This window comes from Parasteatoda tepidariorum, chromosome 1 (genome assembly GCF_982258835.1).
Source record: "Parasteatoda tepidariorum strain Cologne lab strain chromosome 1, Ptep-v5.0, whole genome shotgun sequence".
NCBI classification, from domain to species: Eukaryota; Metazoa; Arthropoda; class Arachnida; order Araneae; family Theridiidae; genus Parasteatoda; species Parasteatoda tepidariorum.
This window is the reverse complement of record NC_141755.1, coordinates 56,734,881-56,792,327: the sequence shown is the minus strand read 5'-3', so window position 1 is coordinate 56,792,327 and position 57,447 is coordinate 56,734,881. Positions and strand designations below refer to the sequence as shown.

General features: G+C 29.7%; 3 protein-coding genes across 6 annotated transcripts; 2 read left to right on the top strand and 1 right to left on the bottom strand.

Annotated features, from left to right (window-relative positions):
• Window positions 1-11,856: 11,856 nt before the first annotated feature.
• On the bottom strand, window positions 11,857-18,971 carry LOC107452587 (uncharacterized). The gene is made up of 5 exons (XM_016069092.4): window positions 16,109-18,971; window positions 15,384-15,587; window positions 14,626-14,746; window positions 13,416-13,754; window positions 11,857-12,299 (listed from the first exon to the last, which is right to left on the bottom strand). The coding sequence occupies exons 1-5, from the start codon at window positions 17,905-17,907 to the stop codon at window positions 11,973-11,975; spliced, it is 2,790 nt and encodes a 929-aa protein (XP_015924578.2). The 5' UTR covers window positions 17,908-18,971; the 3' UTR covers window positions 11,857-11,972.
• LOC107452586 (zinc finger protein 236) lies at window positions 18,953-43,364 on the top strand. 4 transcript variants are annotated; one of them, XM_016069090.4, is made up of 12 exons: window positions 18,953-19,114; window positions 23,152-23,607; window positions 24,615-24,908; window positions 26,399-26,535; window positions 26,662-26,789; window positions 28,742-30,417; window positions 30,499-30,654; window positions 35,689-35,867; window positions 36,607-36,953; window positions 38,114-38,310; window positions 39,949-40,219; window positions 42,256-43,364. In XM_016069090.4, the coding sequence occupies exons 2-12, from the start codon at window positions 23,167-23,169 to the stop codon at window positions 43,239-43,241; spliced, it is 4,812 nt and encodes a 1,603-aa protein (XP_015924576.2). In that variant the 5' UTR covers window positions 18,953-19,114; window positions 23,152-23,166; the 3' UTR covers window positions 43,242-43,364. The 4 variants fall into 4 exon arrangements, with proteins under 4 accessions (XP_015924576.2, XP_071035866.2, XP_087020929.1 ...); XM_071179765.2 differs by having other exon boundaries at window positions 18,991-19,010; XM_087164803.1 differs by lacking the exon at window positions 18,953-19,114 and adding an exon at window positions 19,557-19,576.
• A 5,366-nt stretch (window positions 43,365-48,730) lies between these two features.
• LOC107452588 (glucose-fructose oxidoreductase domain-containing protein 1) lies at window positions 48,731-56,015 on the top strand. The gene has a single exon (XM_071179766.2). The coding sequence runs from the start codon at window positions 49,093-49,095 to the stop codon at window positions 50,266-50,268; it is 1,176 nt and encodes a 391-aa protein (XP_071035867.1). The 5' UTR covers window positions 48,731-49,092; the 3' UTR covers window positions 50,269-56,015.
• Window positions 56,016-57,447: the final 1,432 nt, after the last annotated feature.

The window sequence follows — 57,447 nt, the reverse complement described above, 5'->3', positions numbered from 1 at the left end:
ATTTAAAAATAGTTTAAAGACAGAATTTGCATAGTATTAATTTTGAGTGTGTAAGTACCCTCATTATGCAACTGTTATTTTGTATATATGTAACAAATCAAGATTGGATTTAGAGTTTTGTTTCGTTTAATTTTCATGACTGTATGTTATTGAATTCGTTACCTCATGTTATGGAGAGGATTGTTTTCCTTTATGATGTTTAAGTTAAGTTATGATTTTTCTTGCTTAATAAAATTTATGATTAGTTAAAAGATGCCTTTTTCATTATGCTTGCTGGGCATTTTCCACAACGCACTAAACTCTGCCAGCAAGGTTATGGGCCATGCCTGCCCAGCTTAGTTAAGCTTTTGTCGTCTTTAGAAGCAAGTTTATTATAACGCTACTGGGGCCGTTTAGATAGATTGGAGATGGCCGAAAATGACAGCAGCTCCATATTGGGATTTCCAAAGCTAAATAGTTTCAATTACAGTAGTTGGAAAATAAATATGAAAGTATTACTCATCGATAAAGGCTCTTGGGAATTTGTTGGTGGTACAGAGAAGCCATTACCAACTGATGCAAAAGACAGAGACTTACGCTCTTATGAAATGCGAAAAGCTAGAAGTTACTCTACTATATTCCAAGGAATTGATGAGCAGTTTCAACCGCTGATAGCCGACACAGAGGACGGAAAGACAGCGTGGACTATTTTGAAGGAAAACTTCGAACCTACCTCCCGAGCACGGTTAGCCGGACTTATTGACGAATTCTTTGAATTGAAGTTTGATCCAGAGAAGGAGACTATTGGCATTTTCTGCAAGTTAGTAAATGAAAAAAGGAAACAGATTCATGACGCAGGTTTTGTAATGCCAGAAAAGCTCACATGTTTCCAATTAATTAGAAGATTGCCAGCAGATTATGACAACTTAGTTCAAATGCTTTTTCGACTAGAAGATAAAGATTTTTCGATTTCTAATGTTGAAAAGGAGCTCCTAATCGAATCTGGAAGGATACAACAAAAGCAGAAAGACAGAGGAGAGGACATAGTCGCCGATGCTTATACTACTTCATCTACTAGAAAGCAAGCCTATCGGAAGTTGAATGGAAATAAAAGCAGTGGTCGCGTCCTGGGCGATGATACAACAACAACAACAATTATGTGTTCCTACTGCAGTAAGAAAGGACATAGTGCGGAAAGATGTTTCCTGAAGAAGAAAACCACGAAACGGAATTCTAAAACTCAAGATTCCAAGGAAACCTTTTATAGTGATTTGACTACGATAAGAAGAGATGCTGAAATTCACCAAGGGAAACAAAAGCAGTTTGACGAATTTCTGATTGATACTGCCAGCACAGCTCACTTCTGTACACAAAGAGACTACTTTAGTAACTTCAAGACTTTGAATCCTAGTCAAGTACTTGTTGGAGATAAAAACAGTAAGTCTGATATTTTTGGTATTGGTGATATACATTTTAATGTTAAAGATAGAGATAAATTTGTTCCCATAAAATTAGAAAATGTATATTTTGCACCGAATATGCGTAGAAATTTAATAAGCGGTTCGAATATGGATTTAGCAGGGATTACTGTAAAATGGGGTAACAACAAAATGACTGTATTTGGTAAAAACCATAATTATTTATTTACTGTACCTAGAATTGATAAGTTGTATATACTTAAAGGCTATGTTGAAAAAGTGGTAGTAACTAAAGAATTAGCATTTAGTACAGGTCTAGATAGGGAATTGGTTCATAGACGATTTTGCCACTTAAATATTAGAATGTTAAATCATATGAGTCAAAACAATGTTGTGAATGGTTTAGATAATTTGTGTAGTAAATTTGATGCTTGTAATACTTGCAAAATAACTAAATCGACTAGAACTAGTTTTAAAGTAAATCACGGTATAATTACTAAAAGTGTATTAGAAAAAGTACATATGGATGTTTGGGGTAAAAGTCCAGTAAATTCAGTTGGCGGAGCTGAATATTTCGTATCTGTAATAGATGATTTTTCTCGTTATGTTGAAATTTTTACTATAAAACATAAACATGAAGTTTTTAATTGCTTTAAACTGTATTTAGCAAAATATGAAAGACAGTTAAATGTTAAACTTAAATCTGTAAGGTGTGATAACGGCATGGAATTTTGTAATGTAAAATTTCAAGATTTTCTTAGTGAATTAGGTATACGTATGGAGAGAACTTCAGTATACACTCCAGAGCAAAATGGGGTAGCCGAATCTTATAACAGAGTAGCTGGAGAGGGAATACGCTCAATGTTAGCCGATAGTGGTTTAAAAGGTAGATTTTGGGCAGAAGCACTGCATTGTTTTGTTCACGTAAAGAATCGTAGTGAGCGCATACTACTGGATGGTAAAACACCGTTTGAAATTTTCTATGGTTATAAACCGTCAGTTAAACATTTCAAAGTATTTGGATCTTTAGCGTATGCTCATATCCCTAAAGTTCAGAGAAACAAACTACAACCAAATGCAAAAGTAGGAATTGTAACTGGATATGCAGTCAGTACTAAAGGTTATAGAATTTACTTGCCTAAAGATAGGAAAACTATAGAAACTATACACGTAAAAATTGATGAAAGTAAAAACGGAGTTAAAACACTATTTGGTAAACCTAGTAATGAAAACTTTTTATTTATAAATCTGAATTCAGACATCAATTTTGATGATAACAATGAAAATGAAATAGATAAGGTTCATGCTAAAACTCCCGATTTAAAATTAAAACCTTTAAAAATAACAGAATGGACTAGAGTTGAGAGACCGCGTAATAAAAGTAGCAGAATAGATGTTTACTATTACCCTCCAGGCGATAAAACTAGATTAAGATCAAACAACTAAGCTAAAGAATATTGCGATAAAAACCAAATTGAGTATGATCATTCTAAATTTAATTTTAAAGCTTTAAGCAAAACTCAAAATTTAACTTCTTCCCATAGTGACACTGATAGCGAAAGTGAAGATTCGCCATCTAATTCTTTTATAGATAATCAGATAAGTGATATATTTGAAGGTGAGGTATATAATGCAGAAATACCGAAAAACTTTTCCGATGCACAAAAACTACCAGAAAGAAATCAGTGGAATAAGGCAATGGAAAAAGAGTTAAATATTATGAACGAAAGAAAGGTATGGGAAATAGTTGATAAACCTCCCAATGCTAAAGTAATAGGAAATAGGTGGGTTTATGCAGTAAAAAGAGATGAAAACAATAAAGTTAAACAATACAAATCTAGACTTGTAGCACAAGGTTTTAGACAACAGCATGGTATAGACTTTCTTGACGTATTTTCACCAGTTGTGAATTTTTCTGTTATTAGATTACTATTTATTATTCTTGTGTCTATGTTATGTTGGAAACAGGGCCGTAACTACGCCGGGGCAGTCGGGGCACCGCCCCGGGGCCCCGACGGTCAAGGGGGCCCCACATAAAGAGACCACATCATGCTTTTTCAAAATTCAGTACTCTAATTATATACGTAGGAAAGAAAATGTGTTAAGATAGAGTTCCTGAAAATTTTCTTTTATGTAATTACGTACCTACTATAACATAAAGGAAAGGGTAAAAAACGGTAAAAGACCTTTTCGCGAGTTATTTCCCTTTCTCAAAAGAACAAACACGCTTTGCAGAGAAGGGGAAAGGCAACAGCTGCATGTAGTTGATTGTTAACACTTTCTGTATATTGCACTTCTGGTTTACTTAGTTGTTTCCTCTACTATCTAGCGTCAGACCAATACCAATACCTCTAGGAGGTATTGGTCAGACCCAGTGGCGTGCCAACCGGGGGAGGCAGAGGGCCCCTCTAAAATTTAAGTGATGGGGCAAACGATGCGTTTCGCCCTTCCTGAAATTCAGACGCTCACAAAAATAAAGTAAAATCGGAAATTTAATTTTTTTTTTTCAATTTTGAAGCTATTTTTGAAATAAAAAAAACTTTATATTCCACTAACATTTATGTGCTTTGCCTCTTCTGATATTTAGTTATTCGCCAAGACGAAGTCCATTAAAATAGGTAATTTTAGAGAAGAAAAAAAAAAGCTATTCTTTCTCAGCTTTAAAGTTAAACATCAAGTAGTAAACTTTATTTTGTTATGGGCTTTTAATGTTCCAATTTTCCAGTTTCCAATTTTCACTCTTCCGAAATAGTAATGAGGGGGCGAACATAGTGTTTCGCCCCTTTTGAAATTTCGAAGTGCTAAAAAATAATAGAAATTGGTAACTAAAAAAAATTTCATCTTTGAATCTATTTTCCAAATAGAAAACTTTATTTTCTTCTGAGATAAAAGTCAGGGGGGGGGGAATTTGCTTCTCATCTTCAGAAATTTAGATATTAATAGAATAAAATCAAGTAAAGTAGGACATTTTAGAAGAAAAAAATTGTTTTGTTTCATAGCTTCGACGATATTTTCCAAATAGAAAACTTCATTTTCCTCTTAAATTATAGTAAAGGGATAGGAAACTTTATTTTCTCCTGATATAAAGTAAGGGGGGCTAAAATGTGTTTTGTATCTTCTGAAATTTAGACATTTAAAATAATAAAGTCCAGTAAAAGTTTTTTTTTTCTTTTTGTTTTAAAAAATAAAACTTTGAATCTATTTTCCAAAAGGAAATTTTATTTTCCTCTTAAATTAAAGTGAGGGGGCGAAGAATATACTTCACTCCTTCTGAAATTCAGACATTCGTAGGAATAAAGTCAAGTAAAATACATATTTAACTCTTATTTTCGACTTTAAAGCTATTTTCCAAATCGAAAACTTTATTTTCCTCTGAAATTTAATTGAGATGGAAGATAATGTGCGCCACCCCTTCTGAAAATTTGACATTCGCTACAATAAGGTAAAATAGAATTGAGAATTTTAGAAAAAGAAACTACTTTTTTTTCCAATTTACTAGCTATTTTCCAAATTGAAGTAGAAATCCCCCCCCCACAAGAAAAATACCTCGGTCTTGTTTCAATTTTTTTCTACATAATACGACTTTTAATTTATTAAAAAAATTTAAAACTAAAACACGAAAGGAGAAGAGGAGCACATCATAAAAAAATATAACAAGTGTTTAGAAAACTAAAATAAGTACCACTGTTTTGCATCCTGAAAAATGCATCCTACACTGAGACTAATAGATATATTTTAAAGAATCTTTTGACTGTGGGTGGTATGAGGGTGTTAAAACCTTCATACCACCTACAGAGTTGACCCACAGTTATCTGATTCCTCAAAAAATAGCCATCTCCTTTTACACCATGGGAAAATGACCTTTTGCTTCTTTAAATTGCCTTAATCATTTTTATGACCCTGGGCTCTTTTGCGCTTCTATAAAATGTCATATATTTACAGTACCATCTATATGTCCCTTAAGTTGTCCTAAACTAGTAATTATCTAGATGTTCTAGGAAAACAGATGTAAGCTTTTAAGGGATCCAAGGGGATGACTCTTGTTGACATTTACTTAGATCATTTTGTCAAGAGATTTTTTCTGAGACAAACGCAAAACGTTCCAGTTAAATTCCAGTTTTTAGCTCATTTAATTGCGTCATTTAAACTAACCATTTTTAATTCAGATATAAATTTTCTGTTCGCTCTTATTTTATTCAATTTTTGAAATTAAAATTTAAATTTAATTAAGAGTTATTGAAATTACTTGCAACTTCCTTTTTTAAAAACATAAATCATGATATCAATAATCCCCATTCTTAATAAAAATTTTCTTTGGAAAAAAAGAAAACCAAATGTAAATTTATTTATAAGGAGGTAAGTAAATGTTTGCATTAACTCATTTAATACATTTAAATTTTATATTTATATACTGTTCTAATTCTTATATTAGAATGGTAACATAAAAATTGCTTTTTTTATGTCCGTTTATAAAATTTTATTTGTATAGTACTTTAATTGATAATTTTACTGTTTATTGTGTGCATGGATTTTGTTCTTATTTTATATTTTTGAAATTATTAAGACCTTTAAATTTTTTAAATTGGAACTTCGAATTTTTAGGGTTTTTAACAACTTTGTTTCCATTAAAAAATGAATCTTTATTTTATATTAAAAAAATCATATTTAATTAAATAAAAGAACGCATTTAATTTAATAAAAAAGCTATGAATATCAGCTTAGAAATCCGTAGCAATTAAAATTCGTTTCCAAGACAAACCATTAAAAAGAATTTTTTTTTTTAATTAGCAAATATGCTTTGACTTTTTCTCATTTCTCTTTCATAAAAAAAACTATTACTCTTTGTCATAATTTTGTCACATACGATTACATGGCGTCATGAATACATAGGCCAAATATTCAAGAACGATTTTCTAGGGGCCTGTCCATATTGGAGTAAGGCAACTTTGTTTTTGTTAATCGATGTATATAGAGAAACAATTTCTGAATATTTTTTCAATTACGACTATAGATCAATTTGGAATATTTTTTCAATTAAAATGTGGGTACGTGTGCCGATAGAAAAAAAAAAAGTCTACAATTTCCTTCAGTTTCCATAACGCGATCAAAAACTTTTAGATTTGAAACTAAAAAATAATTTTAATTTTTAAAATGGTTTTGTCTTGAAAAGACCTTCCTAACGATATAGTAACCGGATTTAACAGGTTTATAAAATTAATATTTTATGATTAGCATTATATTTAGAGGAAAATGAGGCTACTGTGGATATGGGGGCAGGAGTGGACAACATGAATAGCTATTTTCCCCCAAGTCAAATTCCCTCGGTGAGATGTCGTAAATTGGTAACATTTACGTACAGTGAACCAAAAAAGTACCACCCTCCCACCCTGAATAACTTTTGATTTAGTGATCGGATCTTCACGTTCTATGACTCCATCTTAATAATTCGTAAGGTGTGACATCAAATATGCAAATTAATTAGTGCACGATATTTTATTTTAAGTTCCGTAATCAGACACAAAAACATACTTTCTCTGAAGAAACATAACTTTTGTTCAACAGGTTCGATTTTCTAACCCCCATAATATAGGAGGTAGCTGTAATCTGGGGAATATGGTCCCAATAGTTGGATCGGGTGAGCTATCCAAAGTTTGGACCCCTAAATGTTAATTTTATTTTTTTGGATTTCACTACAGATCGAGAGCTTTTTAAGGGAATTGAAAAAATTTTGCACACGATTATAAAATTCTGTTATCTAAAGATAATTCCATGCAAAAAATAATTTTTAGTAAATATTTATCATTTTTTAATTTATAATAGTCTGATGTTGATCCTTTACGTCGCACTAGTGCTGCACAATAGGCTATTGGCGACGGTCTGGGAAACATCACTTGAGATTTGATCCTTTGTAGAGGGGATGGCACCCCCGCTTCGGTAGCCCGGTGACCTGCATCCGAAGTCGAGCACTTTATCGTAGAAGAGTTTAACGGGGACCAATACCGCACACCCTCGGTCCCTACGCAGACACCGTGTCTTAACGATCAGTCCTCTTTGGGATAATAATAGTCTGAAAACTTTTGAATCGTAAGACATACAGTTTTTTTTTGTATCATTTTAAAGTATCGAATTCCACATGGAAAATACAAATTTGAGCAAAATTGGTTGACTAGTGCATTAGTTCCTGAGAAATCGAGTTTTATAAGTACGACTTTTTTTAAATTTAATTTCTCAGGATTAGTCTATTTCTCTGAAATTTTGCATTTTGTCATGTTTAAAACTTACAATGTTTTGCAGTCAAATTTATATGCGTACAAATAACTTGTTTTCATAAATATGTTCTCGAACATAATACATAAATAGCTAAAATGACGGTTTGAGATGGAGTACTGAAAGTTTTTGAAAGGGCCCCCGCCAAAAATGTTTGCCCCAGGGCCCCGAGGGGTGAAGTTACGGCACTGGTTGGAAATATGCACAGGTAGATGTGAAAGCTGCATATTTGTATGGAAATCTTAGTGAGGTAATTTATATGAAGCAACCTCCAGGTTTTGAAATTGAAGGTGAAATGAATAAAGTATGTTTACTTAAAAAGTCGATATATGGACTTAAACAATCAGGTAGAAAATGGAATGCTGAGTTAGATACTATATTAAAATCGATTGGTTTCGAAAAATTCAAATGTTGTAATTGTGTGTATAAAATGAATAACATTATTTTATTAGTATACGTTGATGACATGGTGTTATTTTGTAAGACTAAAACTATTTTAGATGAAACTATTGAATTGATTAAGAGTAAACTTGATATTCAAAATTTAGGAAAAGTCAAATATTTGTTAGGTGTTAACTTTGAGAACAAAAACGGTAGTTTGTATTTACATCAAAAAACTTATATTGAAAAATTATGTAAACGATTTAATGAATTACCTAAAACTCATGTTACGTTACCAATTAAAGTAGGTTTTAAATTGCCAAATAAAGTAAATGAAATTGTTGAAAATAAAATAATGAAGAAATTTCCTTATCGTACATTGATAGGGTGCTTATCTTTTATAGCAAATCGTAGCAGACCAGATATTTCATATGCTGTGAATGTTATGTCACAATTCTCGAATTGCTATAATTACCAACATTGGACTGTAGTTGTAGATTTAATGAATTATGTAATAAATACTAAAGAACATAAACTTTGTTTATCAAATCTTAATAATTCTTCTTTGATAGCTTATTCAGATGCAAATTGGGGTTGTCATTTAACAAACAGATTTTCTACATCAGGTTATTTGATATGCTTAGCAGGTATTCCTTTTAGTTGGAAATGTAGCAAACAAAAATGTATTGCATTAAGTAGCATGGAATCAGAATTTATAGCATTAACCGATACGGTTAAAGAACTTTTATGGTTTACAAACATATGTAATGAGTTAAACATAATATCAAAAATTGAAAAACCTGTTTTGTATTGTGACAATCAATCTGCAATTTATTATTGTAAAAATAATGTTGAAAATTTAAAGACGAAGCATATTGATATTAGATTTCATTTTGTGAGAAATTTGCTTAATGAGGGAAAATTCGAAATTAAGTATATTAAAAGTAAAAGTAATTTGGCTGATTTTTTGACTAAGGCTTTTAACTAAGACTGAATTAAATAAAATTAAAGGAATTTATTTTGAAATGTTCGATGGGGCCGCATGTTAGACTATGAATTTCAATGAACAAGGTTCGAGTAAGAGTCATAGATCACGAGTTCGAAAAACCTCTGAAGGAGGGAGTTCGAACATTTAAATATACGTAGTTTAAAGACAGAATTTGCATAGTATTAATTTTGAGTGTGTAAGTACCCTCATTATGCAACTGTTATTTTGTATATATGTAACAAATCAAGATTGGATTTAGAGTTTTGTTTCGTTTAATTTTCATGACTGTATGTTATTGAATTCGTTACCTCATGTTATGGAGAGGATTGTTTTCCTTTATGATGTTTAAGTTAAGTTATGATTTTTCTTGCTTAATAAAATTTATGATTAGTTAAAAGATGCCTTTTTCATTATGCTTGCTGGGCATTTTCCACAACGCACTAAATTCTGCCAGCAACTAAAAACTAAACTCTGCCAGCGCCAAACTAAAACACTTCCTTCTTTGTACATTCGCTTTACTGAGAAGGTATTTATAAGTTAAATACATTTAAACATGAAAAACTTCTAATGCATGTTTCAAGATAAACTTTTTTTTACTATACAACATTTATTTATATTTGTACGCGCATTTAAACTGCAATTAATTCCAAAATAGCAAAGAACTACTTTTCAAATGCGGAGTATTACATTTCCTACCCTTCCCTGCAGTGCCAACTTAAGGTGGAATGGACTATAGGATCTCATTTAGCATACAGTCGAGCTCGGATTTACCGAGGAAAACGAGAATATTTGGTTGGATCAGTGTTAAGTCTATAGAACAGAAGTCGCTTTTAACGAGCAAGACCCGGTTTTAGCGAGCAATATTTTTCTGTCTTGCAACCTTTTTTCTCATTTTTCTAGTCTTTCTGTCTTATCATTTTTCAAAATGGTAAGAAATGCGCGAGAAATCAAAGAAAAAAAAACGCGAACTGAAACTTAATTGCCCTTATCGCTCTAATCTAAAGCTTTATCGGTTGACGAAAAAGTAAAAATTTTACCGGAGTTGGATAACGGTGTTAAAATTATCGAAATCCGCAAAAGGTATGAATTGTCTTCATCTACTGTTTCCACATTGCTAAAAAACAAAGGCAAGTTAATGGATGCATACGACCAAAATAAAACAGACTGTAAACGACTGAAGAAGTGTTCGAAAGAGGATTTGGACGAAGCGTTATTGAAATGGATGAAGGTGCAACGTAGTGCTAATTTACCTGTGAGTGGACCTATTCTAAAAGTGCAAGCAGAAAAATTTGCTGAACAATTTGGATATTCTGAGTTCGTTTTGGGGGGGGGGGGGGGGGGGGGGTAATTGCCATTAAATTAAGAAAAGTATTTAATTAAATTAATGTAATTAAAGTAAGTAAGTATTAATTAAATTTTAAGTAAACTTAATCATTTGACCTCTCTCTTCTGGTTGCACGCCTGCCTTAAGGACCCGTTTATTACGAGCACTCGGATTTAACGAGTACATGTTACGGTCCCTTTGTGCTCGTTATAAACGAGTTCGACTGTATTATTATTACCAATGCTCGAATACAAACCTATGGTAAAAGTTACTTTGTGGATTACCCATTCTCTACAGTGCCTAGTTTGGGATTTGTCATAAACAAGTATTAACTTATTTTTTGAAGTGTGATAATGGCAAATAGTTAACAAAAAGTAAATTTTCTTAAAGCATTCAAACAAAATCTAATAGTCCAATCAAATTTTGTTTATATTTAAGTAAGGGCATTAATCCTGGGAATAGAATTTTATCTTAACTTTTTCTACAAGAATCTACCAGAAATAAGCAACTCTCACTAATTTAAAACCATTTTTTACATTCACTAATGATTGTATTTTTAAAAATAGATTTACATTAAGATAGGCTATCATTTGCCCTGCAGAGACCTAGATTATGAAACACCACAGTTTTAAGTATTTCCTGTTGTAGGGATTTTAATAATCTTAATAATAAAGAGAAAAATGCAGGGATGTGATTCTTCTGCGAATTTCCGCTTTTTTTCAGATTTTTCCGCTAAAATTTTTTTTGCACAAGTTAAAATATTTTATGAGGATTAAATTTTCCGCGAAGTGAAAGTATTGTAGTCCTCATTCCTCCCTCAAACATTGATTTTCGTATTTACCTGATTTAAAAGTTGAACGTTGCAATTCTTAATCAGGCGATTTAAATGTCGTACATTGCGATTCTTATTTACGAGATTTAAAAATCCAATATCGTGATTTGTAACTACGCACTTTTAAAACCCTATGTAGCAATTCGTATTCACTCGAGCTTAAAATCCAATGTCGTGATTCGTTTTTGCGGTTGTAATATCAAACGTCGATTTTCCTATTTATACGTGCTTTAAAAATTAGACAGTGGGATTCGTATTCGCGCTATTTAAAAATTATGCATCATGATTCGTATTTACGTGATCTAAAAATTACGCATCATGATTTGTATTTTCGCATTTTTTAAATTCGATATAGAGTTTCGTATTCACGTGATTTAAAAGCCTCATTTCGGGATTCATATTCACTTAATTTAAAATCATGCATGTGATTCATATTTATATATTCATGTAATTTTAAAATTAATCATCGGATTTATAATCACATGGTTTACAAGTTTAAAAATTGCACTTTTTTGTCAAATTTATATATATATATATATAATCTACTATTAACTTACTTTCGTTTTCTTTTTATTGTGTTATATATATATTCATTCATGAATTTCCTCTTTTTTACTTTCCAACTACTCTCATCCCTGAAAATGAAAATAAAATTCAAACAAACAAATCATTACATTTTCTTTTTATTTAAATAAAATATTGTTAAAACCTTTGTTCGATTCAAAAAAGTCATTCACAAATTCCAAAAAGTAAAAACAATTTTTTTTTCTCCAGCAGAACACTTTAAACAGAATTCCCTTGGCATAAATGTAACATATTCATATTAATATTATTTACAAATGACTGGTTGGTTCCACTGTTATTTAAATAAGTTAGACTATCACCATTAGTAAGTCGTATTCCCATAGCCTCAACGAGAGGTAACATTTCCTCAGATGAAGTAAATTCGTTCATTTGGTGGAGATGTTTGTGTTTGCTGATGCTTTCATGTTCTTCCACATGTTTATTGAATGTTTCAGACTTCACTGTTTGGAAAGGGCACAGCTTACAAGAATAAATCAAATCTTGTCCTGGATGTTTTCGTTTTAAATGATCTTTGTAAGTACTAGCCTAAAGAAGATAAAAATCATTGTTTAGTGCAATCTGACTTATAAAAGTATCAATAACTATCCATCAAGCAATGATAATACAAGGCTCCCATGGATCAGGAAAAACTTGAAATTGTCAGGGAATTTTATTTTGACTCTAAAAAGCAGGGAGAATTGCAATGTTTTATGAAAACCACGAAAATAACCAGTCTTAGAATCTCCATTAACACTAATCAGTTATGAGATAATTAAATAATTATAGCATCTATTACAAATATTCGTTTAAAAATTTCACATTTTAGTGGCACTTTCATCCTTATTCGATTATTTTTTTCTTGCAAAATTAATATTTGACATAGTAAATGAAAAATCAAACTTTTCTGATAAAAAATTGCATGGTATATATAAACGATCTGAATTTTCATTGAAAATTTCTTGGTATACCTGGAAAAGTCAGTGAATTTTTTTTCTGAAATTGAATGGGAACCTTGTAATATTTGAAGATAAAGATAAATATGAGAAAATTTGCTTTATTTAAAGGACTACATTAATAATTTCATTGCATGATTTTTAACTTTTATTCTGTCCAAAATAAACTTGCATTATTAGCACATTGAAACATACTTTTAATCTGACAACAATACTCCACAATTTTTTCTTGTTTATAAATGTCATATGAAATTGAGAGTCAGCTGTATGCTTGAAAGTAAGAATTATCACATTTTGTAACAGTTTTCCATGAAAAACTCTCAACGGCTGCAACTGTTATTTGCTCTTTAAGAAATTTTATCTCATTCCAAAGTAAGTGACAAAAGGCCAAATCATTTTTTTTGGATATATTACTGAATTAACAAATAAATGCAATTTGTACTAATTAAATTTCCTTTTTCATTAATAAAAATTGTGCAGACTACAACAACCATTGGCCTATATATTGCCAAAAATCCGACAGCTATAACAGTCATTTGTTGAACCGTGCTAAAGATAAGCAAACAAGAGACACTGAGTAATTATTTTCTGACAAATTTCATTCATTATGTCATATCAAAATTTTTGTCAATTAATATTACTGAAAACCTACTATAGAACATACAATAAATATATAACAAACGATAAATAAGAGTAATATACAACTTACCTGTATAGACGAATAGGCACAAAAAGGACACTTATAACATTTTTCTCCAGAATGAATCATTTTGTGACGCCTGAGAGAATTGTGATCGGATGTTTTGTATTCACATTTATCACATTGAAAAGGCTTTTCACCAGTATGTTGCCTGACATGCATATCCATATTGGCCTTTTTAAATGTTGAGAACTCACAATAGCTACACTGGAAATTCTTGCGCTTCAGATTATGGACAAGATCCTGATGAGAAAGAAGTAGGCTTTTCGAAGAAAAACTGCTCAGACAGATTTTGCACTTAAAAATCTTTTGAGTCATAGCTTTTTTCTTATTTTTATTATGAGTAACCTGTAAAATAGTAAATAACAATTTAGATAAACACCAAAGAATGCAAAAGTAAAAAATGCACTTGAAGTTTTTTTCTATTCCTAATTAATACCAGATATGCATAATATACACTAAGGCCTGAACATCATTCACGAAAATATTGTCATTATCACGGAAAACTCTATAGCATTACTCTCTATATATTTTAAAAAAGAAAAGTCTAAATTGTATTTGACTTTCAGGCATTGAGAATTGAAGAGACAGTGGTGGTTTTTATAAAAATATTTATTAAATGTTTTCATGGAAATGTTTTTGAACGACTTAGATTTTAGATTTACTAAGAAAACAAACCAATTATAAGGCAAAATGAGTGAAGTCAGTGACTAGTTTCACATTATTAAAAAACAGCTAAATTAAATATATATATATATATATGTTGATATGTATAATGATCAATATAGTTTTAGAAATTGAAACACTTAAAAAATGGTGATTTTTGTACTAATTTTGTCAAAATTAAGTGGAGATGAAAGGGTAGGTATGCATAGTTATCATTCTGCAGAATACTATTTTCTGCAATAAATTGCTTGCAGAAATTTTTTTATTTGAAATTTTGCGTTTGCAGGAAGTTTTCCATTTTATCTAAATCTGTCTATTTTTGGAAATTCAAAGTAATTTTTTTTTTTAAATCATGTTTCAAACAAACTCTAACATTACAAAAATACATAACAAACAAAAATACATACATACAAAAATATATACATACATGCAGAAATACATACATACAAAAACACAAATAACAAAAATTTATCAATGAGGACATTCACATATTCAGGGGCAATATTTTTGAATAACAAAATACTTTTGGTTAGTTTGAAAAAAATGTACACACCCTATGATTCCGCAGCTGCTTTCTATTTTTGAATTTTTTGCCACAAGTGTCGCATAAAAATAGACATTCATCAAGGTGAGTTTTCTTGTGATAATTCTCTAATCTACTTAAGCTGTAAGTCCTGAAAAATAAAAACAAATTTTAAAGTAAGTATAAAAAGCTGGCAAATAATTAAATTGATAACTTTTCTATCAATTCAATTTTAAAAAAGTATTTTTTTTTTTTTACAATTTCTTTCACAGTTTCTTGCAGACAACACAATGAAAATAAAATTTCTCCTTGCCAATCAAAAGGAGAATTAAAGTTTTTGCTAGCAAGTATTGCAAAGTAAATCACACTTTTTAATGTGGAAAAACTTTAAAATTGGCCAAATATGTCAGAGGTTACAAATAAAGCTATTGTCTTCTCAGAAAATACATCATAAAATATCAAACTATTCTCTGAAGAAGAAAAAATAGAACAAAATCTTTTTTAGCGAACCAAACTTATTTTCATAAAAAATATCACACTTTTAAAATACACGAAGAAAGTTTTTTTTTAAGATACCAATTAATTCTAATTTATGATTTTTTAATTTCTTCTTTCTCCCTATAAGTTAAAAATATCAACGTCCAAACAATATATATACACACACATGGAAAAAAAAAGTTTTATTATCACAAAGTGCATTACAATTGGTTAAACAAATGACATAAGAAAAGTGCAAAAATGGGTAAATTTAAAGCAAAAAAATAAAAAATAATAATAATAATACAGACCTGAATGAACACACATCACAAGCATGCAATTCCATATCGTTGGAATGATTTCTCCATAAATGACCAGCAATAGAGCTCCACTGATTGAAAGCTATGCCACACTCTGGGCAGGCAAAGGAATTACCTCCTGATACATGACATTTTCGATGATATTCCAAATTATCAAGAGCTTTGAATCGCACATTACAACCTTTAAATTCACATCTGAAAAAAAAGGTATAAGATAAGGAAGATTTTAAATAAATAAAAAAAAATTATTAATTATTCATATTATTTAATTTATTTACAGCAATCAAGATAAAAATGACAGCTAACTCTATACATTCCTTTATACCAATCACTGAATTTTATTATTTTAAATAAATATACTTTATTATTTTAAATAAATAAATAAAGAAGGTCTAATGATGTTTTAAAAACTATGAAGCTAAGTTCCCCAACAAATAGAGCAACTTCAGGTTCCTGATTAACACCTCGAATAAAGGTACTTAACTTTATTAGATATTATATTGAAGGAATGTAATCTAGTTTTACTTGTATGATCATTATATTTTGTTTATGATTTATGCTATTCATTATTTAATTTAAAACCTTGGTATGTATATATATATAGTAAATAGTAAGTACATTTCTTTCCCATTTTCATGAAAAAGCTAATTTTTTTTTATTATATTTAAACTTAAAAGGAAAAAAAAAACATTGAGTAAAAAATAGAAAATACTAACATGTAGGAGCCCAATTCTCTTCTAATTTTCTTTTGCCATCCTTTCTTTTGGGCAGAGATTGACTTTTCAGAAGCAGATTCATCTTTGTTTGATTTGGGAGATATTTTCTTAGGCTCAGAAGGCTTTTTAGGTAATTCTTCAGGTTTTTTCAGTATAGGTCTATGTTTTGAATTCAAATTATTGCTGAACTTTTCAGATAGAAACTGAGAATTGCCATTGACAGCTACACTGTTACTTTCATCCTTACCAGAACTTATAACAACTCCACTAATGGGAATCAACTGATAACTAACAGGAACACTTTCATTAATACTCAACTGTACAGGAGTAGTATTTACATTTTGACCAGATACAAAATTTGACTTAGACATGACTGGATTATCACTCGGTACATAAGTACTTTGGGATGATAATAAAGAATTACTTAAATGACTATTCAGTGATACAATATCAGCTGAACTGACAATACCATTTGAATTCAAATAGCTGCTTTCAGTTGTATTAGTAGTACATAAAGGTGGGTTAATGACATTCGATGTCAGATCTAAATTGGCCCCATTTGCAACAGAAAATGGTGTGGAATGAACAGCATTTATATGACTTTGCACATTGCATTTGTGAATGCTTATGAAATCACAAAATTTGCATTTATAACACTGAGTTAGCTCAATAGATGCCTCTGAACCAACTTTGCAACAAGAAATACAATTTCTTGACTCAACCGTACTTTCAACTGTAACTTGTACAGAAGCATCCTTAGATTTAGGCAAAGCTAGACTACTCTTATTAATCAATGAGTTGTTAGTTCGGGTGACTGCAATGTTATTGGAAATACAGTTGCTCAAATGTTGATTTGAATGGTTTAATGCTGCTTGGGATAAATTTACGGTAGGAAATTCTTGATGCAATAGTTGCATATCTGATATATCATTGCCAATAAGAGAATTAAGATTGAGATTTATTTGAGGCAACTTATCACAGACAGAAGTTACTGAGTTATGATGACTTTGACTACTGTGCATTAAAGTTGGACTAGATGTAGTTGTAAGGCACTGGGATGCTATATTTGGATGAAGTGGAAGATGAACTATATCGTTTTCACAATTTAATACAGTGCTCATGAGATTGGATGTGTTGCTGATTTCAGAAGAATGCTTATATTTTTCAAAACTTATATTATTTTTTACTGGTACGTGCAAATGTGAGACATTAATATCATTTAATGATGAAAGTAACATAGGTTCATGACCAGAAAATCTCTGCATAGGCAATTCTGCAAGAAGTTTTTGACTATCATCGATGCAGTTCCTGTTTAAATCATTGCCTGCCAAATCATGAGTGCTTAAATCAGAAGTAAATCCTAAATCTAGCATTTCAAGATGCTCATCTTCTTGTGCCGATGAATAAATATCTGATACATTTGACAAGATACTAGGGGATGGCAAGTTATCAGAAACTTTCATAAAATCATGAGTAAGCCAAGATGGTACAATTTCAGCAAATGGATCTGAAAAAATGGATTCACTTCTATCATCAAAATCGGCATCCATTGTCTGAGCAATATGAATTTGACTTGCTGAATTAAATAAACCAATACTAGATGGACTAGAATGAGTATTAATGGGTGGCATAGATCTCTCAATAGAAGGCATTTCAGAAGTAGAATCCAGAATATTTAAAGGTCCTGACCTTCCAAACATTTCTTGCGAAGACATTAACTTATTTTCTGAAGTAACCTTATAATTTTGAGAGGCCAACAACGATGCTGTATCACATAAGATATCTGTCAAAACATTCATTATTATGATTCAAAGGACTAGAATTAATACTTAAAATTACGTTTGTCAGCTTAACATATTGTTTATCTAGTGAAATACGAATCAGAAAAGCTTAGAGTTAACAATTTGTTATCTAAATCAAATATCAACATATTCATGTATAGATTTAATAGGAATTTAGTTAGAGCAGTATATTTCATATGAATTTTCATGCCAATTCTACAATAATAATAAAGAGCAAATTAAACAAATGTCGAATGATGTAAACAACTAGAAGGAAACCAGCTTATCATAAAATGATCGTTACAGCTATTTACAAAATTAGATACGAAATTTTAAGAGTCCTTTTTAATAAATGCCAGCCACGGAAACAAATAAAACATTTAAGCTAATAAATATATGAGGGTAGCAATGATTCATGTTTTACTCTAATATACCCGTAAAGATTCACAAAAGTTTGAAATAAAAATTTAGGCATTTTGCATAGCTAAAATAGATTTGTTACACCATTTCCTTAAATTTCATTCAAAACAGAGTGCTCCAAATAATTTTTTTTAAAGTTTCTCTGACCATAATTGTCAGAATAAATATGGATTGCTGAGCATTTCAAACTTTTTTCAATGCACATCCTTGTCATTCAACTTTTCTTGATTTGTTTTGTATTGTAATTAATTTGTTTACATATCACGAGTTGAGTTGTATTTTATCTGCTACATGCTCTAAGGTGATAATGCAGTAGTCGTAATAATAAACTGATTCAACGGAATCAATGGATGGTATATTCCACAGCTTATCTCTATCCAGAATTTAAGGTTAAAAACCGACTCAACGAGATCTAAAAAGTTGAAAATTTCCAGAATTTCAACTTTTTCCTTAACAAAAGTATGGAAATAATTTAATAAAAATTTAAATTACTAAATTCATGATAAATAAGCATTAAAAGTGCTTTATAATGGATAAATTCCTTCAAAACGCACATTAAAGTTGCATATATTTGGAAGAAGACAGATTAAAACTACAAAGTTTCAAAGATCTTATTCTCCTGTTACGCAAAAAAGCTACGTCATTTACCATTATCCACTCTTAGCTCAACAATAAAAATTGTTGTTTATGTGTACTTGAGTGTAAATATTACAGCTTTTCGTTAAAAAATCATATATCTACTCATGTATCCCTGCATATGTAATTTATAAATGTTTCTACGTATCTAATTATAATAATATAACAGGTATGATGATGTACTTATTTTTTGTAATCTTGCGACATGGCGGATTGATATTTATTTTCATGATGATCCTCATCCAATGCATGTCGTTATTAAAAAAGTTTAGTGTTCTGCGGTCGCAAGTGCCGTAATGTTATCGGGAAAATTTTGGAAAGTTGAAAATTTATTTCGACACCTTCCAAATTTCTGTTTAAAATTAGGAATTTTACATAATAAACATTGCTATATTACACAAGATCTTACAATATCAACACTTAGCTATTCTGCGTATTATAACTAAATAAAATAACTAATTTATTTGAGAATAACTTCATTTTTTAGAAAATTAAACAAAACAGATTATTTTAATGACGTAACCTTCCATTTACTGAGTTAAAAATTTCTGTTCAATCAATTAAATAATTACATTATTTTAAAGTTTTTGAGTATGCTAACAAGCTCTTCATTGATTTGATAAAAATCATGGTAATATTTTTTTAATTTTGACAGTACATTCATATATGTATTGTCAAAATAATCTTATATAAATCTTCTTTAATGACTTCAATAGGAACATTGATTTCTCATATGTGCCAAATGAATGGAAAGAATACCTTAATTTATAATATTTAAAATTGCATAGAAAGAAAAACATTTTGATTCTGCCTACTACTAATAATAAAATAAATAATTTGAAGAGACAAAAAAATTTCCTCTTCGATTTTTTTTAGAAACCCGTGAATTAGAAAAAAAAAATTTTTTTGAAGTAATTAAATCATGAAAGTGGTGAAATTTTTTTTGGAACTTAACAGCTGAAAAAGTTCAATAAATAGGCCCTGAATAGATTTTAAACTAAGTTTTTTTTTTTTTTTTTTTGAGGAAAAATATGTGAGAGTTTGCTTGAAGGTGGCTAAGAGTTATATACCCTTCGAGTTGGTCCCTTTCTGTGATTCTTTTTTTTTAGTTTTTTGCAGGCTGCTGCCTGGGAGTTGACAAGACTTGATGATTATTATTCTGCAGACCACAATACGGAAATCTTCCATGTGGCAGAATAACTACCAAGTCTTGGTAAGTGCTATGCAGCGGCCCGTGAGAAACTGAAGAAGAAAAGAAAAAAAAAAAACCTTAGAAGGTTACCAATCTGAAAAAAAATTTTCAAGCTTAAAATTTGTTAGGCATTTCGGCGATTGTATTTGATGTGATACATGATGGAAATATCTCCCATGTGAAGACTTAATTTAAGACTTAAATTTAAACTTTAAGACTTAAATTTAGACTTTAAGACTTAAATTTAGACTTTAAGACTTAAATTTAGAAAAACTTGTGTAAAAAAATTTTTCGACTGTGTTTACTTTTTACAAAAGGGAAAAGTATTTATAGTGTTAGATAAATGTGTGATGAGTGATATTTTTGTAGCCTGATTTATCGTTTCAACTATAATCCCCAAGGTGCCAAATGAATTTTAAACTTGTAAATTTGAAAAGAAAATGCAAAATTCCTGTAGTTTGTACAGGGATGGCTATGTGTTATATTCTACTAGTTTGTCCCATTTTGTGTATGTTTTTTTATTTGTTTCTCAGAAGCTTCCAAAACGTGGCGATTATTCGGCCAAAGATCATGATTCAGAAATCTCCCTGTGTGATGTAATTCTGATCTAGTTTTATTACATTACTGGAAAAAAATTCCATATTAGTTTCTGCACCTAAAGGCTTACTGTGACCAAATTTTTGTGGGCATCTGCACATGAGAAGCTAAAAAAAAAACATCGAAAGGGATAAATTTGAAGGGTAGCTTAAGAGCCAGCCCCTACATTTTATTTATTTTTTTTAAATTTAAGTTTTTTGTGCTTTAAGTTCAATCCCAGATGACCCAAAAATAGACTCACACCATCTGCCAAATCAATATAACAAGCATTCAGCTGTCTTTCTCCTAAGCAAATGGCAACAATAAACTAATTTTTAATATTCAATATAGTTTGTTTACGGTAAGAACTCCCCCTGCCACAAAGTCAGAGGCCGTCTGCCGCAATGGAAACAAGAATAGCGCATTTTGGAGAGGTTAGCTTCTCTTCACTCTAGGGCAGGGATGGCGAACCAATGGCACTCGACACAATATTTTGGGCATGCCACCTATCACAATCGAAGCATATGTAACAATTAAATTAAAATTCACGAAAAACAAACAAAATAATAAACAATTATTAATACAAAAAATTAACACTTAATGCTAAAAAAACAATTAATAACCATAAAAAACAAGCTAACAATAAATAACTAGCCAAAATAATTTAAGAGTCCTGCTTAAACTAACATCTTACTACCTAATATAAGTTATTTGTCATCTAATCTGCAACAACAGAAGTCACACTGATGTTACTTTAAGTTGAATTATTCGTATAACTGAGACATTGCAAAATGTATTTTATTTCAACGTAAATAAAGAGTTTTGAGTTGATAGTGTTTCGTATTTTTATTTTCCCTATAATCGTGAAGTCAAAATTATTTGACGGCACGTCTATGACCTCATTAAAAATTTCTTTCAGAAAAATGGCACATTGATGTATAAAGGTTCGCCACCCCTGCTCTAGGGCAATACGAAGAAAAAAATCCCTTTCTCTCTCTCATCCGAGCCAAAACCTGTCCTAAATAATGTTCCCACACCCCTACTTGAAATAGTTATACCTTGTTACCATAGTCACTGCCACGGGTCCAGCCGAATGTCTGGGGGAGTTCTTACTTTAGACAAACTATAGCTCACTTTGACATGACAAACTAATAGCCTGGGTATCAAATACTGTTAAAGTCCTCATTGCACTGAAATTGCGAATCATTTACAAATACACAGTCTCTTAATCACATAAATGCTCTCAACTGACAAGTGTTTCTCATTCACTGGAGGGGAGTGTGTGGCGGCAGCTTTATAAAGCTTAACAAAAGACCCTGGTTAAAGATACATGACCTTTTCCATGGTGATTATAGCAGAAATGCATAACATGTTTTAGGTAGGCACAAAAAGCACACAATACAGTGTTGAGGGCCAGCATTAAAATAATGCTATAATTATAGAAATGCAGGGAGTAATTAGAGTATGTTTCAAAGTAATGTAAATGAGTTATAAATATTTCATTAATCTTTTATTCCAATACAGATAAAAAATAATTAGTGTTAAGAAATTTGAAAAAAAAAATACTTGTTAGATTACAAAGCAAACAATGTTAATTGTATAGGTATACAAAAAATAAAAGTAGTTTAACAACACATATTTATTCTAAAATTAGCATTCCACTATTATTCAAGAAACAAAATTTTTTACTAAAGTAAAATTGGTTAAATCTGATGATTGCTGTTGGAACTTCTAAATTATTATTTATTTATTTACAGTTTAAAATCTTTATAACTCAAACCTTGAAGCACGAGGTTTTGTTTTTTACAGAATTTTATGTTTTATAAATCATTTCACATATTACTAAACTTACTGTGCATTGCAATATATGTCAATGTATTTTCAAATAAAAAATATATTAAAATGCATTAATGAGCACTTAGGTATTTATTAAGAATAAAAAGAAAACCTAAAATTATCAATAGCATTAGAAATAGAATCGCAAATTTATTTGATTGCTTTACAGATTGTAAAATTAATGTGATTTAGAAAATCAAATTATATAGATTTACTACTTTATTTTTCTTGGCACCTTCTGAAATTTTATTTTGTTCCTCTTTCAGTTTATTTGCTCAAATTCCTAAGTAGTTTCATTTTACTGCAAACATTGAAGCCATTGCATAAAAAGAACTTTCATAACAAAATATACAACAACGAACTAGATCAGTGACTTAGTGAAAAAACTTGGCTAAAAAATGTTTCTGAAACTTTTTTTTTTTTTAAAATAAATATTTAAGACAGTTCAGGGGTTAGCTTAAAAGGCTTTTTGGACAACTTATGACCTACGGGCCATAGGTAGTCCATGCACTACTTCATATGTTACAACCTTAGTTTTTTTAGATATATTGCATTCATGTTCAGTTCCATCTTAAAATATTTTAATTTATTTTTATTTGCAGGACTTTTAACTGAAAATGAGTGTTGCCAGCGAAAGTGTAAAAGTTTCTGACTTAGCAAATCTTCAAGACAATATGTCTGTGATAAGAATGGAAAACTTGCCAGTATTATCGAATGGAAATGGAACTTTGGATTTTTCTTCTGCTCAATTAATCAATATCCCTGTTTTGCAGGATGGCTCTGTGTCTGGAATAGATTCACAACAAAGTTATATTCTTGCAACTAGTGTTGACGGCAATACTATTCTTGTTGATGCTTCACAGCTAGCCATGCTTTCAGAACAAACTATACCTTTATATGATGGAACAAATCTTTTTCAGTTAACAGCCCAATCTACTTCAGAAGCTACCACTCTTTTAGAAAACGCAGATGAACCCAGAGAAGAGACGCCATTGGAAACTGAAAAGAGTATTAATGATGTTGTGGATGATGATGAAATTCAACCTCCTGATAAAAAGGTAAAACAAAATTGTTCTACAATTACCAAAATTTGATTAATGTTAATTAATAGAATTTCATTATTTAAATTTCATTAATTGACATTAAGGCTCTTTGATATTAAGCTATTTGTGCTTTTCAGCAAGACGACAAAGTCATATTAGTAAAATTTTCTTTCAAAAGAACTATTTGGCAGATTTCCTTCAGATTTTGAATTATGACATTTAAATTACCTAGATTAAATTGGTCTGAAAATTTGCATTTTTAACACACCTTGCATTTTTACCACATTTTTTCAGCGATCAATGTATAATAAAATAATAAATAATTATTAAAAATTACTTTTTATTATTAAATTCTCTTTGAATAAGCAAGTTTTGTGACTGTGTACAGAAATTTAATGATTTACTTCATTAGCTCTTGATGTATTGTAAAATAAGTAAAAAATAAAATAAACATTAATTGGCCCACACTTTTGACTGTTCTCCTGCCTAAACTATTGGCACCCTATTTTCCAGATTGCTCTTATGCATTATGCTTTGAGAGACAAAAAGGTATGTTTCTTAAGAAAAAGTATAGTATTCTTACGCTAAAAACTTCCCCTGCCACAAAATCTGAGGCCGCCTGCTAGTATGAACACAAGAGTAGCACATTTCAGGAAGGGTAGCTTCTCTTCAGTCTAGGGCTAACACAATAGACCCGAAGAAAAAGATTCCCTTTCTCTCGCCGATCCAACCCAAACCCTGTTCTAAACAATGACCCCACACCCCTACCTGAAATAGTTATACCTCGTTACCATAATCATCGTCACTGGTCCAGACAAATGGCATGGGGAGTTTTTACTTTAAATAAACTATATGTTTTGTGTCTGCTTTTGATCGCAATTTAAACTATTTGCTCTAAATTAGTACATTTAAAGTTAGGTGTTGAACCATTTTTTTAAAATGCTTTGAAAAATTTAAACTTAATTTGTCCAGCTCTAAGTATGACTTATATTTCTCATTTGTTTTATTTTTTTCACTTTTAGGGTTCTCATAAATGTCCCATGTGTAAACAAGACTTCTCAAATCGTAAACTTTTGCAACGACATTATAAAACTCATGCTGAAGATAAACCTCACCATTGTGATTTGTGTGATGCTTCTTTTAATAATTTATCAAATTTACATTTACACAATGCAACTCATTCTACTACAGGCTTAAAGTGTCCTGAATGTGACAGAAGTTTTACCAGACTTGCAAGCTTAAAATCACACTTAATGTTGCATGAAACTGAAGAAAATCTTTTATGTACTGAGTGTGGAGATGAATTCGTAACACAAGTAGGGCTTTTATTAAATTTTTTCATAGTTTCTTGGTTATAAATTCCTCTCTTAATATTCCTCCTTAAGTTTCTCAATAGCTATAGTTATGAAAGTGGCCATTCGCTACTTGATGAGATTGCTTACAGCCTCACATGTTAATTCGTGGTATTAACATTTCAATTTTGGATAGGAAGGAAAAGTGAGTAACAAAGTCGTAATACTCAGTGCTTTAATATGAATAAATTAACATTTCATAATATAAGTTAACATTAAAAAAATTCATTCCTTTTTGTGATTTTCAACTAAACACTGTGACGTTGTAGAACAATCTTAGAGAGAAAAAAAAACTAATTATAAATAAAGTTCTTTATTTTTGTTGTTTGAAGTTTTAAGAGAAATTTGTACATCAAAAATAAAGGTGTCAGAAAAACTAATTCTAGCCCTCAGATTTCTACAATATAGTCAGACCAGGAACAGAGAAATGTACGTTTTAAAGGGATTTTGTCATAGTATTAATCTCTAGAGTTGCTTATTCTTATTTAATAGATATTGCTATACAACTTTAATTCTTTTTCTCCCTGTAATATTTTTGAGTACTTACTCAGTAGTTTTCCAGTATATTCAGTTGTAAATGGTAAGTGCTCTAGTAGTCTATATATTATACTGAAACACCTCTTTTATAACTATAGCTAAAACCTTTTAAAACATAAATATGGACTTTTATTTAATGGGCCCGTATATTAAATAATTACTTTTTGCTTTTATCATGAAAAGTATTATATTTGAAAATTTTTACTATCCACTTCTGAAAGACAAGGAATAAGAATAGTTAAAAGAATTGTGTTTTTGTTTATCTTCTCTGAGTTTTTAAGTTTCTTTTAGTTATAGTTTAAGAGGTCTCAATTTCTTTTCCTTCTTGAAATTATAAATGTTTCACTTGGTATATAACTTTTATTTATTTCGCTATTTAAAGAATTTAAGAGTTTGAAATATTTATTCAATTTGGAATATTGTAGTAAGAAACATCTGAGATATAACTTTTTCAAAATTTACTTCATAGACTCGACCATTGTTCAAACTAAACAGCCTAGATTTGTCCAATTTTAAAATTAAGCAATCAAATTTATTTTCTTTATGCTTTTTACTTTTCTTAGTTGATACTTCTATTATTTATTAATACTTCCTTTATTTATTAACTAATTTTTAAAAAAATGAGTACACAGAAACGAATTTTCAACTTGAAAAATTAGTGAACACATTAAAAATTACCAGAAATTTCTTCGCTTCTTATTTTCAACTTTTATTTTATTGAGAGTAAAATTAAGCAGTTAATAATATTTAAGTTAATATTTTATTTGACTGTAGTATTGAGGTAAATATTTATAGGTAAAATGAAAGTTTTTTGTTTTTGTTTGAATACATTTAGATTCGAAATATGTTATTTAATCATATTATTCATCATAAAAAAAGTTCAATTAAAGGAATGAACAATATTATTATTTTTCAAGTATAAATTGGACAAGCATATGGAAGACCACATGAAAGAGTTAGTCATGGATAAAAGTTTTGTTTGCCGCTATTGCTGCAAAGGATTTCAAAAATTAAGCTATCTAAAGGAGCATATGAAGATGCATTATAAAATTAAGTAAGTTGAAAAAACTAGCATTATTTAGATAGAAAATATTTCTTTTTCTTGTTAAATGTATGTTAATAATTGAAACATATTTAAGATATGAAATTTATAATATACATTATCTTATACATTTTTTAGAGCTTCCTTAAATCATCGACAGTATCGCAAAATTAATGACCGGTCCAAATTTCCTCATAAGTGTTACTTCTGTGGAAAGCAATTTCAAAAGCCAAGTCAACTGATTCGGCACAATCGTATTCACACAGGTAGAGAATTACTACTTATTAATATTATTTTAGGATTTTTTCTAAATAATGGGCTCATTATTTTAGATTGAGTATCTGTTGGTAGCAATCTTTCTGTTTCGAAGGTACATAAAAAAAGAAAAAAAATTTATAAATTCATGTTAAATATGTATGTCAAATCAATCAAATGAAAATTAAATATTATTATTACAAATGCACAAATTAAATACTAACATTACAAATGCAACCTTAAAAAAATATGTGCTATTCATCCAAATTGCATTTTTCACCCTGTTGTCTGTCAAAATCAGATAATATTGAAAAATTGTTTGCAAGATTTTGGTTGGAGGCAAAACTCAATTTTACTAGCATCTGATACATAATCTCATTTGTTTCTGTATTATGAAAGATCAAGAAAACAATGTATTTAGCTTTTAATTTTAAACTTTAGAAAAATGACATTTTTAGCATTATTTAAATTTAAGATGACACTAGATATTTCTAAATCTTTAATTTTTGTAGAGAAAATATAAAGGATTAGTTTATAAAAAATCTGAAAATTTTACAGTTTATTAAGTTATTTGTAAAACTAATCGTTGGATTCAAAAAATTAGAATTCTGAAATGGTATTTTTTGAAAATTAACATTTTTTAGTTGTAAAAGAAATATAAATCTTTAAAACTTATAAAATTCTGCATCAATTTGACCAGTCCAAGATCTCTGAACTATGAGACACAGCTAGCATCACTAATCTCGCCTTTTTTTTCCAGCAATCTGGTCAGTAATTCAGAGTGTTTAATCTGATAACTATTTATTTCAGTTATATTAACATTTATGTCAAGTTTAAATCTTAACAAAATAATTATCAAAAGAAACACAATAACCAACATACATAATGAAATTGAATTTTCAAAATTAGGATTTAACAATAGTAAATTTGTTCTTTAAACTTAAAATAAATAATGTACTATCACTTCATAGTTAACTCAGTAGCTAGCTAACTAAATTTTGCCGGTATGTCAGAGAAGAAGCCAAGAAAGATAATCAAAATAGTTAACATACTGCCAATGTCATAGAGAATAATTACTATTATTAGTTTTTTTTTTCTTTTGAAAAATTTCTGAGGCTGAATGAGATGATCCTTCTATCCCTAAATAATGCCTTTACTTGTGGGACTTGGGCATTGAGACTTACCTCAGATCTTAAGATGAAACTAAAAAGCTTTGAGACCTTTGAACTGGACTGTTAATCTGAATATTTTTATGTGAAAAACTGATACTTGCTTTACTTGGCTCTTTCCTCATATTTTGAAATATAAAATTTTATTTCTTACGTTTTATTATAACATTTATAATGAATCCTTATTCAAATAGACATTTTTTTCACAGTTTACTGCTTACTTTAATTAAATAAGCATTTTTGCTAAATATAAAGTAAACCTCATTTTAAGTAATTGATGTCAAGCTCTCTTAAATTCTATTGATTCTAAAATATATATAGTTAAGTTTTCATATCTATATTTTTAAATTTATAAAGAAAATAATACGGTATTACTGTAAAAGATCTATGTAGCACAGTTCTATAAACCACATAAACCTACTCCCTCAAACTTAATAAATTTGCTAATTTTTAATTCTAATACTAGTTCTACAAAAAAATTTATAGTTTCAAGTTGTTGTATTTTTTGTGTTGATTTTTTTTCTTTCTAAAACGTCTCTAAAATAGTTTAGCTATTGCACAATAGTTGTCTTGTCATTTATATTTTTTTGTAAAATTTACAAGATATTTTCCCTTTTCAGATATGGGTAATGTGTATCAATATGCACATAAATGTAAAATTTTATTTATAACATTATTGCAACTTTTTATTTATACTGAAATATTTGAGTAGAGTCCAAATTTATGATCATGTTATAAATGTTTAATTCAATAATTGCATCATTTTATAACCTATTTTTTATTTTGGTTGACAGGAGAAAGACCCTTTAAATGTGATATATGCAGTCGAGCTTTCAACCAAAAAGGAGCTTTGTTAATACACTCAGTAAAGCATACTGGTGAACGTCCATTTATTTGTGAATTTTGCCCAGCAGCTTTTGCCCAAAAAGGCAATTTGAGAAATCATATTCGCCGAGTGCATACTTTGCTTCCTCTGGAAACGGGCGACGGAGTCCATAAATGTGAACTGTGTACTTGCGTTTTCCGAAAACTGGGAAGTTTGAATGCCCACATGAGTCGAGCTCATTCCTCGGCATTAGCTCCTACTATAGAAACAGTTAAAAATCAATGTGATTCAGCCACAGAACCACCAAAAGAAGTATCCACCGTTGTGAAACAATTAATTGAGCTGTCTAAAGAAGCAAAACTACAGGATATAAATAAAGATACTTTTGAAACAATAGTTGTAGACAGTAATGTAAGTGCAGACATATTGCAACAAGCCTTAGAGAACAGTGGACTTGTATCTGTAGAGCAAACAGATAAGTCAAAGCCTTATATAACGACTGTTGAAGACACTGCTACTGGCACCATGAGAAAACACATTACAAGGAGTGTTGGTGGTGTTAGATGGTATCAATGTATGTACTGTACTAAAGAATTTAAAAAACCGAGTGACTTAGTCAGGCATATTCGAATACATACTCATGAAAGGCCATTTAAGTGTGGTCAGTGTTATCGAGCATTTGCCGTACGAAGTACTCTTAATGCTCATATTAGGACTCATTCTGGCACTAAAGAATTTTCCTGCGAACATTGTAAAAAATTGTTTTCTACCTCAGGGAGCTTGAAAGTTCATCTTTTACTTCATAGTGGTGTCAAACCATTTTCATGTACTATATGTGATAAAGCCTTTCGAACGTCTGGTCATCGAAACAGCCATATGGCGTCGCACCAAAAGGATAAAGTTTCAAAACGTTCTAAAAAGAAACTTTCGCCACAAACTTTAGATCTCAATGTTACAGTTCCATTGCAGGAACCAATCCTCATTACAGATGAAGGCTTAGTTCAACCTGTATCAAAGAATAGTGCAATGTATAATGAGCTTATTAAAAATAAGTTTGGGGGAGACAGACCCTATCGCTGTTCTATGTGTGATAAGGGCTTTAAGAAATCAAGTCATCTGAAGCAACACATACGTTCTCATACTGGTGAGAAACCTTATACTTGTACTCAATGTCAAAGATCTTTTGTATCAAATGGGGTCTTAAAAGCCCATATGAGAATTCACACTGGTATGAAAGCTTATCAATGCACTGTGTGTAATGCTGCTTTCACCACAAATGGTTCTCTCAAAAGACATATGTGCATACATAGCAATGAAAGACCATACATGTGCCCTTATTGTCAAAAAACATTTAAAACAGCCATGAATTGTAAGAAGCATATGCAAACTCACCGCTATGAGTTGGCTCTTGGCTTAGAAACTGGAGTGTCTGTTACAGTTATGTCAGATGGTGTTGTTGGGGTTCATAATCCAGAAGAAGCTGAAAAAGTCACTTCAACCACTGAAAACAGTACAGTCGAAAAACAAGCGCATGTTCAAAATAATGAGACAGAACAAGTAGCAGAAAATGGTTTGGAAAAAGAAGCTGTTCTTTCCGTGTCAGATAATTTTGTTAATCAGGACGCAACTAAAATAACTATAACAGTATGTTTTTTTTTTATCTATTATTTTATTTTTTTATTACTAATTATTCGACTGTCAATGATAATTTGCTTTCCATTGTAGGAAATTTTGCCACAGCATTTGTCTCGTGAGGTGTATAATCCAGATACTGGTATGATTGAGCACATCGAAGTTGTGAGCCAGTCAGAAGTTTTTGGACAAACACCAATATTCTCAATTCCTGAAACAGAATTTGGGGGAAATCAGTTGACTTTGCAGGTAAAAAGTGTTTTTAAAACTTTTGGCACTTATCACTCAAAATGTTTTTCAGTTGGAGAGATAAAAATCATAAATGATCAGCAACAACAAGATTTTCGAAATACATAAATATTTCTTTCATTCTAAAATCATCCCTGTTTAAGTGTGTCAAAATAAATATTAAATTGTATGCTGCTTTTTGTGGATATCAATGTGAGGAATAATCAGCATGTTTTTAATGGTCTCTTCTTGTTTAATTAAATCTTTCTATGTGAAAATTGGGAGACTTTTTACTTTTAAATAGTCACATTATTTTATTGAAAAAAGTTTTCCTATTAGTTATTTTGGTTCCGAAGATGTTTAGATCTCCTTATCAAACCGCATTAACTATGACTTTGTAAGATAAAAAATAAACGCGAAAGAAATTTTATGATAGAATTTATTAAATATTTACTGAGTAAAAAATATGCTATTTAAGATATTCCTAGTGTGATTAAAGATTGAATTAGACTATATAGTCACAAAAAATAATAAGTCAGCATTAAATTGCTTTTAATTGTAAATGCAGCAATTGTTTCCACATTGATTAATCAAGTAAAATCAGTAATTCTGACAAATTCTTAGAATTGTTGAATATATCATTTTCACAGTATGTGTTTTATTTTTATTGTGACTCTTTAGCTTAAATCTTAACTTGTTAAATAAATTAATTGAATGGGTTTAGAGGAATAAAAGCTTAAAATCAGAACTTTTTTTAATCAAGCTTAATCAACATAAAAAAAATTAGTCTAGGTACAGGAAGAGAAAAAAAAATTTTCTTTTTTCACACCTGATAGCTCTGAAAACTTTCAGCATTAAGAAATTATGCTTTAAGGCAAGTTAGGAATGGACAAACTATAATCTACCCAAACACAATGAAAAAGATTAATCGTAGTTATATTTATTACTTTTTTTAAAAAAAGGGGGGGAAAATACATTGAGGTTTTAAAAAAAAAAAAACATTTTTCCCATTTTCTTGAAGCATGTTGGAAGGAAAAAAGTAAGGACTTAGTTTTATTTAATAATTCAGAGCAGAGTTCTCATTTATGTGCTTCAGTTACTTTTTTAGGAAAAATTGTAAGAATAATATCTGGAAAATATTGACAAACCTTTTGATACTATGTTTAAAATGTATGTTAAAAAACTAATGTTTTAAATTGATAATACAAAAAAATTATTCAAAAATTGTGAACTTTTGAAAAATTATTTGCTCTAAAAGTTTTCTTTTTCTCAATTGTTACTATTGTATTTCAATAAATATAACGAGATAAGATTTAATGTTTATCCACAGAATACATTATGAAGTCATGTTAAACTGAAGTAACAAAATTTAGCTTATTTCTAAAGAATAATAAAATCAATGTTATATATTTCTTTCTTATGTATTATTGTTTCTATATATGTGTAATTAAATCAGAGCATGACAATTCTATATATGAATACATGGTATTTCTGTTGTTTTTTTAAGTAGGGGAGAGTGGGGTAGCCCCGCCCAGCGGATACCCCCGCCCACAGTCATTTTCATATGTATAGAATATTTTTTCAAGTCAATGGGCCATCGGACATTAATTGTTGTATTAAAAAAAGATTATTTTCAAAGTTTCAAGTATTTATACAGCTTTAAACATGGTAAACAATAGTTTTGAAAATATGTTGAATACAGTAGTCATGAAATTAAGAAAAATTGGTTGAATGTTTCGATTAAACTTCATTTTAATACTAAAAAAATAATTTTTTCTATACATACAGCATTAAAGTATGTAGTCTTAAGTTTAATTTGCACGAAGAAAGAAGTTTATATGTGAAAAATTGTTTGAGTAATTACAAATTTACAAAAAAATTGGATTTCGGGTAGCCCTGCTCACATGAATGTCGGGTATCACCGCCCAATTTTATTTTGTCGATAAATGTACGGTTGCAAAGATTATTATTTTATTGCTTCAAATTTGAATGTTATATGCATTTTTAACGACAAATATTGTTGTTATTAAATGATAGAATCCACTAAAAGTATATAAATATGTAATAAATAAAATAATTTTGTGATAAAAATGATAAATGAGGTTTATCTGTTGTCAATACATTGGTCACTTTCATTTACACCTGAAAAAACAGTCAAAAAGCATAATTTTTGTAACTGGGCGGGGCTACCCGACACATTTTGAAAAGAGCTGAAGAACATGTTTTTTTAAATTTCTATTTTTTTAAGTTAAACTATTCTTTTTTTGGTTTATTCTTTTTGCATTATTTAAGTAGATGGTAAAACAATAGAAACATGCAACAATATTGATTATTACTCAATATTATACAGAAATATAAGCAATACTCCTTAAGTGAGCGGGGCAACCCGACTCCCCCCTATTATGATCCAGAAATTTTTGAATTGCACATTTGAGTGAATTATTCTTTTTAGTGCATTGAATTTGCAGTTATTTCATCATAAATTTATGTAATTTTCTTATTACTTTTTGGTGTTTTTATTTTTATTTTGCTAGGGATTTCTATATGGTTTTTAAAATTATTGCATAAAATTTTTTTTAATGCAAAATAATTACATCACAATATACTACTTTTGAATTATGCAATTAAATTATCACTTTTTGATGTGTTTTAATTCTCCTAACTCCATCGTAAATCTAAGTGGTTTTTTGTTATTTTTTACGCATATTGTTCGGAACAACCACATGGTTTTTAAAATCCCAGTATTTTTAATACAGTATTAATGCCAGATGCAATCCTTGAACCCCACATTTTAGTAAATCTTTTTTTGACACCTGGTTTGTTTCATCGTAAATCTATGAGGTCTTGTTAATTGCTTTTGTGGCATTTATTGCTATAGATTTTCACTTTATTTTTAAATTCCTGATTCTTTTTTATATGTGACATGTAAAATTCAAAAAGAGCGAAATGTGCAAATGTTAAACTTTTTACTGTTTGTAATTTTGTTTCTTATTCCTTATAGCATATAAGGTGTTTTTCTCTCTTTTTTTTATTACCTGTCTTGTATTTAACATTTATACAACTTCTTATTGTTAAATTCACTAAATATAAAAATCTTGAAGCTGTATTAAATTAAGTTTGCATTCATAATATATATTTTTTAAGTTGAATTTGCATTTAATGTACTTAATCAAATATTTAATTTTTACTTTTATTTTATTCTCTATAAACCTTAAGTTTTTTTTAACGGATCGAATTCATTTTAAAATGAATTTTAGTCTAATTTTTTGTGTATATATGTATAAAAAAAGAAAATTTTTATATTTTCCATAATGTTTTTATTTTGTTTTGTGAAGTCCGTTTTCTTGTTAAGAAGGAAATAAATATTAGTTTTGCATACTTTAATTTTGAATACATTGTAATATTTAGAAGCATAATTTAATTTTGTACATTATTTCTTAGTTCATTGTTAAAAAAATTTATTGTCTGGAATGCTGATGCTCGTTTAAAAATTAACAGATTTTTGTAACTACAGTCAAACCCCGCTATACTGAGCCTTCAAGGGACCGAAATTTCTGTTCATTATAACCGGGAGTTCACTATATCCGTTCCGTAAGCAATTTTAACTAATGGTTCCGAACTCCTTTTTATTATACATTATTTAAATAAATGACAGAAGAAATGAAATACAAAAATGACTGAAAAATAATGCGTAGTAATAAAAAATGTGTTAACTTACTTTTAAATTTATTACTCTTAGTTTTGCGTACAAAAAAAGTTAGTGATCTTTAGCTGATACAGGGAAAAATTTGTCCATACATCTGCCTAGGTTAGTCTTTGTTTAGGGATGGAAAAGTGAGATAAAAGAAGCGAACAAGAAAAAATGCTTATAGCTACATTCCACTCTTATGGATGGTCTTAAAAATTAGTATAAGTATTTATTTTGAAGTAGACATTTCAAATATATTTTTAAAAAATGAAGAAAAAATTCAGTCGAAGACAGAAGAAAGTTCATTATGTCCAACTTCCTCACTTTTTTAGTTCACTGTATCCACAAAAAATAACATTATACGTGTATAGCAAGGCACGGGACCGAACATTTCGTTCACTATATCCGGGATTTCACAATAAACTGTGTTCACTATAGCGGGGTTTGACTGTATTAAGTACTTGAGCATGTGGCCTTTCAATGGTCATCCTGTTAAGCAAGTTATCTTCACTTGAAAAAGTTATGCACCACTAGTGTTGGTTCTTCTTTTCTGAGACTATGAGCTAGATAATTGTGTACAAAAACATCTTTGTATATTTATACACATACTTATTATTGAGCTTGCTATCTTTTTTATAACTATTCTAATTATTAAGAACAACATTTGCCAAATTATACCATTTATCATCAATTTTTATAGCTTTAATCTCAGCATTTATCATCAATTATATGATTCATAAAAGTTTATTGAATTTTTATAGCTTTAATCTCAGCATTTATCATCAGTTATATGATTCATAAAAGTTTATTGAAAAAGTATCTTGATAAGTGCAGTTTTTGGGGTCATCACTTTTCTTTTTATTATTATAAATAATTCAACTTAGTCTCCATTTTGATAGATATGTAGTAAAATGTATGTTTAGACATTAGTTTAATATTAGCTTTAAATTTCAGTTGTGTGACAAACTTATCTTATGGATTTTCTTTAAACATATATTTTGTTTAGAACATTCTGAAATGTTCTAAACAATTGAAGACTGTATATTTAGCTGTATAACTATAACTGTCCATTCTTAAATTTTTCAGTCATACAGAACAATCTGCACTTACTAGCATACATTTTTAAATATTTCAAAAAAGTGGAATTTTAGCTTCACGCTAAAATGCAATAAAAGTATTACATAATTGAGCTAATGTGTCATATTGAATACATTACATTTATAAACCTCTTCCACTCATTCTTATTTGCTTATAATATAATAATTGATTAATTGAGAAAAAAATTATTAGTTATTATTTAATTATCAATTAAGTTATTATTTAGTTGCTATTAATAATGCTATTTATAATTAAAACCCATACTACAGGCTGATACTGAACCTGAGGAATTTGTTTCATCTACTACAACAAATGAAAATCTTTTACCAGAACATCTATCAAATATCTTAGAACAGCAACAAGAAACTATAGTTGAAACGACACCAGCAGCAAATGTAGAAATAAAATCTAAAGTACCTAAGAAGCAAAAGTTTAAAAGACCTTTCAAGTGAGTTTTTTTTTTATCTCATTGCAATCTTACAATTATTTCTGATTCAAGTAAATTTTAACATTAAAAAAAATTCTATGCATTTCAGTTTAATTATTTCTGATTTTTCTTGTACTTTCATTGTTAATCAACGTATAAATGTCAGCAATAAACTTTAATTCAATTTAAAAATTACCTAAAAGTCTTGAACCTTTTTAGAACTCCTAAAAATAAATGTAAGTTAAGAAGTTATACATAGTTTGAAAACATATTATTTAACTTTTTAAACAGTGTCCTTCTTGAACTTTCTTTTGTGTATTTAATATGTATCAATGTTAGGATTACAAACACATTTAACTGATTTAAGTGCTTTTGAATTTATCAAATACGAAATTTGTAAATAGCAGAATTGCCCTGACATCCAATTTAGCATTTCTTGTTTTTGCCTCTCTCTCCTCCCTCATCGAGTTTTTCAAAAGCCCAGTTCCATTATTTGTCATTTTTTTACTAGGCTTAATAGCCATGATCCGAAAAGCCAGCAGCCTGCTCTATATGTTTATACATATACTATAGATAACATCAAATAATCTTTCTAGATTTAAGATTCTTTCTAGATTATTAAAGTAGATTAATCAATCTAGTTTATTTGAATTAGAATAATCTAGAAAGATTAAAGTTGTTTTAATTTATTGTAAGGCATGTACTGCTTTTTAATTAAATAGTTGAAGTTATGCTTATTGTGTTTTCTTTTTTGCCTCAGGTGTGATCAGTGTCCAAAAACATTTAAGAAAACTAGCCATCTGAAACAACATATAATCTCTCATACTGGTGAGAAGTCTTTTTGGTGTACAATATGTGGGGATATGTTTAGTCACAATAGAGTCTTGAAGCAGCACATCAGAACTAAGCATGAACATGTCCGGGATTTTAAATGCTCCATTTGTAGTACTGTTTTTACTACTAATTATAACCTTTTGAGGCATATGAACACCCATGATACACACCTCTATCCTTTTCATTGTGCTTATTGTTCTGATAAATTTATGACAAAGGACTGTTATAAGTTACATTTGGATGAATATCATCAAATTCAAGGAATCAGGGAAGGTATGTTTATTTACTTTTTTTTTACTCTTGATATTTTATAGAAAAGATAAATTCTAATGGATGGCATTTTTTGCACAGTTCTTTGGATAAACGAATTTTATAAACATGTGAAAAAATTTTCAATTTCCTTAAAAAGTTCTTGAGATATGGTGAAATATGCAAAATATAAAATTAATATTATAGGGTCCAAAATTTGGACTACTCTCTTAAATAAATTAAGTGGTTATTAACTATTATATTATTTATTTACTAACTATTATATTATTTATTTACACAGGCTATAAATTAATACTATGTGCAGTAAAAAACTAAAAATCTTGTAATAAATATTTCAAATTAGTTTAAAAAATCTAAACGTTATTAATAACACTACTCTGCCTGAAAACCAGCCCTGATACCAACTAATTTTTATGTAAAATACCTATTCTTCTAAATCTGAATGTCCACCGTATTCTAGAGACTATGTTTATCAGCTCTTACGTAGAAGAGGGTCAAATTTTATGTTCATGAACTTGATATGGATAAGGGAAAAGGATTACTTGACCCATCAAATTTCTTCTGAGATGTTAGAGAGAGTAAACCTCTTAAAGCATAAATCAGTTAAATTGTAAAAATAATTATTTAAATTGATTTTTTTCCTCCAAACTATTCTTTATTTTATACATATCAGGAATAGTTTGGAATAATAAGGGAAAGCTTTAAACCTTTTTTTCCCAACTAAACATCAATAAATGATAGAAACACAGAGCCAAGATTTTGATCAAAAGTGTTTGGTGAGAGTTGAGAGGTACCAGAAGCGATTTCCTAATCACCTCTACTTTTGATCACTCTCTTGACTCAACTATTGAAACCATATTTTTCCAGATTTGAGTTCTAAATCCACTAGAAAAGTATATTAAATCAGAAAAAATAAAATTTTTAGTCTGATTTTGTAACTTCATTAATTGTCTGTACTAAATCATAGAAATATCTTAGTCGGTTACTCAAACTGTTTTATATCATGAAAATTTAACCATCAGAGTTTTAGTTATTTAAAAAATTTCTTTTTTTAGCGAAAAAGAAAGTTATTTAGATAAATAATCTGTGAAACTTTTTTTACTATGGTTAAAAATATTTGAACATTACATTTTCATTAATTTTGTATAATATTTTGACTATAGAACCTATAAATGAAATCTTTGAGAGAATTCACGAAGAAATGTCTGAAAATATGCCAGAAAAAGTTGTACAGGAAGGAGTAAGTATTGAAACACCTGATCAGAACTTAGAAAAATCAACAATTCAAGTACAAATGTCCAATAATACTGATGTAGTTGAAAAGATATTTTTAAAGTCTCTGAAAGAAAGCAAAAGAGGAGTGAGTATAATTTATTTTAAAGTCTGAAATTTAATCATTTTTGTAATGAGTTTCAACTTTAAAATAGTTTTTATCAGTGATAGGTACCTTTATCTATCGTTAATTCATTTTCTAGGAAGATGGTTATACTTAGATAAGCTGTGCCTTCAGAAGGTTTACTTTTTTGGGGATTTGATGACTTTAGCAATGAATCAATCTTAGCTATAAATTAATCTTGATGACTTAATCAATTAAAAACCAATGTTATACAGGCATGCCACTTTTCTGTGGATTCATTGAATTTTGCTTTTTTTTACCAGTTTTTTATTATTTTTAAAATTAATCTACTTTTCTGATGTGATGTTTCCTTTTTTCCCCACATGATTTCTATAATTCCTGTAATCAGTGCAAATCAATATTAAAATTATATTATGGGTTTAACTTTGCACAGATGTAAGACTTATACAAAAAGTTCAAATTTTCAGTTAAAAGTCTTAATTCTCAAAGTTATTTAGTGATGACCATATCTTTCACATGACTGTTGGTCATTTGATATAAAGATAAGTTTTGATTAATTATTTTAAAATACTATGAATTTGATATGTTGAACTTACAATTTATTCAAAAGTGATTGAAGTCACTTATCACTTTTGTTGTTTCAGAATTCAGACTTTTGAATGTTATTATATTGAGAAATAACAAACTTGATTGATTGAACTTTCCTGTAATGAAATTTTATAAAGCTGAATGGGAGCTATTTGTTTATTGTTTTTAGATAATGCAGTTATAAATCAAATCTTGTATGATAGATATTAGTTTATAAATCTCTTTACAGAGTATGTTTGAAATGATTTAAAATGAAATTATTTACAACTACTAATTAACAATGAAATAGTTACAGAATTTTTATAATTGTGAACAATTTAATTGAATAAATTTTTAAAAATATTGTTTTGCTGCATTCTAAATCACTGAATTCTTTAGTTAATGGCATTAAACTCTGAGGAAGAAATTTTAAATTCAATTACATTTTTTAACTAAGTATTAAATCTTCAAATTAGCTCTTTGTTGAAATTGGTTCCAGTTAGGAGTTAATAATTAATGACAATTTGAAACAACTAATAGAAGAGTTATTCATTAATTTTTATTTGTAATATGATTTCCTTTTTTACAACATACTTCGCAATGTAATATATTTAAAGCTATCAAATCATTCAAGAGTAAAAGTTAAGGTTTTATAGTAAAAGCCATTTTCCTGTGTTATGCCTGCCTTATCTCAAAACAACTAAGAATATTTTTTTATTTATTTATTTTTTTTTGGAAAGAGGAGAATTCTCTGTTTTAAATATTTAATGGTTGATTTTGTAAAGTGATGAATTATAAATTATCCTCAAACATAAAACTAACTTATCACAACACGTTCATAAGGGGATTGAACTTAAGATTATTATATTTTGCTTCCTCCTCAGCATTACAACCTGTTATCCAAGGCTATCTAGCTCAGTTTTCTTCATCGAAATCTCTTAGGGCCAATGCTCCTCCCGCGTGTTAGTCATATTATTTTCTAGTTGAATTATTCTTTCTCCCTACAACAAATTCATCAGTATTATATGTACCTCTGTTTGATTTCAGTTTTTATTAAAGTTTTTCTTTTTTCAGGGAGGAAGGGATTATACCCCTAAGCAAATTCATCAATGTTCACAGTGTCCAAAGAGTTTCAAGAAGCCCAGTGATCTTGTTCGACATCTAAGAATTCACACTGGGGAAAAACCATATGCTTGTGAGAGTTGTGGCAAAGCTTTTACTGTAAAGTCTACATTAATAAGCCATCAGAAAACACATACGGGTGAAAAAAACTTTTCTTGCCATGTCTGTAATTCTCTTTTTGCTACAAAGGGAAGTCTAAAGATTCACATGAGGCTTCATACAGGTATTTTTTTGTTATTAATATTTTTTTTTCTTTACTTTTTTGAGATTTGCCAACAATATATTTGTATAAAAAAATTTTTAGTTGCCCATTCTTATGTTCACATAACCTTTCACACCACTAATGTTGCTTCACTTTTTTTGGTAGAAAGTTAATATAATTATATGAATACCATTAAAATATTTTTTTTTCAGATCACTAACGAATAGCAATTTGTTAATTATCTATCAGACTGATTTTTGATAATAATATCTTTTAAAAAACAAGAAAAGTAGTTATAAAACACAATTTCAAAAGTTAATTCAATTATTTTTAATTTTCTGACAATTCTAAAAAAGAAAGATAAAAACAAGCAAGATCAAGTAGGCTTACCTTTACTTTTGAACATTTTAAAAGGGTGCATCCTTATGGTACATTTTTAAAGGGTGCATTCTTATGAACCACTTATAGCTCAGTGATTAAGGCACTGAACTGTGACTGTGAAGAACTGGGGTTCAATCCCCAGTCTCAAGCCCACTCATCTGCAGATTGATGGGTACGAGCTTGTCTGGGAAGTAAAAGCAGCTTGTGCACAGTATTGACTACATTACTGTAACCATGCTGTTTATCACAAAATTGTGGAGCCTTAATATCCATGAACGACTATTGCAGGAGTGTTTTACTTTTGTATACTTTACTTGACAGGAACAATCATCACTTAGATTTAGCAAGCGTATTGCAGAGATGCCAACTTGCTCCGGACAGCAAATATATATTTTAAAGTGGTAGTTTATCAATTGTGATTCTTGGTTTAATAAATTCAATTTAGTAGATTTTTATCCAACACTATTTCTAAATAATTCGTAGGCTTATATAATTCACCACTTTATCGTACTTATGTCATGCTGTACCTTTTAAAAAACAAGCAAAAACAGTCAAATATTTGCAAAATTTACTTTGTAGTTATTTACCGTTTTTTTTATTATTTTGGCATGTCCAGAGCAGTTGGCATTTCTGGTATTGTTGAGTTAAAAATACTAAAGCTTTGCACGTAACAGATGAAAAGAATTTACCATAAAGATTGATAACTGTAGTTCCCATGAGAATTATTACATAATCCAGTTGATTCTTGCAGGAATGGTGTAATGGTGATCTCAAAACAACATTCACCATGACCACTTTAAAATACTGTTCAACTATAAATATATTATTAAATTAGAAAACAATTTAATAGCTGTTTTGCAACAAAACCATTGTTTTTACAATGAAATCAATTCTTTGTTTTGTTAAAAAATTTTTTGATTTTTTTTTTTTTTGTGTTTCCTTATTTGACCTTTACCGCATTTGGTGCAGAGGTTTTCCTTCTCGATAGTAGAGGTTTGATTGTCTCTGCTAAAGGTTTTCTTGAATACAAAGACTGTGAAAAAAAATTCCATGCCTCTCAAATGTGGTTGTAAATTGAGGTGGTCGCTGCATAGAGTTGGTCTTTGCTGGCTGTTTCACTGTATTTGTAACTCTTTTTATATTTTATGCTCTGTGAAAAAAAGTAGGCAGACACTTCAAAATGAATATCATAGATTTGTTTATTTACTTTCTTCTTTATAACAACTAACACCTTATTTGAAAACCAAACAATTATTTTTATGATTATTGATTATAGCTTTAATTGTATTGTCAATTTATTTTGTGTCTTTTCTATTTTGTTTCTCCAATAAGGAAAGAAAATAATATTTTTTATTCATGAAGATTTTTTTTTTCAAATACTTGTTTGCATTGTAAACTATTTTTTTCTTTCACAGTTTATTACATTACATAATATATTACATATGTGTTTATTTATTTCTCTCTCATTAAAAATAGTTAAAACACTTAGTTATTTCAAACATGTGTGATCAACGTAAATTACCACATTAATTACACTAGTAATTGCAGTTCACAAGTAACAGTGCTCAAGTATTCTAAGAAATTGTAATAAATATTTATTTATGTGTAATAAATGTTAATTTTGAAAAAAGTAAAACTATCAAGACGTGTTACTTATATAGTTATCATTTTTTCAGGTGCTAGACCCTTTAAGTGTCCTCACTGTGAGTTGACATTTAGAACTTCTGGTCATCGTAAGAGTCACATGGCTTCACATTTTAAAGATCGTACTAATCGTAAACGTAAATTAACAAATACAACTGCTGAAAAAGAACAACTGCAGCTGAATAATATCATGGGTTCAACACTTGTTACTCTTGGAGAAGATGTTGTGAATGCCTTCTCTTCAGAAGCATGTACAGAACTGCCTACTTTTACTTCAGATAGTTTTCAACTGCCGGCCAATTTATTCAATCCCAATGTACAGTTAACCACCATTGATCCCAACACATTACTTCCAAAACCATTTCAAATAGATGCCTCAGTACTCCAACAACTTCAGGGACTTAATTTCAATATCACTTTGAATCCTGCAGTCAGTGAATCCCAACTGATAAATCCCAAACCATCTACAGATTCTAATCAAACCCAACAGATTATTAGCATTGATGGCAATACTCCTGTTTCAAACTCTAATACATTTACAATAAATCCTAATATGATTATTCAGCAACTGGGATTTACAATAGCTTCTCAACAACAAACTGATATGCAGAATTCTGACAATCTGACTTTAATCATACCAGGAACTAGTCTACTTAAGAATGGTACTAATAACATAGTCCAGACAGGAGAGTTGCTAGAAGCTCAGGTGCTGACCGTTGGAGAGGGGGCCAAAGAGAGCACTGAATTTATTGATGTGAGCAAAAGTCAAGAAATTTTTTTAAATCCGCCAACAGTTTCTAGTTTCTCAGAAGTGTCTTCAACTCCAGTAGTGCCCGAAACAGTGCATGTGTGTAATGTCTGTAGTAAAGGGTTTAAAACTGCTAAACAATTAAATAATCATGTAAAAACTCATAACAAACCTGAAAATATTTATCATTGTGAGATATGTGACATTAATTTCAAATTGAAAAATCAGCTACTGAAACATTTAATTAAATTCCATAAAGTTAAGAATTGAAGTAACAAATCAGCATTATTCTCATATTGTAAGGTTCTTTCATCTGATATTTCTATACTATATTTTTGTATTCAAAACTGTTAATTATTATACTATTTATTAAAGTTTAAAATATATTGCTTATTTTATTTATATATTTTGATTCACTATTAACTATTTTCATAATTAAAAAATAATAATAATCTCTTACACGTGTGCAAAAGTATTTTCAGTTCAAACCCTTTTCTTACCACATGCTTATGATACTTTTGTATTAGTTATCTTATTGCCACTGATACATAGGATCATATTATCAAAAATATAACCTTTTATTTATTTTAGCATACATTATTATAAATTCCAAGATTTTTCATCATTTTGTTTTAAGAAGTGTTTCAATGTTTTCCAGAAAACAGGAAGATTTGGTCGTCTCTGAAAATGATTTTATTAATGAGGTATTGCATTATATATTCCTCTTTGCTCTGAATTAGAGCATAGGGCATCTACAGCAGCTTTCTATCTCACCCTTTTTGTTGCCTGATATTTTGCCTCTCTCCGTGGCTTTCCTATTGTTTTCAATTCACTTACAATCGTCCTGCCCCAAATATTTTTAGGTCACATGGTCACAACCATGATTCATACTAACTAAAAGGAAGAGCCATGGTGACTCAGGGGTTAGAGTGCTCACCTCACAATGAGGTGGCCCGGGCTCGATCCCAGCGATAGCTGGTTGATTCGAATTCCGCACCCGGCTCGATGCTGACATAAAATATCCTGAGTGGTCGACGGATCATGGGTTAGAGTCCCCTTGCCGTCAAAGTAACCGTGGAAGGTTTTCGTGGTTTTCCTCTCCATGTAACACAAATGCGAGTTAGTTACATCAAAAAGTCCTCCATGAAGACAAAAGTTCTCCCAATACTTGATCCTGTAGTTCCCTTGTCTTCTGGATTAGGTTCAAAATTACAAGGCTACGGAGTTAAACATTAGTAGCCATAAACCCTAAATTGGGTTGGCTGTTCAGCAAAGGTTGTGAAACTAAAGGGAACATATTAGGTAGAGGGCTTTCATCCACTTCGGAGAGATGTGCATGATTTCAGTTTCTGTAACAGGTAGGTTTTTACGAGATAGTAGACAGTTGGTCTTCAACACATGCAAGCCTACTCACCCTGATAAGATAGTAACACCAAACAGCGGAAAGAAGGTTTTGCTTGCCATAAATTTTATTATTTAGAGGCCAAGCATAAACATTGTTTATTTAGACAAACATTGCCATAAACATTATTTATTTAGAGGTTTCAAATTTCCTATTAATTTATATATAAGTTCTTATATGATTTAGATCTCATAAGAGCATGCATGTCCTTACCTTTTTCCAGATTCTGCCATTGATTTTTTCAATCCCCTGCAATTAAATTAAAATTGTTTTTTGCTTCACCAATATTTATTGTCAAAAGAATGAAACTAATATTTTAACATGAACATGTGTATTTGAGAGGAGTTTAACAACTATAGTTTAATATTATATTTGTTTCAAAGCATTTTCTTGATGCAATAGCTTAAGCTTCCTTTTGTAATGCCTGTTAGCACTGTAGGAATTGTATGATTCATATAGTTCAGTTAAATTTTCACTTTAAATACTCTATTAGTATTTAGCAACAAAGATTGACTATTACCTAAAATTTCGACTTCTAATCTTTAATATGTTAATGTCAAAACAATCCTTTAAGTTGAAAAAAAAAATTTAAATATAAAATCATTCAAAATATCTGCCAGATAATGCTAATTCATGTGAGAATATAGAAAGGAATTGGTCAAGAAATGAGGCAGGCTAGAAAATATGAAATTCTGTGCCGCACTGGTAATGCTATAATGATAACTCCACACTCCTTTTTTAAATCTGTGATAATTTTTTCCCCAGTTTTAGTAGTGACCCTTACAAATACCAAATAACTCTGTTTTGTGTTGTTCAACAATATTAATTCGTTTTAAAAAATAAAATAAAAATAATTTTTTAACAAATGTTGGTATTTTTGGAAAGTGAAATATTTATTCTTCGATGCTGTCAAAGTTCAAAAAAATTTGCGATCACAGTGCTCAAACACTTAGAGACACTTCAACAACACAAACACTTCATACAAACATCTTAGAAGAACACTTTTTCCAAATCAAAAACTCCCACTTCCTCTTTCCTCCTCAAGTTTATGAGTCCAAATTTTTTCATGTTTCATCCTTACAAGATGTTAAACTATCAAATGTTTTCCAATAGACTTTTTGTAGACCAATATAACACAAAATTACCCATTTATTATGTAGCAGCTGTCACTAAAGGGGCAATGAAAATCTTCCTATGCCTAAGTAGTGAAATAAGTTTCAATAACTTCTGATACTCAAAACTACCCTGTTGCATCATTTCAGCCACCTGTACATAAACGTATAGCGTATCTACCACTACAAAATTACAACTGCAATTCACTAGTATATAAGAAATGTTAACTCGACTCTGTCGGGGTACCTTTTCCTAGATGAAGGTTGACATGGTCTGTAACTACTAGCCCCACATTGGTGACCCGGACGTGATGTGAACACGTCTTCCTTGACAGAAACTCCCACTTCGATATGAACACGCCTATCTTGACAGTAACACCCACTTCGATCTAGAAACGCCTACTTCGATGGATGGTCCACATTGAACAGTTGACTTGCTACTTGTGACTGCGGCATTATCCACCTCCTTACACTGTTGCTACTCAGGCTCGTCTCGATCACGCACAACGTCGGCTTGCATACACTCGACTGCTAACGGCAACACAAGAGCGACAACGAACGTGAAGTTAATACACCTCTCACTTTCATCACTAAAAATGTATGGTGATCTTAATACAGCTCTCCCGGCTTCGCGCGAAAAATAGCAATGACTTAACTAGTGGTATCCGTTTATCGAATTCTATCACAGATATAATTCTGGTGGGGGAGTACTGTAACGTGTCTACCACTACAAAATTACAACTGCAATTCACTAGTATCTGAGACATGTTAACTCGACTATGTCGGGGTACCTTTTCATAGATGACGGTTGACATGGTCTGTAACTTCTAGTACTACAAACGTTATATTCCAACCATAGCATATTTGAAAAGTTTCAAATTTGTAATAATAGATAAGTTATACTCTGTTTTCAAATTTAAATAATTTTAAATTTGTATTTTTAAGTCCAGCTTATAAATAGAAAACTTGCAAAACATATGTTTTTAGAAAATTTTGCACTCATTAGGAATGTGAAACACAATTTTATTCATTATGAATGATAAATTGTGCAGTTTAATTTTTTTTTTAAGATTTGGGTACAAGTTCTTATAAGACCAATAGCTTTTTAAGAGGTACCCGTTTTCTTATAAAAGGAAATGTAAACCCAAAGCGGAGAAAATAGAATATGTGGTTGCTTATTCAAAATGTTGTTTCTGAAAACCTTACCTGACTAAAAATGAGATCGCACGCAAATGCTGCCATATCATGCTTAAGTATGAGCATTTTTTCAGTAAAGGAAAAAGCTATCATACGTATCAAAAGCAAGCTTAAGCTTTGCGTTTTGCTAGATCCAATTTATTAGACGATAATCGAGGCTGCATATCAATAAGGTTCATTGAAAAGCGATCTTAAGCAAAAACGGTTGAATAGTTCCTGAGAAATCAAATTTTATGTATCCGACTTTTTTAAAGTTGGTCTGGAGCTATTCGACCGATTTCGCTCAAATTTTTTATTTTGTCATTAAATTATTTTCTTTAAAATAATACAAAAAATTTTATACCTAGCTATTCAAAATTTTTTCGACTATCATTAAATAAAATAATAAATATTTACTAAAAGTTATTTTTTGTGTGCAATCATCTAGGATAGACAACTTTTAATAATTATGTGCAGAAATTTCGCGATTTGTTTTAAAAGTTCTTGAGATATGGCAAAATACGCAAAAAGTAAATTTGACGATCGCAATGCTCGAATGCGTCATCTGGAGAGAAGACCGGTTCCCTCTTCTCAGTTGAATATTTTCCCCTTCCATATCATTTTTCTTATTCAATAGACAAAAATATTTTCTAAAATTTCCATGACAGTTTCCTTAAGAACTATGTTTAATGTAGTTTTGAGTTCTTAACTCAAAAGTTTTTAATCTACACTGCTCAAAACAATGTATATTGTAAGTCTTGTTTTAAATAACGGTATGAGCAGAAAAAAAAGTATGTATTATTTTTTTTCTGCTTAAAATGGAAGAAGAGATTCACGAAGGCAAATTTTTCTTATTTTCAAACTGCAAGTTTTTAGTTCGATGTCGAAGACAACAGTTTAGCGGCAGCGAATCTGATTTCTCTTTCAACTTAATGTAAGTCAAAGCGGAAAAGAATAATCGACATTCAGAAAGCGCATTGCTGTAAAGAAGCTTGAAGATTTGTTGGCTGGTTAGAGGGCGGCCAAACACAAGCCGAAGTAGCAGAAACCATTTAGGTTTCGTATCACAAAGTGTGATTTCCAGGATCTAGAACCATTTTTTGGAGACTGGAAATGCAGGCCGAAGATCGAGGCAAGTGCGCAGACGTGCAACAACACTCAATGAAGACAGTTATGTAACGCTGATGGCTCGGGTTGTTGTTGTAGTTAATTTACGTCGCACTAGAGCTGCACAATGGGCTATTGGCGACGGTCTGGGAAACATCCCCTCTGCTATAGGCATCACAGTTTTGACACAAACTGTCCGAAACCGTCTTCACGCTGTATGTCTGTATGCTCGCCGACCAATGGTGTGTATCCCGTTAACAGCAAGGCACTGTCGCGCTAGCAGGGAGTGGGTAACAGAGCATGGGAATTGGAGGAGAAATGAATGGCGCAATATTCTTTTCCTTGACGAGTCCCATTTTTTTTTGTTCGTTCATTCTGATACTAGGCGTATTTTCATTTGGAAGGAAAGTGTCATTTAAAAAATCCTGCGTTCTTGCCCGAAAGTGTAAAATTTGCTGCATGGATGGATGCACCTATGCTGGATGGATGCACCTATATCCGTATCATTCGAAATGGAGCTCTGGCCGGTCGTCGATGCTGGAATGAGATACTGAAACCCATACGCGGCAACAATTGGAGATGACTTCATGTTTATGGACGACAACTGCTTGTCAACTCTTGCTAACTGGGTGAATGATTTGCTTTTGGAGGAATGAATCATGCGAATGGATTGGCCAGCGTGTTCTCCAGATATAAACCCAATCGAACATGTTTAGGACATTCTAGGTAGACGAATTTCTGGACAACTACCACCCTCACAAACCCTCTGGAAGGAGCTCTTCTGGAGGAGTGGAGCAGACATGTCAACCTCACGTGCCTACCATGAGGATGGCATGTCCTCCGATCATCCTCTGGGATGTCTCCCAGACCGTCGCCAATAGCTTTTTGTGCAGCTCTGGTGTGACGTAAATAAAGTATCTATCAACTCTGCATGAGATCTCATGCAAATACAAGTCACATTTGTTTGGCAGTTGGATGCCTATAGGATTTTTCTAGTGCCAGCTTAGGGCCGAAGAATCGCTTGCGTAGATGGATGTAGTATAAGATAAGTCGTACCAAAAGCCTTCGGTTGACCAAAAACCTTAAAAATATTGATAACAATAAAACAAGCAAAATATCGAAAAGATAATAATATCGATAATGAAAATATCGATATTTCGAAATTGCATTGTTATCGTAGTTAACATTAAATGGTGATTGTTTGTTTACTATCTAAAAGTGACTGCTGTCAGTCCTAAAGAGTAGCTATCGTCTGATTTTTTTTAATGAAATCATAGGGACTAATGTTGCTTTTTTATGTGACAGTGCTATAAAAAATTTGAATATGTTACCCAGTGTCGGTGTTTTTGGCACTGGTAAAATAATTCGTGTTCTAGTGCCATGTTTACGATCTCGGGGATTTAAAGTTGAAGCTATTTGGGGAAGAAGCAAGGAAACAGCTGAAAAAATTGCTAAAGAATTAGAAATACCCTTCTTTACTGATAAAGTTGATGAGGTTTTACTAAGAAAAGGTGTAGATCTAGTTTGTATAATTTGCCCTCCACATCTTCATTCTCAAATTACTGTCAAAGCTCTTGGCATTGGAAAACATGTTTTATGTGATCGTCCGGCCGGATTATGCCAAACTGAAGTACTGAAAATGGTCCATGCTGCCCAGTATTATCCTTCTTTAATATCCGTTTTATTCCACAGCTTGCGCTTTTTACCCGCATTTGCACAGATGAGAAAAGCTGTTAAGGAAGGATATATTGGTGATCTGACTATTTGTGATGTGCAAGTTCAGTGTGGTAGTTTATTACATGATCATTATGATTGGTCTTGTGATGCACTAATGGGTGGTGGATTGCTTACTAATGTAGGAAGTCATATCATTGATATAATTGCCTATACAACAGGTCAGCGTGCCAAAAGAGTTCATGGGATGGTCAAAACGTTCACTAAAACTTGTCATTTTGAGGGCATTAGGCAAATAACCAGCGATGACTTCTGTGCATTTCAAATGGAACTAGAAGGAGGAGGTTGTGCTACTGTTACACTGAATGAGCATTTGCCAGGGCAGTTTAGTCAGGAAGTGTTACTATGTGGGTCTAATGGCTACGTAGTTGTACGTGGTGGAGATCTTTATGGACAAAAGATAAATTCCATTAAGGAAGAAGTCTTATATTTGGATATTGAGGACCTTAAACAATCTTCTGCAATGAGCTTTAACAATATAAATATGTCTGTACCAGACTCTGCTGAAAATTTATTACCAAAACCTTATATGAAAGGCTTAGTTAAAATGGTTGGTGCTCTTAAAGAAGCATTTGCTTCTCAAGATGATCTGCAGAGCTGGGTGAAAGAGCCTGTTGCAATAGCTGCATCATTTGAAGATGGACAGTACATTCAGGCTGTGATAGATTCAATTCGTTTATCTTCGAAACAGAGGGAATGGGTGAAAGTAGAACTTATGTCAGAAGACCCAGAAACCCAGCAACCATTGTTATCATCATTACCTTAAAGTCTGGGATTTTAACTACTGAATGTATTTGTAGGGAAGATTTCTGTATTGGTACTTTTTCCGGAATAATTCACAAGTTTTGTTGATTTCTGGACAGTGGCCACAAGAAACTAAAAACGCATTACAAAAGGGGACCAACTTAAAGGGTATAACTCAGCAAACCCCAGGCAAATATCGAAATCACTTAATAAAAGAAAATTGATAACTTAAAATATGATGGTCGGTTGTAATTAGCATGAGCAGGTACCAATATGGAAATTTTCTCTACTTGTGATTATTGCATTTGTACTTAATATGCATTTAACTTTGTTTTTGCATTTACACTAATGTGATGCCATCTTATATGGATTGATGGTTGTGAAATTGTATTTTATTTACTGACATTATTGGTCACTGCATTTTTTTTTTTTTACATTGTACATAAACATTTTATTGTGATAAACAGAAATATAGAAATAAGTTAATTCTCACAAATAATTTAAAGATCAATTCTAACATATTTTATTATCCCAAATTTATAAAAATGTCAGTTAATTAATAACTACTAAGACTACTGTAAAATTATTTTATTCATTTGTATATATTTTAAGTATTTTATTATTTTGCTAGATACTAAAAGTTATATTTAAAGTAATACAATAATAGTTTTTTTTATTTAAATAATAATTAAACATTTATTCCAGTTGCATTTATCCTAATTAGAAGAATGTTGTGTGTTTTGTCTGTTGCGTCTTTTTTTACAATTTTATTTAAATAACTTAAATTTTAGTCAGGCATTGGTATCAAGAACTCGGAGGGGGAAACACTAGATATTTAATGATGTCGAAGATTTGCGTTACTGAAAATCAAATATTTTTAACACTATATTAAAATAATAACTTGAGAGTTGTGTCATATGTTTATACTTCAAACTATATCAACATCTTTATTTCTTCATGTACTTTTGATAAATTTCTTCTGTTTCGGCCCTTTCTTCAACTGATGTGTTCTAATGTTAAACACTTTTTTCTTTTTTTAATATTCTCAATCACAACACACTGCTACAGTATTGTTTACATTAATTACTTCCCTCTTTTCTATTGGTTAAATTAAAAGTTCATGAAAATCTCATGCGTTGACATTCCTTTTTACATATGGTACTTGTTTTACTTGTCTATTTCCTTAATGGATGATTCATTTAACTATAACTTCTTATGGATGATTCACTTCTAACAAATATGTATCTATATATATATATTTTTTTTTAAAATTAGAGTTTTAAAAAGTCGTTCCTAAAATTATCCAAGAAAAGTCTTAAAAAATAAAGTTCAAGAAAATTTTTTACATTTTTCAAAAATAAAGTTTTTTTTTGTGATTTAAAATATTTTGTAAAATTGAGGGTCACCCAGTAATGTAACTGATCTAAAAGAGTTCTTTTATTTTTTATTAGCATAGGAAATGCACCATTAAATTCAAATTTTTTTTTATTATATTAAAAAAATTGCATTATTGAAATTGATATTGAGGTCCAGGTTAATATAATTTTCAATTGAGTCTTTTTAGTATTTTTATTTTGGATTTGTTTGGTGTTTTTTTGTTGATACATAGTTCGAAATATTGAGAAAAATTAGTAGGTACTCTGCTAGTATCCCTATTCAAATAGTAGAGTTTCTTTTATTGTTAGAAACTGAAACTCTTTAGGAAAGAAAGTTTGCATTTAATTTTTCTTTACAATATACATAAAGTGTTAAGTTAGCATTAAAAATTGAATATTTTTTTAAATAGTGCCTTCATTTCTCTTAAAATGGTATTTTTTAACATTTAAATTATAAGTTAAAAAGCACTTTTTGTTATGCAATTGTCAAATATTCTTTAGTGATCGTCTAGAGATTAATGTATACAGAAGTAACTATTAGAAATTCTTTCATATTTTTATCATTTACCTTGGTATTTTATGAAAGATTTTCTATTTATTTAATTTAGACTCATTTTAAAAACTTAAATACTCTGTTATTCTAAATTTTTTTTAAATATTTACTTAATAATAAATGAGGATTGATATTCTCCAAATTATTCTTTCTGAATTTATATGTTGTCTTTTATTTTGGTTATAAACATTTTATATTTCACCTTATAACTGACAGTTTTGAAAGCGTGATTGGACATACTATAAACTTGCTTTTGAATACGTACTATTATTATGCTTTATTTAACTATCCTTGCAGAAGCAATTGTTAGAAAGGAATCTTTCCTTTAAATTTACCTAATTGCTGCAGTCAAAATGTTTTTATCAAAAAGAAAAAGAGAAAATTAAAATTAAGTTTAAAACGAAAATTTCAATTAAGTTTCACACAAAGATTGTTTAATTACATCAGTCTGAAAATATTTGTAGTCTTAATCAATTTAAGTGATCCTTCCTAAAAAAATAATAATAAATAGAAATTTGCATGTAGTATGTATGTGAATGTTATTAGAAAATTTATAAATCCACCCACAAAAATTTCCTAATTTTTTTTCAAGAGGTTTAATTAGCGGTAGAACAATTCTCCAGTTTAAGGACTATTTTAGTTGAATTCAGTTTTCCAGTGTGCAACTGTTTTGAAACTACGTGTAAAATGAAATGCTTGTGCATGTGTGAATCAGAGGTGTGATATGCATTGAGGATAACCACCTAACCTTTAAGATTATTTTGAGTGGTTCAAGTTTTGTGATGCATAGAGATACTTGGCATTATTTGTTCATATTTACTGTTAATGTATTGATATTTGTAGGTCAGTGCATATGTAATGCCCATTTCAGTTTTCTATTAGAAATTTAACAAAAAAGAATAGATATAAAATATATCTATTATTTGAATAGTAGAAATCTATTATTTGACCAAAAATTTTAGATGAGTGGTCTATTCAATAAAAAATGCACCTGATAGATTTCAAAGCAAAGATATCTACTGAGCGTAGCAGACATTTGATTTAAAAAGACCCAATATCTTTATTTATTTATTTTATTTTAACAAAGGTTGACTTTTTTATTTAAAATTCAGTTCAATGTAAATTGTTACCGAAAACTAATTAAAGTGAACAGAATATGACTGCATATTTTATTTCTCTTTTTGTGTTCAAATTAAGATCTTAAGGTATTTTCATTTTATTTCAACATTTAACGTTGAATGCAAGTCTATTGTGTTTTATATTTCTGAATTATTAGAAGTAATATCATTGGTACTTAATTTTGAAATTATTTATGATATTTTATTAAATTTGTGATTTTTTTTTACTTCTAACTAATATATCGCTGTCCACTTTTATGCTAAGAAAGTAACTTTAATTTAGAAACATTGTTTTAAAGCCATTGATACTCCCAAAGCAAAATTCAAGAGCAAATTAAAATTATTATATTGATAAGAAATTACTTGCATTAAATTGATGTGCATTTTATTTTGGTGGAAGCTTTTCCTTTAATTATTTCAGAAAATTTATCACAGTTTTTTTGTTAATATGCAAGTTTCTCTTCTACTTACGTGATTTTTGTTGACTAATTTTGTGATATTTGTTGGTGAAACAATTTTTATCTTTTTCCAGATTTAAGAAAATATAAATTGCGTGGAATATTAACCTGTGTACCTGTTTATTATTCATATTCAAAAATTAGTTTGTAATATGTTTTGTAATATATGTAGTTAAAATATGTTTGTAAACTTTGACAAAGAATTGAGAATCAAGGGTGATAAACTTTAAAAACAAATCAAAATTATTAAAAAATATTCATCCATAAGTAATTTATTTTAATATTAACTTTTCAAATTATTATTTTTATTTACTTCAGAATTATAGAATTTTTTTTTGCAATAGAAAATATGTACCAGATAAAATTTTGTTGCTTAAAATTTGTGCTATAAAGCATCAATATTTTTCTGTACTAAAAATACTATGGTGCCAAGTATCTTCATTTTGACATAATTTTCAAAAATAGGGTCCAAAGAAAATGTGATCTGTAAGTAGACTTACTGTCATTGAATAGAAATTTTAAATTCTTATTGAAGAAATACAATACTTGAAATACTAATGGGCCAAAGTAATATTAATTTTCACTTATTGCCTTTAAAATATTTTTTTCTGTTTGTACATATGCTTTCACATATAACATCATCAATAGGAAATAGATTTGTCCAGGTTCTATTTTCTCTCCATTAACTGGGTATCTGATTAAAATATGTTACTGGATTTTTATTTTAAAATTTATCTTAAATCCCTGGCAAGCCTCTATATTTAAATTTATTGCACATAAAAAACTGGGGCATTGCTTTTTATTGATTGCATTTAGCATGACCAGGATTTGATATGGTAGGCAAACTTTTGTGACACATAATCTTTTGCGAAAGAGGGCCAGAAAGAAATTTGTGGCATTCGGGGGCTGAAATGAGTTCATTTTTATATCAGTATATTATAACTTAATTATTCCTTAGTGTTACCAAAAAAACATCAATTTATCTCAAAAATTGAAAGACTTAAGTATATGTATAATATTTTTAAGTTAAAAAATATGATATTAGGGGGACAGGAAGGTAATGTCGTTTCAATGCATTAAATATTCGTTAGTCTTAAAAAAAATTTTTTTTTTTTTATTCACTTTGATTCATTTTCGATCTAGAATGGAGAGGTTTCTAACGAGCGTGAATACATTATTGATTAAAAATAAAATCTTGATAACAAATATCAAATGCACTGAAACGACAATACTTTCCGGTCCCCCTAATACATTTGAAGATTTGTAAACTTTGTAATTCTTTCATAAATTAACTGTTTTTAACTGTAAACGTGGATAATTAAATTTATTATTTTTTAACTGTATATGAATTACATAACATGTATTGCTTAAAAATATATGTTTAAAAAAAATTGAAAGATTTAAATGTTTTGACAATAACAGAATTAGTGCCTCTATATTTCTGAATTTTAATGTTGGTGTTTTATCAAAACTTATTTGAATTAGTTTGAAAAGCAGTTATAAATTGTAAGTTTTTCCTTTTAATTTTTAGTCGGAAAACAGGACGCTGCATGCTGACCATTCAAGCTGTAGGCTATGCATTCCTATGATATCGGAATATCTCCAATATAAATAAAAATTTATCAGGAAATAATATTCTGTTACCCTGACAATAAGAACGAAATTCCCTTTATATACATTTTTCTAAATTATTGTAGATTGACATTGCATCATTTACAGAAATACATTAAAATGAAATGATGATATTATTTTGTTTAATATTTAAGTTTTTTTAATTTTCTAGTACTTGCATTTTCTTCAAACTTGTTCAGTTTTTTAGCACTTATTTTTTTTAGTTCTCTTTTTGTTTAATTAGATGAATTTTGATTGTAATACTTTTAAAAACATGGTATTGTGTATCCCATCTTTTTTGTTGTGTTTAAAAATCTGAAATTTAAGCTATCTGTACAATGATTAGAGCTTTTATTATTATGCACTCCTGGTCGTGATTTTTGCTTCCTTGTGAATTTTTGTTTAACATTCATTGTAAATATATTAAATTGAAATTAACAAGATATAATAAAATTATTTTTTTTACATATTTAATTTTTAAGCAGATGTTATACAAGATTATATAGATTAGTGACATCAATTTAATCATGTAAATTGAAATAGATATAGCTTAAAAAGTTTGTTAAAAATGTAGATTGATGCATCTGCATTGTGACAATGTTGTATTTTTTATTCAAATGAATGAATAAAATTATTCATGCATTTTGTAAGATTTTTGTTGGTTGATTCTTTTGAAAATTAAATTTAATACAATAAGATGAGAAAATCCATGACAACTTAACTTGATAAAATGAATATTGTTCGTCTTGCTGTTCTGAACAAAATATATTCTTGTCAAATTGCAAGTAAGTATCGCAAAAATATATCTTAATCAACTGTTAGAAGACTGCGATTTAACCAAATTTGTAAAAATCAATGGAAAATCACTTTTAACACAACTTCATAAATTCTTACGCAAAGAAGCAACCTGAATGAATTAAATGGATACAGGAGAATATTAATTGGAAAAGTGTCATATTTTCCGATGAAAAATATTTCAATTTAGACAGTTTTAGTAACTACTGTCACGTAAGAGTGCATACAGAAATTTTCTCATAGGAGTGCAACCAGATCATACATTAAGTTACGTAAAATTATTAAATTTAATCTGTCAAAAAAGTTGACGTTTTATATAGATTTATATCGAATATTATATAAATATTTACATTAAGCAATTTAATTAAAATAATCGATTTTGTTTATATTTATTCTTTTAATGAAAGGAAAAATTTATTCGAAATAAAATTATAAATTACATATATAAGTGTTTTGAAAACAAAAATGAAATTTTACATTGAAAAAACTTTATTTCGATTTCTTTTTCATTTATTTATTCTTTTGATTTTTCAACGGCGTTAAAGAAGTCTAAATTATTGAACGCAACCTGAATGAAAATAAAATTAAAAACTTCCTTAGTTCGGAATAAAAAATACCCATCAAAAAGCCAAAACGGAAATTCAAATTGAATAATTTCAAAAAAATAAATTTGCTCTTTAATATTTTACCTTGTAATTAAATGGTTTAAATTATAAAATTCGACCTGAAAGAAAAATAAAATTAAAATAATGAATGATTTCGCGTCAGTTCGTCGCGCACAGTTCCTAGTAACGACAATTTGTCGTTGAACAATCCGTCGTGAGAACAATTCGTCGCATCGACAATTAATGGTGAGCACAAATATTGGTCTCAAGATTGGTTTCATTCGATTTAGTGTAAAAAAATGCATCGGAAATAATACCTCAAGTAAAATGCAAAAAGTAAAATTAACACTAAGAAGGTGGAGTGCGTTCCTAGTTGCACTATTTGGACCAGGTTTTTGTGGTTACTCCTTATAATTTTAGTCGAAAATATGAATCGGTCTTTAAAAATGGATGTGTTTTTCGAGAGTGAACTTCGTTATAACGAGCCTCTTTTTCTTTTATAATGGTCGACTATTTTGATTTAAAATACGTATCTAGAAAAGATTATATATTGAGTTGCTAAGCTCTGTACTTTATAAAAGACAGGAATTTCTATGTAGAAATAAGTTTCTATTTTATAACAAGTTTTTAATAAGAAGAAAATAATGAGTGTGATGAGTGTGGCATCATTGATAACAGCGCCTTT

Coding starts and splice junctions, on each gene's coding strand:
- LOC107452587 (XM_016069092.4), bottom strand. CDS start 17,907: ATGAATGTTTTGACAGATATCTTATGTGATACAGCATCGTTGTTGGCC. Junction 15,588..16,108: donor AGAGAATTGGGCTCCTACAT/GTTAGTATTTTC, acceptor CTTTTTTTTCAG/ATGTGAATTTAAAGGTTGTA. Junction 13,755..14,625: donor AGCAGCTGCGGAATCATAGG/GTGTGTACATTT, acceptor ACTATTTTACAG/GTTACTCATAATAAAAATAA.
- LOC107452588 (XM_071179766.2), top strand. CDS start 49,093: ATGTTACCCAGTGTCGGTGTTTTTGGCACTGGTAAAATAATTCGTGTT.
- LOC107452586 (XM_016069090.4), top strand. CDS start 23,167: ATGAGTGTTGCCAGCGAAAGTGTAAAAGTTTCTGACTTAGCAAATCTT. Junction 30,655..35,688: donor GAAATCAGTTGACTTTGCAG/GTAAAAAGTGTT, acceptor CCCATACTACAG/GCTGATACTGAACCTGAGGA. Junction 38,311..39,948: donor TGAAAGAAAGCAAAAGAGGA/GTGAGTATAATT, acceptor TTCTTTTTTCAG/GGAGGAAGGGATTATACCCC.